Source organism: Somniosus microcephalus, chromosome 31 (assembly GCF_052327205.1).
Source record: "Somniosus microcephalus isolate GS21.2 chromosome 31, FLI_Smic_1.0, whole genome shotgun sequence".
Lineage (NCBI taxonomy): Eukaryota > Metazoa > Chordata > Chondrichthyes > Squaliformes > Somniosidae > Somniosus > Somniosus microcephalus.
The window spans coordinates 9,873,050-9,937,855 of NC_141017.1; the positions used below are offsets into that span (position 1 = coordinate 9,873,050).

The 64,806-nt window shown below is 50.5% G+C and overlaps 2 protein-coding genes across 2 annotated transcripts; both read right to left on the bottom strand.

Moving 5' to 3' along the window:
• Nucleotides 1–3,334: 3,334 nt before the first annotated feature.
• LOC147097568 (uncharacterized) lies at nucleotides 3,335–12,899 on the bottom strand. The gene is made up of 3 exons (XM_085971517.1): nucleotides 12,763–12,899; nucleotides 4,552–4,664; nucleotides 3,335–3,566 (listed from the first exon to the last, which is right to left on the bottom strand). The coding sequence occupies exons 1-3, from the start codon at nucleotides 12,817–12,819 to the stop codon at nucleotides 3,419–3,421; spliced, it is 318 nt and encodes a 105-aa protein (XP_085827643.1). The 5' UTR covers nucleotides 12,820–12,899; the 3' UTR covers nucleotides 3,335–3,418.
• Nucleotides 12,900–16,767: 3,868 nt separating this feature from the next.
• Nucleotides 16,768–52,125, bottom strand: LOC147097569 (uncharacterized). Its single transcript, XM_085971409.1, has 8 exons — nucleotides 52,041–52,125; nucleotides 51,185–51,304; nucleotides 45,057–45,131; nucleotides 44,280–44,351; nucleotides 40,372–40,446; nucleotides 39,596–39,667; nucleotides 18,174–18,248; nucleotides 16,768–16,931 (listed from the first exon to the last, which is right to left on the bottom strand). Exons 1-8 carry the CDS (start codon nucleotides 52,123–52,125, stop codon nucleotides 16,768–16,770), a joined length of 738 nt encoding a protein of 245 aa, XP_085827535.1.
• Nucleotides 52,126–64,806: the final 12,681 nt, after the last annotated feature.

Sequence of the window (64,806 nt, forward strand, 5' to 3'; positions counted from 1 at the left end):
AGTGTGAGGTTATCCACTTTGGCAGAAAAAATCAAAGAGCAAGTTATTATCTAAATGGAGAGAAACTGCAAAGTGCTACAGGACAAAGGGATCTGGGGGTCCTGGTGCATGAAACACAAAAAGTTAGTATGCAGGTGCAGCAGGTGATCAGGAAGGCCAATGGAATCTTGGCTTTTATTGCAAGGGGGATGGAGTATAAAAACAGGGGAGTCTTGCTGCAGTTATACAGGGTATTGGTGAGGCCACACCTGGAATACTGCGTGCAGTTTTGGTTTCCATATTTAAGAAAAGATATACTTGCTCTCGAGGCGGTTCAGAGAAGGTTCACTCGGTTGATTCCAGAGATGAGGGGGTTGACGTATGAGGAAAGGTTGAGTCGGTTGGGACTCTACTCATTGGAGTTCAGAAGAATGAGAGGCGATCTTATCGAAACATATAAGATTGTGAGGGGGCTTGATCGGGTGGATGCGGTGAGGATGTTTCCACTGATGGGTGAGACTAGAACTAGGGGGCATAATCTTAGAATAAGGGGCAGCCATTTCAAAACTGAGATGAGGAGAAACTTCTTCACTCAGAGGGTAGTAAATCTATGGAATTTGCTACCCCAGAGAGCTGTGGAAGCTGCAACATTAAATAAATTTAAAATGGAGATAGACATTTTCCTAGCAGATAAGGGAATTAGGGGTTACGGCGGGAGGGCAGGGAAATGGATGTGAGTCTAGATTCAGATCAGCCATGATCCTATTGAATGGCGGAGCAGGCCCGAGTGGCCGTATGGCCTACTCCTGCTCCTATTTCTTATGTTCTTATGGTCACAATTACGGCATCTCTGAGATCCCCTGGCATGCTCTCCTCCTTCCAGATAAGAGAAATGAGTTCATGAATTCGCGCCAGTAGTGCTTCTCCGCCATGCTTCAGTGCCTCGGCGGGGATTCCATCTGCTCCTGAGGCCTTGATGTTCTTCAGTTGTCGGATGGCCTTTTCAACCTCATGCCGGGCTGGGGTTGTGCCGAGATGGTGGCGGGTAGCATGCTGTGGGATGGAGTTGAGGACACTCGTGTCGAAGACAGAGTTGTGGTTAAGGAGATCTTCAAAGTGCTCCTTCCAGCGGGCACTGACTGCTTCCCTGACCTTGATGAGTACATCTCCGTTCTTGGCTCGCAGTGGGGAAGGGCCTTCGGTACTTGGGCCGTAGATGGTCTTGGCTGCGCTAAAGAATCCTCAAATTCGGCTGCCCTCAAAAGTTTGTCGCTATCCTCCGCCTGCTTCGCAACGACATGCAAGCCGTGATCCTGACCAACGGTTCCACCACAGACCCAATTCACGTACGAAAGGGGTCAAGCAAGGCTGTGTCATCGCACCAACGCTCTTCTCGATCTTCCTTGCTGCAATGCTCCATCTCACCCTCAGTAAGCTCCCCAATGGAGTGGAGCTAATTTACAGAACAAACGGGAAACTGTTCAACCTCCGTCGCCTCCAGTCCCGATCCAAGGTCGTCCCATCCTCTGTTGTCGAATTACAGTATGCAGACGATGCTTGCGTCTGCGCTCACTCGGAGGTCGAACTCCAAACCATCGTAAACACCTTCACTGAAGCATACGAGAGCATGGGCCTTACACTAAACATCCGTAAGACAAAGGTCCTCTACCAACCTGCCCCCGCCACACAGTGCAGCCCCCCGATTATCAAAATACATGACAAGGCCTTGGACAACGTGGACCACTTTCCATACCTCGGGAGCCTACTGTCAACAAGGGCAGACGTCGACGACGAAGTCCAACACCGTCTTCAGTGTGCCAGTGCAGCCTTCGGTCGCCTGAGGAAGAGAATGTTTGAATACCAGGACCTCAAGCCCGGCACTAAGCTCATGGTCTACAGGGCAGCAGTGATACCTGCCCTGCTGTATGCCTCAGAGACATGGACCATGTACAGCAGGCACCTCAAAGCACTGGAGAGGTACCACCAACGCTGCCTCCACAAGATCCTGCAAATCCATTGGAAGGATAGGCACACCAACGTCAGTGTTCTTGCTCAGGCCAACATCCCCAGCATCGAAGCTCTGACCACGCTCAATCAGCTCCGATGGACGGGTCACATTGTCCGCATGCCCAATACGAGACTCCCAAAACAAGCGCTCTACTCGGAGCTCCGGCACGGCAAGAGAGCCCCAGGTGGGCAGAGGAAATGCTTCAAGGACACCCTCAAAGCCTCCTTGAAAAAGTGCAACATCCCCACCGACACCTGGGAATCCCTGGCCCAAGACCGCACAAAGTGGAGGAGAAGCATCTGGGAAGGCGCCGAACACCTCGAGTCTATTCGCCAGGAGCAAGCAGAAGCCAAGCGCAAGCAGCGCAAGGAGCGCATGTCAACCCAAGCACCCCACCCACCCAACCCTTCAACCACTGTCTGCCCCACCTGTGACAGAGACTGTAGGTCCCGCATTGGACTAATCAGCCACCTGCGAGCTCATTTTTAATGTGGAAGCAAGTCATCCTCAGTTCCGAGGGACCGCCTAAGAAGAAGAAGCTGAGGCTGACCAAACTCATTTCACACAGTCAGTGGGGACCTCCATCTCTCGAGAGGTGGGCTTGAACCCAGGCCCCCCACAGAGGTGAAAGGCCCAGAGTCCAACCCACTTCAACACCTCATTCTCCTCAACGCATTCTTCAACAGAAATTACCCTTCGTTCACATTAATCCCGGGAAAGGGAGGGGGTGAGGGGGAGGAGAAGGAGGGGTGAGGAGGAGGGAAGGAGGAGGAGGATGGAATGAGGGGGGAGGGGGAGAGGAGGAGGAGGGGATGGGAGTTGCAGAGGAGGAGTGGGATGAGGATCGGGGATTGTGCGGCTGCACCTCAACAAGTTTTAATCTCTTTTCCCACTCGCCCCTTCGCTCGGGCTGAGGCATCTCCATTGTCAGGAACCCTCTAGTGTCATTCTTCATGTGTTGAGACATTGAGTGTCTTCTGGCTATTCGATTGTGAGGGGCATCGCAGCCGAGCCTGCTCCTGGTTCTGGTCCTTACCCACTTCCCTGGGTTCAGGGGATGGCGATGGATCGCAAGAACGCTGCTCGATTTACCTCCACTCACCAGCCAGAGGTACTGAGGCCAACCGTAGCACCCAGGGCGACAGAGATTCCCGGCACTGACCTCCCTCGCCTTGATACGCTTCCCCCTCCCCCTCCCCACAAACCCCCTCCCCACAAATCCCCACCCCACAAATCCCCACTCCACAAATCCCCACCCAACCCCTCCCCCTCCCCACAAATCGCCCCCTCCCCCTCCCCACAAATCCCCTCCCCACAAATCCCCCCTTCCCCCTCTCCACTCCCCATCTTTCCCACTTTGAGCTTTGTTTGTTACTACCATTTCCTGCAGCGCCTTCAGCAGAGCCAGTGTCGGCACATTGTCACTTCTGGTTAATTCATGAAATATGAAAACGAGGGTCGTTCACAGATCCATTTATAGGTGTTCGCGCATCTGTCATCGTTCCACTGTCCGTTGTTGAATGTGTGAGCGCAGTGTTCGTCTTTATTTTTATTATTGGGCTCCCCGGGTGCCCAGAACCTGCAATGCAGAGAATGGCCGGAGAATCAACCAGAGAGCAAGGAGACGTGGCTCAGCCCAGGTTTGTCGGGCTCGGTAGAATTGACCGAGTATTAACAAATGTTAAACAATCCATTTATACGGGATCTAAGCTTTTGAAAGATGACAGATGTGATTTAATTATGTTCAAGCAGCGTTGCATTGTGCTTTAACCGAAGGAATGTGTCTGACAATTATCTGCCTCTCCATTTTCTGTGAAATAAGGAAAACATTCCCAGATCCTCAGTGGATAAATACTTAAAGGGGGAAAATGTTCAGGGCTGTGGAGAAAGAGCAGGAAGGTGGGACTAATGGAATTGCTCTTTCAAAGAGGAGCAGTCTCGAGGGGCCGAATCCCCTCTTGGTGATCAGTGGCCCCACTCCGGTCTTAGTTCCTTTATTCCCCTCTGACTCTCTCAATGCTTCTCCTGCAGGAACTGACTCATGCCCGGGTACAGTTCCATGGGCACCATTGCCGCCCATTGCCACACTCAAGTGACCATGTGCGAACCTAAACAGCGAGTGTTGGCAGGCTGTACAGCCAAGCCAGGTGTCCACGCGTGCACACACATTCCAGCAGGAATCACCGCTAAGTGATTAGGGGCAGGAATGCGGGCGGGTTTCCTTTGCTCCCGCCTAGCCCAGGGTCACAGTGGTGAATCGTGCCTATACCTCCACCTCGAATAGGAATAGCGAATCTGACTCGGAGCAAGGATTGGTACCTGGGATTTTCCTGGTTCCGTGCCACACCAGCCTTGCAATGGACGGCGTTCGGTCTGCTTTTTTGTAATTCTATCATGGGAAGCGGGCATCGCTGGCAAGGCCAGCATTTATTGCCCATCCCTAATTGCTAATTGTGGTGGTGAGCCGCCTTCTTGAACCGCTGCAGTCCGTGCTTATGTAAAACCCTTCTCTGCTGTGAGTTGGGAGAAAGTGCGACCATATAGCAGCAACGTTTCAAACTTACGTTCCGGTGGTTTTACTCTCAGTCTCATCGACCCAGTGCCATTGCCCTTCCACAGTAAGGTCACTGAGCCCTATCCAGTGGCGCTGATTCTGTATGTTGGTGATCATAAAATTCTACAATTAAAAAAAATCAACACATATTAACGTAAAAAGTGATCACCATCACAATATTTTAAAATGAACTAATTGTGTGGCGTTGCACACAGAAAGTCTTCGGGTGAAGTAGTGCTGGAGGGGTTTTGGACCGCGATTTGGTTCCTATTTTAGAATCTTATATTCTCTCCTTATTGTTATATATTTTCCATTTTAAATTCCTCTGTCCACATTTATAATGGAAAATGGCTATGTCAACTTTTCACGCTGTAATTACACCCTCCTGCCACTGGTCATGCTGCAGCGCCACCACTGCCAGCTGAGTGCAATTACAGCGTGATCTTGTAATTTTGTCTGATTATGCTGCTGCGAGGCATCTTGTGACATTTCACTATGTTAAAGGCGCTATATAAATGGAAGTTGTTGTTCGGCTAGGCAGGAAGAAACAAAATTGACAAGAATTCCTGTTCCCGATCATTAAACAGTGATCTCTGCTGGAATGTGTGCATGTGGACATCTAGCGTGGCGGTGCTGCCGATTAACAATATAAGAAATAGGAGCAGTATTAGGCCATACAGCCCCTTGAGCCTGCTCCGTCATTCAATAAGTTCATGGCTGATCTTCCAGCTCAGCTGTACTTTGCTGCCCTATCCCTTGATTCTCTTAGTATCCAAAAATCAATCTCAGTCTTGAATATACTCAACGTCTGAGCCTCCACAGCCCTCTGGGGCAGAGAATTCCAAAGATTCACTACCCTCTGAGTGAAGATATTTCTCCTCATCTCAGTTCTAAATAGCCGACCCCTTATTCTGAGACTGTGACCCTTAGTTCTATACTCTCAAGCCAGGGACAACATCCAGAATCCTCTAAGGATTTTACACATTTCAGTGAGATCACCTCACATTCTTCTAAACTCCAGAGAGCATCGGCCCATTTTACTCAATCTCTCCTCATAGGACAGCCCTTTCATCCCAGGAATCAGTCTAGTGAACCTTTGCTGCACCGCCTCCAAGGCACGTATATCCTTCCTTAGGTAAGGAAACAAAAACTGTACACATTACCCCAGGTGTGGTCTCACCAAAGCCCTGTATAATTGCAGCAAGACTTCCTTACTCTTATACTCCAACCCCCTTGCAATAAAAGCTAACATATTATTTGCCTTCCTAATTGCTTGCTTTACCTGCATGTTAAATTTCTGTGATTCACGTACAAGGACACCCAGGTCCCTCTGCATACCAACATTTACTAATCGCTCCTCTTTTAGAAAATAGCCTGTTTTTCTACTCTTCCTACCAAAGTGGATAATTTCAAATTCCCGCACATTATACTCCATCTGCCACCATATGCCCACTCACTTAACCTGTCTATATCTCATTGCAGCCTCTTTGCGTCCTCCTCACAACTTACTTTCCCACCTAACTTTGTATCATCAGCAAACTTGCTATTTACATGCATCTTGCCCTTCACAGGCTTGGGGGTATCAGACTGGTTCCATTCCTGTTCTTGGAATGGCAGCAAGCATTCCGTGAGAGGGGCCTAGAAGCTACTTCTGATCAGCCTCTGACGCGCAGCCTGAGAAGAGCCGCTCGCGTAGAAGTTCAGGCCAGCAGGCATCTTCTCAGCCACCGACAGAGATGTCCTGCACCTTATCTGAGGCTGCAGATCTGGCTGAAGCAGCTGGCACAGCTCAGTCACCACCTCCTTTCTAAATCGCAGCCTTCTGACACACTGCTCCTCCGGCATGTTCATGTAGGAAAACTGCTGTCGGAAAACCCTGCCAGCGTAAGGTCTGCTGTGGCGACGTCTGTTGGCCCTCCTCCGTCTGGCCATGCCCGCCCTCCTCTCCCAGCATCTCAGTGCCCTTTCCAGATGATTCAGCAGCAGGACGTTCCCCTCCAATGCAGCACCCATAATAAGTGCCCACAGGAAGGTTCCCCGCTGTCAAGGCTCACCAACAGCAAGGTGATGGTCAGAAGGCTGAAGATCGTCTGTCTGCGCTGGCTCAGTGGTCAAATGGCTCTCAGTGTGCAGCTCAGCAACTCTTTGTAGCTCTCGAGGAAGTTGTGCTCCAAAAATGGCTGCCGCTTTTAAACCACACCAGTCCCCTTTAAATAACGCTCCTCCAGCCCAAGAGTGACTTGGTAAGGTCCAGGTAAGCTGTCACTTTTAGCGCCAGGCGCTACGGAGGGGGGCACCACTGAATTTCCGGTCCGGGGCGCCCAAAAGGCGTTGCACACTCAAATGACGTCATAATCAGCCTGCGCCCATGAGCGGGCGCTAAGATTTAGCGCTGGCACTAAATGCATGCTCAATATAGGGCGAGGTGCTAGGCGCCTTGCGCCCGCCCGGAAATTGGCTAACGCCCCACTTCTCGGCCTCTTTAGGCGTTAATCGGTGGTGCTAACAACTGAATTTCTCCCCCATAGAGTCATATATGGCCTAGAAATTGGTTATAGCCCCACTTGGGGCATTAGAATTGGCGCTGCGCAAAGTTTATAGCCAGACACAACTTATCGCCACCTTGCGCGATATTGGGTTGCAGCGCCCCAAAGGTGATTGAGGCGCGAGTTCAGGCATTACACGGGGCTCCTAAGGCGCTGAACTTCCGGGGCAACCCAATATCGCGGCAGACGGGCGCAGCGCAGGTGCTCTCAATTACCGATGACCACAAGACTTCCAGGCGCCGGCCAGCTCTTAAAGGGGTGGGTCAGTCAGCTTCAGCATCCACACTCTGCGCCTTGCAGGCCTCAGAATCGGCACAGGCCCTTCTCTGGTGCTAAAAATGTGGACCAGATGGAGAAGGAGAGACAGAGAGCAGAGCGCTTCACCAAATGAGGCTCTGGAGCAATTGGTGGCCGCAGTGGAGCGCCGGCGAGATGTTCTCTACCCAGACAATGGCAGGAGGCCGAATCATAAGGACTACCGACGAGCTTGGAGGGATGTATGCCAGAGGGTCAACTCCAGCAGCATGGTAACCAGGAGCCCTGTCCAATGCAGAAAGAAATTCAACGACCTCACTCGGGTCGTGAGGGTGAGTGTTGTTTCTGCAAACTTCTGCATCCCTTCATTTGCACCTGACTTTATGGCTACAGGGTGGGCTGTGTCCCATTGGCCATCTGCCAGCAAGCACCCATGGCCCTTTCTGGGCACACACATGCATATTTGACTCAAGGCATCATGTAAGGGCTCTTCCACCATGGGGGGCATGAGATGATCACTCAGGACATCATGTAACATCACTTCCCCTCCTTTCCCCTGCAGTCCAAGCTGGCGAGGATTCTCAAAGACCAGCTTCGCACCGGTGGAGGTCCTCCTCAAGTGGTCACTCTCACGGATCTCGAGGAGAGAGTCCACCAGATCCTTGGAGGACGTCTGAGTGGTCCTGTAACCACTGCAGCTGCCGACCCCATTGTCGACAGCGATGGTAAGGTCCTCACCTTTTACAGCTGTCTCCTTCCACTTGTTCCCCCCGCCAGCATGCTTTCTCACTGTGTAACCATGTCATAACCTTGCCGCAATCTTGCATCCCTTGCTGCCAAGCTGTCCTTTTGCTAAAGCCACTCTTCCACCTCCCTGCTTTCAGATGCTGCATCACCAGCTCGGGAGCCGGGCCCTCAAGCTGCCAGTGCCAGTGACTCCGGAGGCGATGATCAGGAGGAAGCCGGACCATCCGTTCCAGCCTCAGGGGAGCCTACACATCTGGAGACTGGCACTGTCCGAAGCAATGGAAAGAACTGGCCAGGGCTTCTCCGAAGCAATGGCACCTGCCGCACAGGTCCTCACTGCTGCCACGCAGTCACTTGCGGGCCTCGTCCACACCCAAATTGAGGCAACGCGAACTCTCACTGCTGCCACCCTATCTGCATCAGGCAGGATCACCCCGGGCCCTTCCAGCACCACAGGAGGCCATGAATCTGTGGAGCAGTCGATTGTGGCGGATGATCCGAAGCGGCCCCGTCAGAGAGCCAGTGTGTCGTCCAACGATGCTGCAGGTGTCCTCTCTCGGCATGTGAGCATTGCTCATGCCACCGCTGGAACGTCTGCAGTGCAGCTGCCACCACCTGCAGGGTACACTGCTTCCAGCCATGCCCAGCTGAAGCAGCCAGCTTCCGCGCCCTCCAAGCCCAGAGATCGTCCAGGCCGTCCCTCAGGGGCTTCTGTGCTTCCAGACACTCAGCAGGCGTCCCCCAGCCTTGACGCAGCCACTGGGGTGCAATTACGGAGGAGCTGAAGGGAGGGAAGGGGCCGACCTCAAAAGAGAAGTCGGTCTCCATCAAGGGGTCAACAGTAGAGGGAGGTGCTGAGACATCTCTTTTTTCGAATTCAAGGACCTCCACACCTGCTGTGATTGTTTGTCATGTTTTGGTTAGTCTCGCGGCTTTGCCAGAGAGTTATCTGTTAGTTAGTTAGTTATGGTTTCTGTTGACATGACGTTGTTATGCTGGAAGGAAGCACTTTTTGGAAAATAAAGATTTTTTTTTATTTACAAGGGAGCTCCTGACTCTTTACAATCATGGTGGTCTTCATAGGCTTTGTGCGAACCGAAGGGCGCGGATCCAATGACACCCAGCATTCCGTCAGAGGGGCCTAGAACCGAGTCCATATGAGCCTCTGACGGACGGCCCTTCCAGTTTCAGGAGCCCTCCCATCTTCCTCCTCCTCCTCCTCGTCTGCATGCTCCTCCTCCTCCTCCTCCTCCTCCTCCTCTTCCTCCTCCTCCTCCTCGTCCGCCTGCTCTGCTGGACCTTGAGGGTGGGCTGGGTACGTCGAATGGCCAGGTTGTGGAGCATGCAGCAGACAACGACGATGTGCGCCACTTGCTCCGGCGAGTACTGTAGGGCTCCCCCCGAATGGTCTAGACAACGGAAACGCTGCTTGAGCACACCAATTGTGTGCTCCACAATGTTCCTGGTCACCTGATGGCTGCTGTTGTAATGCTCTTCTGCCAGGGTGCTGGGCAAACGGAGTGGGGTCATGAGCCATGGGCAGAGAGGATAGCCCTTGTTGCCAAGAAGCCAGCCTCGTGGGTGAGCCGGGGCCTCAAAAAGGTCAGCCACTGAGGTCTGCCGCAGGATGAACGCGTCGTGGCTGCTGCCAGGGAATTGTGCATTGGCTGCCATGATCATCTGCCGGTGGTCACAGACCAGTTGGACGTTGAGGGAGTGGAAGCCCTTGCGGTTGCGGAACTCCTCGGGATTCTGTACTGGTGCCCGCAAAGCCACGTGTGTGCAATCAATGGCCCCCTGCACCATGGGGAAGTCCGCAATAGCAGTGAAGCCCTGTGCGCGCTCCCCCTGCTTCTCCAGGGTCACAGGGAAGGTGATTAATTCACGCCTCCTTCTATAGAGGGCAGCTGTCACTTGCCGGATGCAGCAATGCACCGCAAATTGTGATATATTAGCTATGTCCCCAGTGGCTGCCTGAAAGGATCCGCTGGCGAAAAAGTTGAGGGCAACAGTGACTTTGACGGCCACCGACAGAGAGGCCCTGCACCGTATACGTGGCTGCAGATCTTCAGCAAGCAGGTGGCACAGCTCAGTCACAACATCCTTACCGAATCTGAGCCTTCGCAGACACTGCTCCTCCGACATGGTAAGGTATGACACCTGCTGCCTGAAAACCCTCTCAGCGTATCGTCGGATTGGGCGACGTCCATTGCCCCTCCTCCTTCTGGCCAATCCCGGCCCTCTCTCCCGCCATTTCTGTGCCCATGCCAAATGTTCAGCCATGAGGATGTTCCCCTCCAAAGCAGCTCCCATTGTTATGCCAGACGAGCAAGACGCAGTAATCTGTAACATTCCAACTGTTCCGGACAGGGCTGAAGGTCCCAAGTCTCCGAAGGCTCAATGAGAAGATTACTGTCCCACTGAAGGTCAGCAACTCTCTCCAGCAATGATCAGAATGGCCAGGCCAAATGGCTGCAGCTTTTATACTAGTGCTGTCCCCTTTAAATAGCGCCCCCCGAGTGCGAGAAGGACCTGGAAACGTTCCATCCAACTGTCACTAATAGCGCCAGGCGGAAAGTTTGCGGGCGCAACCGAATATCCGGTCCAGGGTGCCAAAAAGGCGTTGCACACTGAAATGACGTCATGATCTGCCTGCACTCGCGGGCGCGCGCTGGCACTAAAAGGCTACTCGATATGGCAGGTGGCGCTAGATTTACTGCGCCCGTCCGGAAATTGGGTAATGCCCCAATTCTCGGGCTCTTTAGGCGCTAATCGCTGGCGCAACCAACCGAATTTCTAGGCCATAGAGTTATACAGCACAGAAAGAGGCCCTTCGGCCCATCGCGTCCGCGCCGGCCATCAAGCCCTATCTAATCTAATCCCATTTTCCAGCATTTGGTCCGTAGCCTTGTATGCTATGGCATTTCAAGTGCTCATCCAAATGCTTCTTGAATGTTGTGAGGGTTCCTGCCTCTACCACCCTTTCAGGCAGTGAGTTCCAGATTCCAACCACCCTCTGGGTGAAAAAGTTTTTCCTCAAATCCCCTCTAAACCTCCTGCCCCTTACCTTGAATCTATGCCCCCTTGTTATTGACCCCTCTACTAAGGGAAAAAGTTCCTTTCTATCCACCCTATCTATGCCCCTCATAATTTTGTACACCTCAATCAGGTCCCCCCTCAGCCTTCTCTGCTCCAAGGAAAACAACCCCAGCCTGTCCAGTCTTTCTTCATAGCTGAAGCGCTCCAGCCCAGGTAACATCCTGGTAAATCTCCTCTGCACCCGCTCCAAAGCAATCACATCCTTCCTATAGTGTGGCGACCAGAACTGCACACAGCACTCCAGCTGTGGCCTTACCAGCGTTTTGTACAGCTCCATCATGACCTCCCTGCTCTTATATTCTATGCCTCGGCTAATGAAGGCAAGTATCCCATATGCCTTTTTAACCACCTTATCCACCTGTTCTGCTGCCTTCAGGGATCTATGTACATGCACACCAAGGTCCCTCTGATCCTCTGTCTTTCCTAGGGTCTTACCATTCATTGTGTATTCCCTTGCCTTGTTAGTCCGTCCAAAATGCATCACCTCACACTTTTCAGGGTTAAATTCCATTTGCCACTGTTCCGCCCATCTGACCAACCCATCTATATCGTCCTGTAGCCTGAGGCTTCCCGCCTCGCTATTTACCACCCCACCAATTTTTGTGTCATCTGCGAACTTACTGATCGTACCTTTTTCATTCACATCCAAATCATTAATGTAGACCACAAACAGCAAGGGACCCAGCACCAATCCCTGCGGTACCCCACTGGACACAGGCTTCCAGTCACAAAAATAACCTTCCACCATCACCCTCTGCCTTCTGCCAGTTTTGGATCCAATGTGCCAAGGCACCCTGGTTCCCATGGGATCTTACCTTCCTGACCAGTCTCCTATGTGGGACTTTATCAAAACCCTTACTGAAATCCATGTAAACCACATCCACTGCACTACCTTCATCCACACACCTAGTCACCCTCTCGAAAAATTCAATCAAATTGGTCAGACATGATCTTCCCTTGACAAAGCCATGCTGGCTATCCCTAATTAATCCCTGCCTCTCCAAGTGGAGACCAATTCTGTCCCTCAGAATTTTTTCCAATAATTTCCCTACCACTGATGTTAGGCTCACTGGCCTGTAATTCCCTGGTTTATCCCTACTACCCTTCTTGAATAATGATACTACGTTAGCTGTTCTCCAGTCCTCTGGCACATCCTCTGTGGCCAGAGAGGTTTTGAAAATTTGTGTCAGAGCCCCTGCAATCTCCTCCTTTGCCTCACATAGTAGCCTGGGATACATGTCCAGGGTGAGAGAGAACAATGGTGCCCTTGTGCCCATTAAAACCAAAGGTGAGGGTGGGATTAGAAATGTGGTGAATGGAGGGGCAATGGCTGGACAGTTGGGAGTTTGATAGTGCCGTTGTAAATGACTTGGGGCAGAGATTTTTCCAGGGGCGGACACAGAAGTAAATGGGGTTGGAAGGGGGAAAGGGGATGTGAGTGGAGAGCGATACAAGGAAGTGATCAGAGATGGCCTCCTACGGGGTGGGTCACTGACGACCAACAGGGTTGGGGGTAGAAGTTAGACGGGGGAAGGCCGTTGGTGGTGCCCCAGCGTGCGACTGCAAATCCTTACCTGCTCCTCTTTAGTGTCAATGACTATGAGGTGGGACCGGGTGGAGAAGCAATGCATGTTAGCTGCATGCCAGTCCCTCACAGATGATGAAAAATAGTAACATTTGCCTCTGAAGTACTTCCAGCTAGTGGCACAAAGTGTACATTGGGAATCTGTAAAACAGTACAAATAGTTACTCTGTGGAACATTATTTCCACGGCTTGTTCATTTCGTTTCCCTTTATTACACGGGAGAAAGCAGTGCGCTGTGCAAGCTCGGTGGTGTAGCTGGTGTCCTAAACTCACTCAGGCTTCTCAATACAAAACTATCCCCTCTAACCAGCCACTGAGGGGGTGAATTGGGTATCGCCCCATTCGGGGCGCTAGCTTATGAAATTTTGAAAATTTAGTGCCAGGCACTAAGGATTCTGAACTTCTACTAGATTGGGTGTTAGCACCCCAGGAAGGAAGTGAGGCGCTAAATCAAGCGCTAATGACCTCAGTGGGGCACGACAGGGGCGCTACCAGCAGAACGCTGCTGAATTTCAGGTGCAATGAATTCAGCAATGATCCTTCACACTGGTTCCTTCCAGCTCTTCAAGGGGAGGTTGCATCACTGTGTAGATGCTTGTTGCTGGCTTCGAGGTGACCTACGAGCGAGTGAATCCATCGATGGATACGGCTGTTCCCACTCCCAGGGAGAAAGCTTGTCGGTTCACAGATGTGGCATTGGAGGCTGGAGTGGAGCGAAGGAGGATGATGCTGTTCCTGGCCACTGGAAGGAGGCCATCGCTTCAGGTGTTCAGGGCAATGTGGAGGGAAGTGGCCCAGGAGGTCTCGGCCAGTAGTGTGGTGGAACGCAGCCTGACAGTGCCACAAGAAATCAACAGCCTCACTCGGGTGGTCAGGGTGAGTACATGCTTCAACAGCTCCTACATACCAGCATCTGAACCTCAGTCTGTGCACACTGCACAAACAACCACACCCCCACCACTCATCCACCAAACATCTTCACCGACTCAAACTCACATCCACATCTCACGCCTTGCCCACAATCACAGCTATTCAATGACAGCAGGCATATCGCCCAAACACATAGCTGGACTCTGACTCAAACACATTTGTTTCTCTTGCAGGCCAAGATGGCCCACAACAGGAGGGAGCAGCAGAGAACAGGCAGGGGTGATGCGCAGCTCCAGCAGCTCTCAGACCTGGAGGAGCGAGTGCTGTGACTCATTGGGCAGCAGGTGGTAGGCGGTGTGGCCGTCGGCGATGTCGATCCTGATGGGACCAAAAACGGTATCTTCAGCCCCTCTCATCTCATCCCATTTCCCCCTCACACCACAAACCTTTCTCACTTTCCACCTCCTGAGAATGTCTGTGTTCCTTGCTCCCTTCCTGCCCCCACTGCCCTCACCTTAACGCAAGTGTTGTGCCTTTATGCTTTCAGTGAATCAGCAACCAGATGATCAGCCTGTCCCTGAGGCCCCACTGAGAGTGAGGAAGGAGAAGAGGAGGAGGAGCAAAGCACCGCGTCACTGCATCTCTCACCCACAGGCACCACCTCAGATCTTTAGAGGCAAGTTTAGTAGAGGGGTCTGCACTGGGTGATGCACCAGGGATGAGTGGGCTGCAGCAAGGCCAGGGGGAAAGGGTAGCTCGGGAGTCAGCTCCCCAGAGGGCGAGTTCGCACACAATTTCTACTGCACAGGACTCAGATGAGGAGCTTGATGGGGAGGCGTTCACAAGAAGGGTGATGGGCATACAGACGGAGATGAGAGGTGCAATGGCAAGGGTGCCCAAGAGCCTCTCAGCAATGGTAAGGAGCGTGGAGGAGTCCACCTCCAACATTGCAGGGCTCTGCGCACACCATGGAGACCATCATTTCCACTGTGCAGAGGATAGTGGACTTCCAGAGAGACCGTGGGGACCCAGACCTCATGCCGCGTGTCATGGGTGATGTGGCAGCTTCCATTGCAGCACAGGCGGAAGCAACGCAACGTCTTAGTGCTGTAATGCAGTCACTGGTTGCTGCCATCGAGTCTCAGACTGCTCTCATACAGTCTCGGCTTGATGCCACGCAAGCTCTGACTGCTGCCATCGTCACTGGGTTCACCACAGTCCACCAGGGATCTCACGGTGTCGCAGCAGGCCAGCAATCTGTGCTCCAGCAGATTGGTAGGGATGCTGTGGTGCTGCCCCGGGGGACTGGAAGTGGGTTAGTAGAGCAGGAACCTATTGTATCTCTCAGGATGACAGCATTCCTGATCCCATCACTGCCACTCCGCCATTGCCCTTGTCGCTGCCTGTTATCCAGCCAGCCCAGACTGCTGCCGCCCAGCCTGAGATGGTGCAGTCTACAGCCAGGCTTTCCAGGCCCAGAGCTGGTTGAGGGCGTCCTGCAAGACCATCTGTAGTCTCTGGCACCGACACTCAGCAGCCTTCAACCAGCCCTGCTGCAACCACTGGGGAGACACAACGTAGGAGGACTAGATTAGGAAAGGGGGCTGTAAAGAGGGGGGGCAAGGGTTTGCACAAGGGTGATTAGTCAATATTGTTGTTGTATATATTTGGGTAATGGTTTTTGATAAATTTATTACTGGAATGTTGCAGATTTGGTGCGGTGTCTCATTTCAGTTCTGGGGTGTGGTACAGAATCACAAAGTGAGGGAATGATGGAGACGTGCTCAGCAACCGGAAAGAGGCCTCGAAGCCACTGGAAACAAAGTCTGATGAGGCGGTCAGGGACCGAGCTTGTAAAATGCTGAATGAGTGGCTGCCTCCTCCGTCGCTGCTGTTCGTCCTCCTCATCCTCCTCCTCCTCCTCCTCCTCATCCTCCTGTTCATCCTCCTGCTCCTCCTCCTGCTCCTGCTCATCCTCCTCCTCCTCCTCCTGCTCATCCTCCTCCTCATCTTCCTCCTCATCCTCCTCCTCCTCCTCCTGCTCATCCTCCTCCTCATTCTCCTGCTCGTCCTCCTGTTCGTCCTCCTTGTCCTGCTCCTCCTCCTGAGGTGGTGGAGCTATGCTTGGTAGCTATGGCTGCGCTCTCATGATGGTCAAGTTGTGCAGCATGCAGCAGACGATGATGAAGTGACAACTGATCAGCCGAGTACTGGAGGGCTCCTCCTGAGTGGTCAAGGCAGCGGAAGCGTTGCTTGAGCTCCAATGTGTCCTGGTCAATATTTATCCCACAACCAACATCACTTAAAAACAGATTATCTGCTCATTATCACATTGCTGTTTGTGGAAGCTTGCTGTGTGCAATTTGTTGCTGCGTTTTCTACATTACAACAGTGGCTACTCTTCAAAAGTACTTCATTGACTGTGAAGCACTTTGGGACATCCTGAAAGGCACTATAGAAATGCGAAGCTTTTTTAATTTCTCTCTCTATGACCTTTAAATTCTTGTAGCAGATCTGGTCAGTCAGTTTCTGAGACCAATCCTGCGAGGTTTTACTGAGCAGTTTAACTGCTGGGCGGGACTCCCGTCTCGCACATTTAAAGCAGTAATGATGTCCGTGGACCCCAATTTTCAGATATGATCACCTGCCCCTGTTTCCGGTGGGTGCCTTCCTCACACATTCCAGTTCAGCGCTATAAATGGTGGTCATCGCGCCCAGAGTGGGAGCGACGCGGTTAGTCGGTTTTCGCGATGTTAACCACTCACTTGCCCGGTTCCCGCTGGGCAGGCAGGGTTAAAATCAGGGCCACTGACTCCAACCAACAGCAGCAAGAGCAGATTAACTTCTCCCTCATTTGTAGTTAGTTGGAGCTTGCTGTGCACAAACCAGCTGCTATGTTCAACCGCGGAACATAATAAGCCCCATTACAAAGTGATTCATTGGCTGAGAGACACTTTGGGATGTCCCGAGTGCCTGATAATGCACTCTAACTCCAGCCTCATTGTTTCATTCTCTTCAAACCCAAACTTGGGGGTCATCACTCGATTGGCCTCGTCTTCTCAGCAGCTCTTGACAAAGGTGATGGTGTTGGGTGCTCAGGGCCTTGGCCCTTCACACAGGTTTCTCAATAATGAAATGGCAGCTTTCCAGCAATGACCCGGATTATTTCATTGATCCGACTCTCTGGAGTCTCACGCTGGCTCTTACCTGATGGGTTCAGGCACAACTTCTTGCGGAGATTGTCACCGTCTTCCTGCAGTAACGACACATTCCTCGATATTTCAGCATCTGATCAAGAGCAATGGGAGTCAATGAGTCATTCTGGTAATGTAGTGACCGAGGGATCAGACGGACACAGTGGGGAATGTGTGGTGGGGGATTTGGGAGGGGTGAGTGGGTCAAGGGAGATCAGAAAAGTATATTAAAAGAATATGGAAACATTTGAATTGTGATAAATCTCAGACTGACCATTTCTCTGGAGGCGAGAGATGTCTTGTTTGAATGTATTCTCAATCGCTGCCAGGTTTGTTGAACACTCAGTGCCTAAAAATAGGAAATGTGATGAATTATACGGACAAGTTAAAGATTCTACAGAATCAGGGCACTGTCTCCATGGGAACAGAATAAATAATAACTCACTGAGTGTACAATGTTGTTATAACTTCTGCTGAAGCCTGAATTGACCTGGTGGCATCGAATTTAGAGCCACGGTCACATTGACAGCCACAGGCAATGCGGTCCTTGCCCTGCTTTGACCCTGCAGTTGTGGCGACAGCAGTTGACCATTTTCAGTTACTATCTCCGTGGTGAAGCAAAGACGACTCATACACGGGTGCTCACTGAAGCTGAGGTAAGAGAATTCTTCCCTGAAGACCCTGGGTGGATATGGCCGCCTGCTGAGAGCCCTGCTCCCCCTCCTCCTCCTCCCTCTTCTAGCAGCTCATCCTGCTCTGTGTAGCCTCTCTTCATTCTCCCTGTCATGTCCTATATCGAGAGGAAGCACGACCAGGCCACCCATGCTTGGAGACAGCTACTTTGTGCAATATATTATAAGAAGCACAGAGAGGACTGCAAGAGTAGCCAGACCACTCCCTGTAGATTAATGAAAGTTTCAACAACTCTAGAAATCTTCCAAAAAGAAGTCAACCAGCAGTCAGAAGAAATAATCCAGCAACTAAACTGTAAGTACTGCATGATCCCTTTAAATAGCGCTGGTGGGGAATTCTTCATGCCATTTAACATCATGCTCAGCTGAGCGAGGTTAAGGGCGTTGGCTGGAGTGTGGAGTTGTAAAACGGCTTCAAAACAGCGTTGCACACTGATTCCTGTCATGGTCTGCCTGCTTTGCATGCTGCCGGAAGTTGTTAGGCGCGTGCAAACCCCTTTACCAAGATGGTGGCCTGTGCACTTCCTATTGGATATGTGTGCACATCTTGGACCACGTTTTGGAAGCTTAGCTGCCCATGCACCACCTAAAAAAAAAGCACAACACAGCCCACTTTAACCTAAATTGCATTTAAAATCACTTACTCGATATCTTCAACTCAGAGAGATTCTTCTGTAACTCGCGGTCCCGTCGTTCCAATTCAGCAACAGCTTCTGAAACTGGAACAGACAGAGATTAGAAACATTGCTGGGGAATGGGGATGGTGATTCGTGCTGGGGAAGGGATGGAGTTAATGATGGGGAATGGGTGGAGTTAGTGATGGGGAAGGGATGGAGTTAGTGATGGGGAAGGGATGGAGTTAGTGATGGGGAAGGGATGGAGTTAGTGATGGGGAATGGATAGAGTTAGTGATGGCGAAGAGATGGAGTTAGTGATGGGGAAGGGATGGAGTTAGTGATGGGGAAGGGATGGAGTTAGTGATGGGGAAGAGATGGAGCTAGTGGTGGGGAAGGGATGGAGTTAGTGATGGGGAAGGGATGGAGTTAGTGATGGGGAAGAGATGGAGCTAGTGGTGGGGAAGGGATGGAGCTAGTGATGGGGAAGGGATGGAGTTAGTGATGGGGAAGAGATGGAGTTAGTGATGGGGAAGGGATGGAGTTAGTGATGGGGAAGGGATGGAGTTAGTGATGGGGAAGAGATGGAGCTAGTGGTGGGGAAGGGATGGAGTTAGTGATGGGGAAGGGATGGAGTTAGTGATGGGGAAGGGATGGAGCTAGTGATGGGGAAGGAATGGAGTTAGTGATGGGGAAGGGATGGAGTTAGTGATGGGGAAGAGATGGAGCTAGTGATGGGGAAGGGATGGAGTTAGTGATGGGGAAGGGATGGAGTTAGTGATGGGGAAGAGATGGAGCTAGTGATGGGGAAGGGATGGAGTTAGTGATGGGGAAGGGATGGAGTTAGTGATGGGGAAGAGATGGAGCTAGTGATGGGGAAGAGATGGAGTTAGTGATGGGGAAGGAATGGTGATTCGTGCTGGGGAAGGGATGGAGTTAGTGATGGGGAAGGGATGGAGTTAGTGATGGGGAAGGGATGGAGTTAGTGATGGGGAATGGATGGAGTTAGTGATGGGGAAGGGATGGAGTTAGTGATGGGAAAGGGATGGAGTTAGTGATGGGGAAGGGATGGAGTTAGTGATGGGGAAGGGATGGAGTTAGTGCTGGGGAAGGGATGGAGTTAGTGATGGGGAAGGGATGGTGATTCGTGCTGGGGAAGGGATGGAGTTAGTGATGGGGAAGGGATGGAGTTAGTGATGGGGAAGGGATGGAGTTAGTGCTGGGGAAGGGATGGAGTTAGTGATGGGGAAGGGATGGAGTTAGTGATGGGGAAGGGATGGAGTTAGTGATGGGGAAGGGATGGAGTTAGTGATGGGGAAGGGATGGAGTTAGTGATGGGGAAGAGATGGAGCTAGTGATGGGGAAGGGATGGAGTTAGTGATGGGGAAGGGATGGAGTTAGTGATGGGGAAGGGATGGAGTTAGTGATGGGGAAGAGATGGAGCTAGTGATGGGGAAGGGATGGATTTAGTGATGGGGAAGGGATGGAGTTAGTGATGGGGAAGGGATGGAGTTCGTGATGGGGAAGGGATGGAGTTAGTGATGGGGAAGTGATAGACTCAGTGTTGGGGAAGGGATGGATTTAGTGATGGGGAAGGAATGGATTTAGTGATGGGGAATGGATGGATTTAGTGATGGGGAATGGGTGGGTTTAGTGATGGGGAATGGATGGAGTTAGTGATGGGGAAGTGATGGAGTTAGAGATGGGGAAGGGATGGAGTTAGTGATGGGGAAGTGATGGAGTTAGAGATGGGGAAGTGATGGAGTGAGTGAGGGGACAGGGATGGAGTTAGTGATAGGGAAGGGATGGAGTTAGTGATGCGGAAGGGATGGAGTTAGTGATGGGGAAGGGATGGAGTTAGTGATGGGGAAGGGATGGAGTTAGTGATGGGGAAGGGATGGAGTTAGTGATGGGGAAGGGATGGAAATAGTGATGGGGAAGGGATGGAGTTAGTGATGGGGAAGGGATGGATTTAGTGATGGGGAAGGGATGGAGTTAGTGATGGGGAAGGGATGGAGTTAGTGATGCGGAAGGGATGGAGTTAGTGATGGGGAAAGGATGGAGATTATTATGGGGAAGGGATGGATTTAGTGATGGGGAAGAGATGGAGTTAGTGATGGGGAAGGGATGGAGTTAGTGATGGAGTTAGTGATGAGGAAGGGATGGAGTTAGTGATGGGGAAGGGATGGAGTTAGTGATGGGGAAGGGATGGAGTTAGTGATGGGGAAGGGATGGAGTTAGTGATCGGGAAGGGATGAGTTAGTGATGGGGAAAGGATGGAGTTCGGGATGGGGAAGGGATGGAGTTAGTGATGGGGAAGGGATGGAGTTCATGATGGAGAAGGGACGGAGTTAGTGATGGGGATGGGAAGGATTTAGTGATGGGGAAGGAATGGAGTTAGTGATGGGGAAGGGATGGAGTTCATGATGGAGAAGGGATGGAGTTAGTGATGGGGAAGGGATGGAGTTCATGATGGAAAAGGGATGGAGTTAGTGATGCGGAAGGGATGGATATAGTGATGGGGAAGGGATGGATTTAGTGATGGGGAAGGGATGGAGTTAGTGATGGGGAAGGGATGGAGTTAGTGATGGGGAAAGGATGGAGTTAGTGATGAGGAAGGGATGGAGTTAGTGATGGGGAAGGGATGGAGTTAGTGATGGGGAAGGGATGGAGTTAGTGATGGGGAAGGGATGGAGTTAGTGATGGGGAAGGGATGAGTTAGTGATGGGGAAAGGATGGAGTTAGGGATGGGGAAGGGATGGAGTTAGTGATGGGGAAGGGATGGAGTTCATGATGGAGAAGGGACGGAGTTAGTGATGGGGATGGGAAGGATTTAGTGATGGGAAAGGAATGGAGTTAGTGATGGGGAAGGGATGGAGTTCATGATGGAGAAGGGATGGAGTTAGTGATGGGGAAGGGATGGAGTTCATGATGGAGAAGGGATGGAGTTAGTGATGCGGAAGGGATGGATATAGTGATGGGGAAGGGATGGAGTTAGTGATGGGGAAGGGATGGATTTAGTGATGGGGAAGGGATGGAGTTAGTGCTGGGGAAGGGATGGAGTTCGTGATGGGGAAGGAATGGTTTTAGTGATGGGGAAGGGATGGTTTTAGTGATGGGGAAGTGATGGAGTTAGTGCTGGGGAAGGGATGGATTTAGTGATGGGGAAGGGATGGAATTAGTGATGGGAAGGAATGGAGTTAGTGATGGGGAAGGAATGGATTTAGTGATGGGATGGTTTGGAGTTAGTGATGGGGAAGGGATGGAGTTAGTGATGGGATGGTTTGGAGTTAGTGATGGGCAAATGATGGAGTTCGTGATGGGGAAGGGATGGAGTTAGTGATGGAGAATGGATGGAGTTAGTGATGGGATGGTTTGGAGATAGTGATGGGGAAGGGATGGAGTTAGTGATGGGATGGTTTGGATTTAGTGATGGGGAAGGGATGGAGTCAGTGATGGGGATGGAATGGATTTAGTGATGAGGAAGGGATGGAGTTACTGATGGGGCAGGAATGGAGTTAGTGATGGGGAAGGGATGGAGTCAGTGATGGGGAAGGGATGGAGTTAGTGATGGGGCAGGAATGGATTTAGTGATGGGGATGGGATGGAGTCAGTGATGGGGAAGGAATGGAGTTAGTGCTCGGGAAGGGATGGATTTAGTGATGGGGAAGGGATGGAGTTAGTGATGGGGAAGGGATGGAGTTACTGATGGAGAAGTGATGGAGATAGTGATGGGGAAGGGATGGAGTTAATGATGGGGAAGGGATGGAGTTAATGATGGGGAAGGGATGGAGTTAGTGATGGGGAAGGGATGGAGTGAGTGATGGGACAGCGATGGAGTATGTGATGGGAAGGGATGGAGTTAGTGATGGGAAAGGGATGGAGTTAGTGATGGGGAAGGGATGGATTTCGTGATGGGGAAGTGAAAGAGTTAGTTATGGGGAAGAGCAGGAGTTAGTGATGGGATGGTTTGGAGTTAGTGATGGGGAAGTGATAGACTCAGTGCTGGGGAAGGGATGGATTTAGTGATGGGGAAGGAATGGATTTAGTGATGGGGAATGGATAGATTTAGTGATGGGGAATGGGTGGGTTTAGTGATGGGGAATGGATGGAGTTAGTGATGGGGAAGTGATGGAGTTAGAGATGGGGAAGGGATGGAGTTAGTGATGGGGAAGTGATGGAGTTAGAGATGGGAAAGGGATGGAGTGAGTGAGGGGACAGGGATGGAGTTAGTGATAGGGAAGGGATGGAGTTAGTGATGGGGAAGGGATGGAGTTAGTGATGGGGAAGGGATGGAGTTAGTGATGGGGAAGGGATGGAGTTAGTGATGGGGAAGGGATGGAGTTAGTGATGGGGAAGGGATGGAGTTAGTGATGGGGAAGGGCTGGAGTTAGTGATGGGGAAGGGATGGAGTTAGTGATGGGGAAGGGGCGGAATTAGTGATGGGGAAGAGACGGAGTTAGTGATGGGGAAGGGATGGAGTTAGTGGTGGGGAAGGGATGGATTTAGTGATGGGGAAGGCATGGATTCAGTCATGGGGAAGGGATGGTGTTGGTGATGGGGATGTGATGGTGTTAATGGTGGGGAAAGGATGGATTTAGTGATGGGGAAGGCATGGAGTCAGTCATGGGGAAGGGATGGTGTTAGTGATGGGCATGTGATGGTGTTAGTGGTGGGGAAGGGATGGGTTTAGTGATGGGACTGGGATGGAGTTCGTGATGGGGAAGAAATGGAGATGGTGATGGGGAAGGGATGGAGGTAGTGGTGGGGAAGGGATGGATCTCATGTTGGAAAAGGGATGATGTTAGTGATGGGGAAGGAATGGATTTGGTAATGGCGAAGGGATGGAGTTGTTGACGGTGAAGCAATGGAGTTAGTGATGGGGCCGGGATGGAGTTAGTGATGAGGAAGAGATGCAGTTAATGATGAGGACGAGATGGAGTTAGTGATGGGGAAGGGATGGAGTTAGTGATGGGGAAGGGATGGATTTAGTGATGGGGATGGGATGGAGTTAGTGATGGGGAAGGGACCGAGTTAGTGATGGGGAAGGGATGGATTTAGTGATGGGGATGGGATGGAGTTACTGATGGGGCAGGAATGGAGTTAGTGATGGGGAAAGGATGGAGTCAGTGATGGGGAAGGGATGGAGTTAGTGATGGGGAAGGGAAGGATTTAGTGATGGGGAAGGGAAGGAGTTACTAATGGGGAAGGGATGGAGTTAGTGATGGGGAAGGGATGGAGATAGTGATGGGGACGGGATGGATTTACTGATGAGGCAGGAATGGAGTTAGTGATGGGGAAAGGATGGAGTAAGTGATGGGGAAGGGATGGAGTTAGTGATGGGGAAGGGAAGGATTTAGTGATGGGGAAGGGAAGTAGTTACTGATGGGGAAGGGATGGAGTTAGTGATGGGGAAGGGATGGAGATAGTGATGGGGACGGGATGGAGTTACTGATGGGGAAGGGAAGGAGTTAGTGATGGGGAACGGATGGAGTTAGTGATGGGGAAGGGATGGAGATAGTGATTGGGAAGGGATGGAGTTAATGATGGGGAATTGATGGATTTAATAATGGGGATGGGATGGTGTTACTAATGGGGACGGGATGGAGTTACTGACGAGGGAAGGATGGAGTTAGTGATGGGGAAGTGATGCAGTTAGTGATGGTAACTTCGATGGAGTTACTGATGTGGTAGGGATGGATTTAGTGATGGGGAAGGGATGGAGTTAGTGATGGGGAAAGGGTCGATTTAGTGATGGGGAAGGGATGGAGTTAGTGATGGGGAAGGGATGGAGTTAGTGATGGGGAAGGGATGCAGTTAGTGATGGGGAAGGGATGGAGTTTGTGATAGGGAAGGGATGGAGCTGGTGTTGCGGAAGGGATGGAGTTCGTGATGGGGCAGGGATGGAATTTGTGATGGGGAATGGATGGAATTAGTGATGGGGAAGAGATGGTGAAGGGATAGAGTTACTGATGGGGAAATGATGGAGATAGTGATGGGGAAAGGATGGAGTTCGTGATGGGCAAACGATGGAGTTCGTGATGGGGAAGGGATGGAGTTAGTGATGGGATTGTTTTGTAGTTAGTGATGGGGAAGGGATGGAGTCAGTGATGGGGGAGGAATGGATTTAGTGATGGGGAAGGGATGGACTTACTGATGGGGCAGGAATGGAGTTAGTGATGGGGAAGGGATGGAGTCAGTGATGGGGAAGGGTTGGAGTTAGTGATGGGGAAGGGATGGAGTTAGTGATGGGGAAGGGATGGAGTTAGTGATGGGGAAGGGATGGAGTTAGTGATGGGGAAGGGCTGGAGTTAGTGATGGGGAAGGGATGGAGTTAGTGATGGGGAAGGGGCGGAATTAGTGATGGGGAAGAGACGGAGTTAGTGATGGGGAAGGGATGGAGTTAGTGGTGGGGAAGGGATGGATTTAGTGATGGGGAAGGCATGGAGTCAGTCATGGGGAAGGGATGGTGTTAGTGATGGGCATGTGATGGTGTTAGTGGTGGGGAAGGGATGGGTTTAGTGATGGGACTGGGATGGAGTTCGTGATGGGGAAGAAATGGAGATGGTGATGGGGAAGGGATGGAGGTAGTGGTGGGGAAGGGATGGATCTCATGTTGGAAAAGGGATGATGTTAGTGATGGGGAAGGAATGGATTTAGTAATGGCGAAGGGATGGAGTTGTTGACGGTGAAGCAATGGAGTTAGTGATGGGGCCGGGATGGAGTTAGTGATGAGGAAGAGATGCAGTTAATGATGAGGACGAGATGGAGTTAGTGATGGGGAAGGGATGGAGTTAGTGATGGGGAAGGGATGGATTTAGTGATGGGGATGGGATGGAGTTAGTGATGGGGAAGGGACCGAGTTAGTGATGGGGAAGGGATGGATTTAGTGATGGGGATGGGATGGAGTTACTGATGGGGCAGGAATGGAGTTAGTGATGGGGAAAGGATGGAGTCAGTGATGGGGAAGGGATGGAGTTAGTGATGGGGAAGGGAAGGATTTAGTGATGGGGAAGGGAAGGAGTTACTAATGGGGAAGGGATGGAGTTAGTGATGGGGAAGGGATGGAGATAGTGATGGGGACGGGATGGATTTACTGATGAGGCAGGAATGGAGTTAGTGATGGGGAAAGGATGGAGTAAGTGATGGGGAAGGGATGGAGTTAGTGATGGGGAAGGGAAGGATTTAGTGATGGGGAAGGGAAGTAGTTACTGATGGGGAAGGGAAGGAGTTAGTGATGGGGAAGGGATGGAGATAGTGATGGGGACGGGATGGAGTTACTGATGGGGAAGGGAAAGAGTTAGTGATGGGGAACGGATGGAGTTAGTGATGGGGAAGGGATGGAGATAGTGATTGGGAAGGGATGGAGTTAATGATGGGGAATTGATGGATTTAATAATGGGGATGGGATGGTGTTACTAATGGGGACGGGATGGAGTTACTGACGAGGGAAGGATGGAGTTAGTGATGGGGAAGTGATGCAGTTAGTGATGGTAACTTCGATGGAGTTACTGATGTGGTAGGGATGGATTTAGTGATGGGGAAGGGATGGAGTTAGTGATGGGGAAAGGGTCGATTTAGTGATGGGGAAGGGATGGAGTTAGTGATGGGGAAGGGATGGAGTTAGTGATGGGGAAGGGATGCAGTTAGTGATGGGGAAGGGATGGAGTTTGTGATGGGGAAGGGATGGAGCTGGTGTTGCGGAAGGGATGGAGTTCGTGATGGGGCAGGGATGGAATTTGTGATGGGGAATGGATGGAATTAGTGATGGGGAAGAGATGGTGAAGGGATAGAGTTACTGATGGGGAAATGATGGAGATAGTGATGGGGAAAGGATGGAGTTCGTGATGGGCAAACGATGGAGTTCGTGATGGGGAAGGGATGGAGTTAGTGATGGGATTGTTTTGTAGTTAGTGATGGGGAAGGGATGGAGTCAGTGATGGGGGAGGAATGGATTTAGTGATGGGGAAGGGATGGACTTACTGATGGGGCAGGAATGGAGTTAGTGATGGGGAAGGGATGGAGTCAGTGATGGGGAAGGGTTGGAGTTAGTGATGGGGCAGGAATGGAGTTAGTGATGGGGACACGATGGAGTCAGTGATGGGGAAGGAATGGATTTAGTGATGGGGAATGGATGGAATCAGTGATGGGGAAGGGATGGAGTAAGTAATGGGGAAGGGATGGAGAGAATGATGGGGAAGGGATCGATTTAGTGCACGGGAAGGGATGGATTTAGTGATGGGGAAGGGATGGAGTTACTGATGGAGAAGTGATGGAGATAGTGATGGGGAAGGGATGGAGTTAATGATGGGGAAGGGATGGAATTATGACCAGGGAAGGATGGAGTTAATGATGGGGAAGTGATGGAGTTAATGATGGGGAAGGGATGGAGTTGGTGATGGGGAAGGGATGGAGTGAGTGATGGGACAGGGATGGAGTACGTGATGGGAAGGGATGGATTTGGTGATGGGAAAGGGATGGAGTTAGTGATGGGAAAGGGATGGAGTTAGTGATGGGGATGGGATGGAGTTAGTGATGGGGAAGCAAAGGAGTTAGTGATGGGGAAGGAATGGAGTTAATGATGGGGAAGGGATGGAGTTAGTGATGGGGAAGTGAAAGAGTTAGTTTTGGGGAAGAGCTGGAGTTAGTGATGGGATGGTTTGGAGTTAGTGATGGTGAAGTGATAGACTCAGTGTTGGGGAAGGGATGGATTTAGTGATGGGGAAGGGATGTGGTCAGTGATGGGGAAGGGATGGAGTTAGAGATGGAGAAGGGATAGAGTGAGTGGGGGGACAGGGATGGAGTTAGTGATGGGGAAGGGATGGAATCAGTGATGGGGAAGGGATGGAGTTAGTGATGGGGAAAGGATGGAGTTAATGATGTGGAAGGGATGGCGTTAATAATGGGGAAGGCATGGAGTTAGTGATGGGGAATGGATGGAGTTAGTGATGTGGAAGGGATGGAGTTAGTGATGGGGAAGGGACGGAGTTAGTGATGCGTAAGGGAAGGAGTTAGTGATGGGGAAGTGATGGTGTTAGTGATGGGGAAGTGTTGGATTTATTGGTGGGGAAGGGATGGAGATAGTGAAGGGGAAGGGATGGAGTTAGTGATCAGGAAGGGATGGAGTTCGTGATGGGGAAGGCATGGAATCAGTCATGGGGAAGGGATGGTGTTGGTGATGGGGATGTGATGGTGTTATTGTTGGGGAAAGGATGGATTTAGTGATGGGGAAGGCATGGAGTCAGTCATGGGGAAGGGATGGTGTTGGTGATGGGGATGTGATGGTGTTAGTGTTGGGGAAGGGATGGGTTTAGTGATGGGACTGGGATGGAGTTAGTGATGGGGAAGAAATGGAGATGGTGATGCGGAAGGGATGGATGTAGTGGTGGGGAAGGGATGGAACTCATGTTGGAAAAGGGATGATGTTAGTGATGGGGAAGGAATGGATTTAGTAATGGCGAAGGGATGGAGTTAGTGATGGGGCAGGGATGGAGTTAGTGATGAGGAAGAGATGGAGTTAATGATGAGGATGAGATGGAGTTAGTGATGGGGAAGGGATGGAGTTAGTGATGGGGAAGGGATGGAGTTAGTGATGGGGAAGGGATGGAGTTAGTGATGGGGAAGGGACCGAGTTAGTGATGGGGAAGGGATGGATTTAGTGATGGGGAAGGAATGGAGTTAGTGATGGGGAAGGGATGGAGTTAGTGATGGGATGGTTTGGAGTTAGTAATGGGGAAGTGATGGAATTAGTGATGGGGATGGGATGGAGTTACTGATGGGGCAGGAATGGAGTTCGTTATGGGGAAAGGATGGAGTCAGTAATGGGGAAGGGATGGAGTTAGTGATGGGGAAGGGAAGGATTTAGTGATGGGGAAGGGAAGGAGTTACTTATGGGGAAGGGATGGAATTAGTGATGGGGAAGGGAAGGAGATAGTGATGGGGACGGGATGGAGTTACTGATGGGGAAGGGAAGGAGTTAGTGATGGGGAAGGGATGGAGTTAGTGATTGGGAAGGGATGGAGATAGTGATTGGGAAGGGATGGAGTTAATAATGGGGAATTGATGGAGTTAATGATGGGGAAGGGATGGTGTTACTGATGGGGAAGGGATGGAGTTACTGACGAGGGAAGGATGGAGTTAGTGATGAGGAAAGGATGGATTTAGTGATGGGGAAGGGATGGAGTGAGTGATGGGACAGGGATGGATTAAGTGATGGGAAGGGATGGAGTTGGTGATGGGTATGGGAAGGGGTTAGTGATGGGGAAGTGATGGAGTTAGTGATGGTAACTTCGATGGAGTTAGTGATGTGGTAGGGATGGATTTAGTGATGGGGAAGGGATGAAGTTATAGATGGGGAAAGGGTGGAGTTAGTGATGGGGAAGGGATGGAGTTAGTGATGGGGAAGGGATGGAGATTGTGATGGGGAAGGGATGCAGTTAGTGATGGGAATGGGATGGAGTTAGTGATGGGGAAGGGATGGAGTTAGTGATGGGGAAGGAATGGAGTTAGTGATGGGAAGAAATGGAGTTTGTGATGGGGAAGGGATGGAGTTAGTGATGGGGAAGGGATGGATTTAGTGATGGGGAAGGGATGGAGTTAGTGATGGGGAAGGGATGAGTTAGTGATGGGGAAGGGATGGAGTTAGTAATGGGGAAGGGATGGAGTTAGTGGTGGGGAAGGGATGGATTTAATGATGGGGAAGGGGTGGAGTTCGTGATGGGGAAGGAATGGAGTTAGTGATGGGAAGAAATGGAGTTTGTGATGGGGAAGGGATGGAGTTAGTGATGGGGAAGTGATGGAGTTAGTGATGGGGAAGGGATGGATTTAGTGATGGGGAAGGGATGGAGTTAGTGATGGGGAAGGGATGAGTTAGTAATGGGGAAGGGATGGAGTTCGTGATGGGGAAGGGATGGATTTAATGATGGGGAAGGAATGGAGTTAGTGATGGGGAAGGGATGGATTTAGTGATGGGATGGTTTGGAGTAAGTAATGGGGAAGTGATGGAATTAGTGATGGGGATGGGATGGAGTTACTGATGGAGCAGGAATGGAGTTAGTGATGGGGAAAGGATGGAGTCAGTGATGGGGAAGGGATGGAGTTAGTGATGGGGAAGGGATGGATTTAGTGATGCGGAAGGGAAGGAGTTACTGATGGGGAAGGGATGGAATTAGTGATGGGGAAGGGATGGAGATAGTGATGGGGACGGGATGGAGTTACTGATGGGGAAGGGAAGGAGTTCGTGATGGGGAAGGGATGGAGTTAGTGATGGGGAAGGGATGGAGATAGTGATTGGGAAGGGATGGAGTTAATAAAGGGGAATTGATGGAGTTAATGATGGGGAAGGGCTGGTGTTACTGATGGGGAAGGGATGGAGTTACTGATGAGGGAAGGAGGGAGTTAGTGATGAGGAAAGGATGGATTTAGTGATGGGAAGGGATGGAGTTGGTGATGGGTATGGGAAGGGGTTAGTGATGGGAAAGTGATGGAGTTAGTGATGGTAACTTCGATGGAGTTAGTGATGTGGTAGGGATGGATTTAGTGATGGGGAAGGGATGGAGTGAAAGATGGGGAAAGGGTGGAGTTAGTGATGGGGAAGGGATGGCTTAGTGATGGGGAAGGGATGGAGATTGTGATGGGGAAGGGATGCAGTTAGTGATGGGAATGGGATGGAGTTAGTGATGGGGAAGGGATGGAGTTAGTGATGGGGAAGGAATGGAGTTAGTGATGGGAAGAAATGGAGTTTGTGATGGGGAAGGGATGGAGTTAGTGATGGGGAAGGGATGGATTTAGTGATGGGGAAGGGATGGAGTTCGTGATGGGGAAGGGATGGAGTTAGTGATGGGGAAGGGATGGAGTGAGTGATGGGGAAGGGATGGACTTAGTGATGGGGAAGGGATGGAGTTAGTGATGGGGAAGGGATGGCGTTAGTGATGGGGAAGGGATGGAGATAGTGATGGGGAAGGGATGGAGTTAGTGATGGGGAAGGGACGGAGTTAGTGATGGGGAAGGGATGGAGTTAGTGATGGGGAAGGGATGGAGTTAGTGATGGGGAAGGGATGGATTTACTGATGGGTAAGGGATGGAGATAGTGATGGGGAAGTGATGGAGTTAGTGATGGGAAGGAATGGCGTTAATGATGGGGAAGGGATGGAGTTAGTGATGGGACATGGATGGACTAAGTGATGGGGAAGGGATGGAGTTAGTGATGGGGAAGTGATGGATTTAGTGATGGGGAAGGGATGGAATTAGTGATTGGTCCGTAATGGAGTTAATGATGGGGAAGTGATGGAGTTAGTGATCGGGAAGTGATGTAGTTAGTGAAGGGGCAGGGATGCAGTCAGTAATGGGGAAGGGATGGAGTTAGTGATGGGGAAGAAATGGAGTCAGTGATGGGGAAGGAATGGAGTCAGTGATGGGGAAGGGATGGAGTTAGTGATGGGGAAGGGATGGAGTTAGTGATGGGGAAGGGATGGAGTTAGTGATGGGGAAGGGATGGAGATTGTGATGGGGAAGGGATGCAGTTAGTGATGGGGAAGGGATGGAGTTAGTGATGGGGAAGGGATGGAGTTAGTGATGGGGAAGGGATGGAGTTAGTGATGGGGAAAGGATGGAGTTAGTGATGGGGAAGGGATGGAGTTAGTGATGGGGAAGGGATGCAGTTAGTGATGGGGATGGGATGGAGTTAGTGATGGGGAAGGGATGGAGTTAGTGATGGGGAAGGAATGGAGTTAGTGATGGGAACAAATGGAGTTTGTGATGGGGAAGGGATGGAGTTAGTGATGGGGAAGGGATGGATTTAGTGATGGGGAAGGGATGGAGTTAGTGATGGGGAAGGGATGGAGTTAGTGATGGGGAAGGGATGGAGTCAGTGTTGGGGAAGGAATGGATTTAGTGATGGGGAAGGGATGGAGTTAGTGATGGGGAAGGGATGGCGTCAGTGATGGGGAAGGGATGGAGATTGTGATGGGGAAGGGATGCAGTTAGCGATGGGGAAGGGATGTAGTTAGTGATGGGGAAGAAATGGAGTTTGTGTTGGGGAAGGGATGGATTTAGTGATGGGGAAGGGATGGAGTTAGTGATGGGAAGAAATGGAGTTTGTGATGGGGAAGGGATGGAGTTAGTGATGGGGAAGGGATGGATTTAGTGATGGGGAAGGGATGGAGTTAGTGATGGGGAAGGGATGGAGTTAGTGATGGGGAAGGAATGGAGTCAGTGATGGGAAGAAATTGAGTTTGTGATGGGGAAGGGATGGAGTTAGTGAAGGGGAAGGGATGGATTTAGTGATGGGGAAGGAATGGAGTTAGTGATGGGGAAGGGATGGAGTTAGTGATGGGGAAGGGATGGATTTAGTGATGGGGAAGGGATGGAGTCAGTGATGGGGAAGGGATGAGTTAGTGATGGGGAAGGGATGGAGTTAGTGATGGGGAAGGGATGGAGTTAGTGATGGGGAAGGGATGGAGTCAGTGATGGGGAAGGGATGAGTTCGTGATGGGGAAGGGATGGAGTTAGTGATCGGGAAGGGATGGATTTAGTGATGGGGAAGGAATGGAGTTCGTGATGGGGAAGGGATGGATTTAGTGATGGGATGGTTTGGAGTAAGTAATGGGGAAGTGATGGAATTAGAGATGGGGATGGGATGGAGTTACTGATGGAGCAGGAATGGAGTTAGTGATGGGGAAAGGATGGAGTCAGTGATGGGGAAGGGATGGAGTTAGTGATGGGGAAGGGAATGATTTAGTGATGCGGAAGGGAAGCAGTTACTGATGGGGAAGGGATGGAATTAGTGATGGGGAAGGGATGGAGATAGTGATGGGGACGGGATGGAGTTACTGATGGGGAAGGGAAGGAGTTCGTGATGGGGAAGGGATGGAGTTAGTGATGGGGAAGGGATGGAGATAGTGATTGGGAAGGGATGGAGTTAATAATGGGGAATTGATGGAGTTAATGATGGGGAAGGGATGGTGTTACTGATGGGGAAGGGATGGAGTTACTGATGAGGGAAGGAGGGAGTTAGTGATGAGCAAAGGATGGATTTAGTGATGGGAAGGGATGGAGTTGGTGATGGGTATGGGAAGGGGTTAGTGATGGGGAAGTGATGGAGTTAGTGATGGTAACTTCGATGGAGTTAGTGATGTGGTAGGGATGGATTTAGTGATGGGGAAGGGATGGAGTGAAAGATGGGGAAAGGGTGGAGTTAGTGATGGGGAAGGGATGGAGTTAGTGATGGGGAAGGGATGGAGATTGTGATGGGGAAGGGATGCAGTTAGTGATGGGAATGGGATGGAGTTAGTGATGGGGAAGGGATGGAGTTAGTGATGGGGAAGGAATGGAGTTAGTGATGGGAAGAAATGGAGTTTGTGATGGGGAAGGGATGGAGTTAGTGATGGGGAAGGGATGGATTTAGTGATGGGGAAGGGATGGAGTTAGTGATGGGGAAGGGATGGAGTTAGTGATGGGGAAGGGATGGAGTGAGTGATGGGGAAGGGATGGACTTAGTGATGGGGAAGGGATGGAGTTAGTGATGGGGAAGGGATGGAGTTAGTGATGGGGAAGGGATGGAGATAGTGATGGGGAAGGGATGGAGTTAGTGATGGGGAAGGGACGGAGTTAGTGATGGGGAAGGGATGGAGTTAGTGATGGGGAAGGGATGGAGTTAGTGATGGGGAAGGGATGGATTTACTGATGGGTAAGGGATGGAGATAGTGATGGGGAAGTGATGGAGTTAGTGATGGGAAGGAATGGCGTTAATGATGGGGAAGGGATGGAGTTAGTGATGGGACATGGATGGACTAAGTGATGGGGAAGGGATGGAGTTAGTGATGGGGAAGTGATGGATTTAGTGATGGGGAAGGGATGGAATTAGTGATTGGACCGTAATGGAGTTAATGATGGGGAAGTGATGGAGTTAGTGATCGGGAAGTGATGTAGTTAGTGAAGGGGCAGGGATGCAGTCAGTAATGGGGAAGGGATGGAGTTAGGGATGGGGAAGAAATGGAGTCAGTGATGGGGAAGGAATGGAGTCAGTGATGGGGAAGGGATGGAGTTAGTGATGGGGAAGGGATGGAGTTAGTGATGGGGAAGAGATGGAGTTAGTGATGGGGAAGGGATGGAGATTGTGATGGGGAAGGGATGCAGTTAGTGATGGGGAAGGGATGGAGTTAGTGATGGGGAAGGGATGGAGTTAGTGATGGGGAAGGGATGGAGTTAGTGATGGGGAAAGGATGGAGTTAGTGATGGGGAAGGGATGGAGTTAGTGATGGGGAAGGGATGCAGTTAGTGATGGGGATGGGATGGAGTTAGTGATGGGGAAGGGATGGAGTTAGTGATGGGGAAGGAATGGAGTTAGTGATGGGAACAAATGGAGTTTGTGATGGGGAAGGGATGGAGTTAGTGATGGGGAAGGGATGGATTTAGTGATGGGGAAGGGATGGAGTTAGTGATGGGGAAGGGATGGAGTTAGTGATGGGGAAGGGATGGAGTCAGTGTTGGGGAAGGGATGGAGTTAGTGATGGGGAAGGAATGGATTTAGTGATGGGGAAGGGATGGAGTTAGTGATGGGGAAGGGATGGCGTCAGTGATGGGGAAGGGATGGAGATTGTGATGGGGAAGGGATGCAGTTAGCGATGGGGAAGGGATGTATTTAGTGATGGGGAAGAAATGGAGTTTGTGATGGGGAAGGGATGGATTTAGTGATGGGGAAGGGATGGAGTTAGTGATGGGAAGAAATGGAGTTTGTGATGGGGAAGGGATGGAGTTAGTGATGGGGAAGGGATGGATTTAGTGATGGGGAAGGGATGGAGTTAGTGATGGGGAAGGGATGGAGTTAGTGATGGGGAAGGAATGGAGTCAGTGATGGGAAGAAATGGAGTTTGTGATGGGGAAGGGATGGAGTTAGTGAAGGGGAAGGGATGGATTTAGTGATGGGGAAGGAATGGAGTTAGTGATGGGGAAGGGATGGAGTTAGTGATGGGGAAGGGATGGATTTAGTGATGGGGAAGGGATGGAGTCAGTGATGGGGAAGGGATGAGTTAGTGATGGGGAAGGGATGGAGTTAGTGATGGGGAAGGGATAGAGTTAGTGATGGGGAAGGGATGGAGTCAGTGATGGGGAAGGGATGAATTCGTGATGGGGAAGGGATGGAGTTAGTGATCGGGAAGGGATGGATTTAGTGATGGGGAAGGAATGGAGTTCGTGATGGGGAAGGGATGGATTTAGTGATGGGATGGTTTGGAGTTAGTAATGGGGAAGTGATGGAATTAGTGATGGGGATGGGATGGAGTTACTGATTGGGCAGGAATGGAGTTAGTGATGGGGAAAGGATGGAGTCAGTGATGGGGAAGGGATGGAGTTAGTGATGGGGAAGGGAATGATTTAGTGATGGGGAAGGGAAGGAGTTACTGATGGGGAAGGGATGGAATTAGTGATGGGGAAGGGATGGAGATAGTGATGGGGACGGGATGGAGTTACTGATGGGGAAGGGAAGGAGTTAGTGATGGGGAAGGGATGGAGTTAGTGATGGGGAAGGGATGGAGATAGTGATTGGGAAGGGATGGAGTTAATAATGGGGAATTGATGGAGTTAATGATGGGGAAGGGATGGTGTTACTGATGGGGAAGGGATGGAGTTACTGATGAGGGAAGGATGGAGTTAGTGATGAGGAAAGGATGGATTTAGTGATGGGAAGGGATGGAGTTGGTGATGGGTATGGGAAGGGGTTAGTGATGGGGAAGTGATGGAGTTAGTGATGGTAACTTCGATGGAGTTAGTGATGTGGTAGGGATGGATTTAGTGATGGGGAAGGGATGGAGTTATACATGGGGAAAGGGTGGAGTTAGTGATGGGGAAGGGATGGAGTTAGTGATGGGGAAGGGATGGAGATTGTGATGGGGAAGGGATGCAGTTAGTGATGGGAATGGGATGGAGTTAGTGATGGGGAAGGGATGGAGTTAGTGATGGGGAAGGAATGGAGTTAGTGATGGGAAGAAATGGAGTTTGTGATGGGGAAGGGATGGAGTTAGTGATGGGGAAGGGATGGATTTAGTGATGGGGAAGGGATGGAGTTAGTGATGGGGAAGGGATGGAGTTAGTGATGGGGAAGGGATGGAGTTAGTAATGGGGAAGGGATGGAGTTAGTGGTGGGGAAGGGATGGAGTTAGTGATGGGGAAGGGATGGAGTTAGTGATGGGGAAGGAATGGAGTTAGTGATGGGAAGAAATGGAGTTTGTGATGGGGAAGGGATGGAGTTGGTGATGGGGAAGGGATGGATTTAGTGATGGGGAAGGGATGGAGATAGTGATGGGGAAGGGATGGAGTTCGTGATGGGGAAGGGATGGAGTGAGTGATGGGGAAGGGATGGACTTAGTGATGGGGAAGGGATGGAGTTAGTGATGGGGAAGGGATGGAGTTAGTGATGGGGAAGGGATGGAAATAGTGATGGGGAAGGGATGGAGTTAGTGATGGGGAAGGGACGGAGTTAGTGATGGGGAAGGGATGGAGTTAGTGATGGGGAAGGGATGGAGTTAGTGATGGGGAAGGGATGGAATTACTAATGGGTAAGGGATGGAGATAGTGATGGGGAAGTGATGGAGTTAGTGATGGGAAGGAATGGTGTTAATGATGGGGAAGGGATGGAGTTAGTGATGGGACATGGATGGACTAAGTGATGGGGAAGGGATGGAGTTAGTGATGGGGAAGTGATGGATTTAGTGATGGGGAAGGGATGGAATTAGTGATTGGACCGTAATGGAGTTAATGATGGGGAAGTGATGGAGTTAGTGATCGGGAAGTGATGTAGTTCGTGAAGGGGCAGGGATGCAGTCAGTAATGGGGGAGGGATGGAGTTAGTGATGGGGAAGAAATGGAGTCAGTGATGGGGAAGGAATGGAGTCAGTGATGGGGAAGGGATGGAGTTAGTGATGGGGAAGGGATGGAGTTAGTGATGGGGAAGGGATGGAGTTAGTGATGGGGAAGGGATGGAGTTAGTGATGGGGAAGGGATGGAGTTAGTGATGGGGAAAGGATGGAGTTAGTGATGGGGAAGGGATGGAGATTGTGATGGGGAAGGGATGCAGTTAGTGATGGGGAAGGGATGGAGTTAGTGATGGGGAAGGGATGGAGTTAGTGATGGGGAAGCGATGGAGTTAGTGATGGGGAAAGGATGGAGTTAGTGATGGGGAAGGGATGGAGTTAGTGACGGGGAAGGGATGCAGTTAGTGATGGGGATGGGATGGAGTTAGTGATGGGGAAGGGATGGATTTAGTGATGGGGAAGGAATGGAGTTAGTGATGGGAAGAAATGGAGTTTGTGATGGGGAAGGGATGGAGTTAGTGATGGGGAAGGGATGGATTTAGTGATGGGGAAGGGATGGAGTTAGTGATGGGGAAGGGATGGAGTTAGTGATGGGGAAGGGATGGAGTCAGTGATGGGGAAGGGATCGAGTTAGTGATGGGGAAGGAATGGATTTAGTGATGGGGAAGGGATGGAGTTAGTGATGGGGAAGGGATGGAGATTGTGATGGGGAAGGGATGCAGTTAGTGATGGGGAAGGGATGGAGTTAGTGATGGGGAAGAAATGGAGTTTGTGATGGGGAAGGGATGGATTTAGTGATGGGGAAGGGATGGAGTTAGTGATGGGAAGAAATGGAGTTTGTGATGGGGAAGGGATGGAGTTAGTGATGGGGAAGGGATGGATTTAGTGATGGGGAAGGGATGGAGTTAGTGATGGGGAAGGGATGGAGTTAGTGATGGGGAAGGAATGGAGTCAGTGATGGGAAGAAATGGAGTTCGTGATGGGGAAGGGATGGAGTTAGTGAAGGGGAAGGGATGGATTTAGTGATGGGGAAGGAATGGAGTTAGTGATGGGGAAGGGATGGAGTTAGTGATGGGGAAGGGATGGATTTAGTGATGGGGAAGGGATGGAGTCAGTGATGGGGAAGGGATGAGTTAGTGATGGGGAAGGGATGGAGTTAGTGATGGGGAAGGGATGGAGTTAGTGATGGGGAAGGGATGGAGTTAGTGATGGGGAAGGGATGGAGCTAGTGATGGGGAAGGGATGGAGTTAGTGATGGGGAAGGGATGGAGTTAGTGATGGGGAAGGGATGGAGTTAGTGATGGGGAAGGGATGGAGTTAGTGATGGGACATGGATGGACTAAGTGATGGGGAAGGGATGGAGTTAGTGATGGGGAAGTGATGGATTTAGTGATGGGGAAGGGATGGAATTAGTGAATGGACCATAATGGAGTTAATGATGGGGAATGATGGAGTTAGTGATCGGGAAGTGATGTAGTTAGTGATGGGGCAGGGATGCAGTCAGTTATGGGGAAGGGATGGAGTTAATGATGGGGAAATGATTGTGTTCGGGATGGGGAAGGGATGGAGTTCGTGATGGGGAAGGGATGGAGTTAGTGATGGAGAATGGATAGAGTAGGTGATGGAGTCGTGATGGATTTAATGATGTGGAAGCAATGGATTTAGTGATGGGGAAGTGATGGAGTTAGTGATACGGAAGGGATGGAGTTAGTGATGGGGAAGGGATGAATTTAGTGATGGGGAAGGGATGGAGTCAGTGATGGGGAAGGGATGGAGTTAGTGATGGGGAAGGAATGGATTTAGTGATGGGGAACGGGTGGAGTTAGTGAAGGGAATGGGATGGTTTTAGAAATGGGGAAGGGATCATGTTAGTAATGGGGAAGTGATGGAGTTAGCGATATGGATCGGATGGAGTTAGTGATGGGGAAGGGAACATCGGAATGGAGGAGGCCTTTTAACCCCTCGAGCCTTTTCCGCCGTTCAATGTGATTGTGGCTGATCTCTGACCTAACTCCATGTACCTGCCTTTACCCCAATCCCTTCATACCTTTGGTTAACAAAAATCTATCAATTTTAGATTTAAAATTAACAGTTGACCCAGCATAAACCGCCATTTGTGGAAGATTGTTCCAAACATCTATTGTTAGTTACTTTTATATCATATTGTTTAGATTTCCTACATAAATCTGTAAAAGTCTTGGGCCTAGAAACTCAGTGGTTAGCGCCAGCCGCTAGCGCCTTAAGAGGCCGAGAAGCGGGGCGCGAGGCGGCTGGCGCCCGGGCGCGGCGCGATCTGCACCTCTCGCGAACTTCAGTCAAGAATTAGCGGCGGTGCAAAACTGTTGTGCCCACTCAGCTGCGCGCGCTGATCCTGACGTCATTTCATGGTGCAACGCCCTTTGTGCGCCCTGAACCGGAACTTCAGTGGCGCCGCCCTTATGTGCGCCTGGCGCCCCCAGCGACTGGTAGAGGGGAACGGTTCGCAGTCGCCGCGGGGGGCGCTATTTAAAGGGGACTCGTCCTGCATTATAAGTGGCAGCCATTTTGTGCCAATCCTTCTGTGTGAGAGACGGATATTTGGAGAGAGACAAAGGCAGAGAGTTTTCTGCTTTGACTCAGCGCTCGCACAGGTACTTCTGGCTTCAGGCCAGAGCTTTGCACTTGGATTTCACTTTCAGTGCCATAGCCTTGAGTCGCCACATATAATGGGGGCTGTAATGGGTGCAAACGTTGGCTTTCTGCATTGCATTCAAAGGGATCAGAGACGCCGTGAGAGAGTGCCAGTCATGGCCAGACGGAGAAGGGCCAACAGGCGTCGGCACAGGAGGCCTTACCCACCCAGGTCAGCTTGCTCATCCATCCTGCAGGCTTTTCCCTCATCCACACAGGGAGCAAGAACCTCATAGTTGTTGGACAACGGCAAAGGCCGAGGCTCCTCCAGCACTGTACCTGGAGTCCCCTTACCTGCCTGAGTTGCAATGACATCCTCCTGTCCCTGACCACCAACCAGACCTGTACCACTATCTAACCTAAGGGTTGTGACTGCCTCTTGGATCAAAGTACCCAGGTAACTCTCCCCATCCCTGATGCCCCGCAATGTCTTTACCTCAGACTCCAGCTCAAAAACTCTGAGCTGAAGTTCCTCAAGATGCAGGCACTTACTGCAAACGTGGTTGTCCGGGATCACAAAGCTCTCCACAAACTCCCACATGCTGCAGTTGCGGCACACCACCTACACTGCCATCCCAATATGACCTTGTTTTATTTAATAAATTTGTATTTAGGTAACTTAGTTTACAGTGTAGTTTCTTGACTACTTACTTGATCTAGATTAAGTTAAGGGTACTGAAATTAAATATCTGTCTGTAACACAAAGCACTACAAGTAGCGTAGGCAAGAAGCAGCAACTCCTTCCCCCTCTTCTCCAAATTTCCGCTCTTTCCAAACTCCCAAATAAAGCACTCTATTCATTCCACTCCGTTTCATCCCACTCTGTGCATCAATATAAATGTCTGTAGTAACCAGAGCCAGTGATCAGTATCTGTGCAGTATTATCAATCCACCTGATCCCAGTGTCACCATTCTGATAGTTTCCAGTCTGAATAATTGGAGATCAAAGGTCTCCCTGATGGTTATTAAACTTACTCTCCTTCAGCTGTGAAATGTCAGTCCTAAGTTCAGCGACTGAGCTTCTTGTCTCCTCAGACGTTCCTGTAACTGAAAGAGGAACAACACTTGAGATCGTGTGGCACTGTTTGTAGAAGAAGATCAATTTTGCTTTCGAACACGAGAGATTTTCACAGGAGAAAACAGACAAAACTGTTTCCACTGGTTGGTGAGTTGGTAACTGGAGGGCATCAACTGAAGATTTGAAGATGATCAGCAACACAATGAAGGGAGAGGTTAGGAATTGTTTTATACAAACGGTTTTTAAGACCTGGAATGGCCGACCAGAAATAGTGGCGGAAAAAAAGAAAGACTTTTATTTATACAGCGCCTTTCATGACCACCGGACGTCTCAAAGTGCTTTACAGCCAATGAAGTACTTTTGAAGTGTAGTCACTGTTGTAATCCCAGAGAGCCAGCACACATGATGGGCTGAATGACCTCCTTCCGTGCTGCAAGATTCTATTGATTTTAATTGTACAGTACATGGACTCTCATTTATTATCTATTTAATTTTCTTCTCTGGGAATTCCCCCAATGTGTTCACAGCATAAAAATCTGTAGTGCTTTTATAATGGGTGATGGGAAGTGTGAACCAATCAAATCCACTTATACTTGATTGGTTCAAAATTTGAACCAAGCAAAACACTCCAGTGTGAAATGCACTGGAGATCAATCCTCGAAGAATGAGCAGACCATCTGAAAAACTAGAGAGCCCTTTGAACTGGAGATCCTGACTGGCATTTAACACTTACTGTTACTCTTTATCTGGGAAAGTTCCATCTTGAAATCGGCCAATGACGCTTTCATTTCACTGAACATCTGTGGAACTGAAATAGAAAGACAGCTTTTGCTCTCAACCCAGAAACACACTGTGGCACAGGTTAGAATAGTTTGTACACAAATGGCAGATAAGAGACTGTTCTGATACCAGATTGGAGTTTAATGATATCGTGAATATACTAATGGTCCTGTCACCATCATTATTCTTGCTTGTTGTTGACTTTGATGTTCCTCACACGAGGTGAGGATGTGTATTCCTTTGAGAGTTCTGAACACACAACACAATTGTAGGGAGGACAAGGAGAAAGCTCAGGTTTTAGGGCTGAAGTAGGTTACAGAGATAGGGAAAGGCTGGGCCATGAATGGATTGGGGGACCTGGAGCCAATATAGTTCAGTAGGGACAGGGGTGACGAGTGAGTGAGACTTGGGATGTGGGACACGATATGGGCAGTAGAGATTTGGATGAGCTGAAGGTTATGGAGAGTGCAACATTGGAGGCCGGGCAGGAGAACAGCCGAGTCTGGAGGGGACAGAGGCATGGATGAGGGTTTCAGCAGCACATGGTGGGTGATGTTACGGAAGTGGAAGTAGGCAGTCTTCGCGATGGAAAGTATATGGGGTTGGAAGCTAAAGTCGGGGTCCAATAGAATGCTGAGGTTTGGAAGATTTTGGATCAGCCTGAGACAATGGCCCCAATAATAACTCCGCGGTGTGTTTGGAGCGGGATGTGCAATGTCGGGTGGGAAATCAGGAAGGAATTTCAGCATCTCTGTCTGTGGCATTTTAATGTAGCTACCTCATTATCATTTGCCTCCAAGTTTGACATCGAATGCGGGGCACCGGGCGTGGTGCGGACCTGCCTGACATAATCTCAACTCCAGTATTTAAAGGTCCATTTCAAAGATGGAATTTGGAGGAGTTGGGAGTTTTTGCCCAGAGACAGCCATTGTACAAATGGACTCAGGACGCTCAAAGGCTGCGTCCCACTTTAATAATGCATCGCTCGATGAACTGCTGAATGCTGTCAGGAGCCAGAGAGAAATCCTCTTCGCCAGCAATGGGAAGAAGAAACCTGCTGCTGGCACAAAGGAGGCCTGGCTGGAGGTGGCCCAGGAAGTGAGCAGCAGGAGCATTGTGCCACGTTCCTGGATTCAGTGCAGGAAACGCTATAATGACCTAACCAGGTCAGGAAGGGTGAGTACAATTCCTCATGGTACATCAATCACAGCAATCAAATGAGACCATGCAGCCCTTGATCACAACGTCTCTGGATACCTTAAATAGGATGACAGATCAATGGATGTGTAATAGGTGATTGGTTGTTTTTGAACTGCTTTGTTTTAGTGGGACTGAGGAGAGGAGCGAGGAGAGTGGCTGTTGGGTGTGATTGCTACATCGGTCCAGTGCTGGCATCTAACTGAACCTTACAGCCATAAGGGATTCCCTGGCACCCGGACAGCAATGTGAGTGGCTGGTGCTGCATTGGGGTTGCCATATTCCTCTTGCTCCTGCTCCTCTTCCTCCTCGGATCCACCTGTAGATTGTGTGCACTCAGCGCCTTGTTCCTCCTGTGGAGCCTATCCTGCGCAATGATGTGCAGAGCGCAGCACACCACGATCATTCTGGACACCCTGGCTGGTGCATAATGAAGGGCGCCTCCAGATGTGTCCAGGCACCTGAAGCGCATCTAGAGCATGCCGATTGCTTGCTAAGTGACACATCTGGTTGTCATATGGCTTTTGTTGTACTGCTCTTGGGCTTCATTGGTGGGTTTTCACGGGTGTCATCGGCCAAGTTTGAAGTGGGTAACCTTTGTCTCCTAGCAGCCATGCCTTAAGTCTGCTTGCAGCTCCAAAGACATCAGAGAGCTTGGACTACCGCAGGATGAAAGCACCGTGGCAGCTCCCCGGGAACCTTGCGGTTGCACAGCAGCTGCACATTGATGGATTGGAAGCCCTTGTGGTTGACGAATACTCCCGGTTGATCTGGGGTGCACGGATTGCAACGTGCGTGCAGTCGATGATGCCCTGCACCTGTGGGAAGCCAGCCAGAGATACAAACCCGAGTGTCCGCTCATTCTGACTAGCCTCACCTCAGGTGATGTTGACACAATTGCCAGCCTTGGCAAACAGGCCATCACTCACCTCTCTTATATATTGTTGGGCTGCCGACTGGGAGATCCTGGATATGTCTCCGGTCGTGTCCTGGAAGGATCCGGAGGCAAAAAGGTTGAGGGTTGTGGTCACTTTTACAGCCACTGGTGGCCAACCAGGTCCAGAAGGGAGCAGGTCTTCTTCTAGGAGGCTGCAGATGTCTGCCACCACCTGACATGACAACCTGAGCCTCCTGAAACACTGCTGTTCGGACATGTCAAGGAAACTCAGCCTCGGCCTGTACGCCCTGTGTCGAGGGTAGCGCCCCCTGTGAGCTGCCCCCTCTCTGTGCAGCACCTCCTCTGCTGCCCCCTCTCTGTGCAGCACCTCCTCTGCTGCCCCCTCTCTGTGCAGCGCCCCCTCTGCTGCCCCCTCTCTGTGCAGCGCCCCCTCTGCTGCCCCCTCTCTGTGCAGCGCCCCCTCTGCTGCCCCCTCTCTGTGCAGCGCCCCCTCTGCTGCCCCCTCTCTGTGCAGCGCCCCCTCTGCTGCCCCCTCTCTGTGCAGCGCCCCCTCTGCTGCCCCCTCTCTGTGCAGCGCCCCCTCTGCTGCCCCCTCTCTGTGCAGCGCCCCCTCCGCTGCCCCCTCTCTCTGCAGCGCCCCCTTTACTGCCCCCTCTCTGTGCAGTGCCCCCTCTCTGTGCAGCGCCCCCTCTGCTGCCCCCTCTCTGTGCAGTACCTCCTTTACTGCCCCCTCTCTGTGCAGCGCCCCCTCTGCTGCCCCTCTCTGTGCAGCGCCCCCTCTGCTGCCCCCTCTCTGTGCAGCGCCCCCTCTACTGCCCCTCTCTGTGCAGCGCCCCCTCTACTGCCCCCTCTCTGTGCAGCGCCCCATCTGCTGCCCCCTCTCTGTGCAGCGTCCCCAGTGCCAGTCATGGCCAGATGGAGAAGGGCCAACAGGCGTCGGTACAGGAGGCCTTACCCACCCAGGTCAGCTTGCTCATCCATCCTACAGGCTTTTCCCTCATCCACACACGGAGCAAGAACCTCATAGTTGTTGGACAACGGCAAAGGCCGAGGCTCCTCCAGCACTGTACCTGGAGTCCCCTTACCTGCCTGAGTTGCAATCACACCCTCCTGTCCCTGACCACTAACCAGACCTGTACCACTATCTAACCTAAGGGGTGTGACTGCCTCTTGGATCAAAGTACCCAGGTAACTCTCCCCATCCCTGATGCCACGCAATGTCTGTACCTCAGACTCCAGCTCAAGAACTCTGAGCTGAAGTTCCTCAAGATGTAGGCACTTACTGCAAGCGTGGTTGTCCGGGATCACAAAGCTCTCCACAAACTCCCACATGCTGCAGTTGCGGCACACCACCTACACTGCCATCCCAATATGACCTTGTTTTATTTAATAAATTTGTATTTAGGTAACTTAGTTTATAGTGTAGTTTCTTGACTACTTACTTGATCTAGATTAAGTTAAGGGTACTGAAATTAAATATCTGCCTGAAACACAAAGCACTACAAGTAGCATAGGCAAGAAGCAGCAACTTCTTCCCCCTCTTCTCCAAATTTCCACTCTTTCCAAACTCCCAAATAAAGCACTCTATTCATTCCATTCCGTTTAATCCCACTCTGTGCATCAATATAAATGTCTGTAGTAACCAGAGCCGGTGATCAGTATCTGTGCAGTATTTACAATCCACCTGATCCCAGTGTCACCATTCTGATAGTTTCCAGTATGAATAATTGGAGATCAAAGGTCCCTCTGATGGTTATTAAACTTACTCTCCTTCAGCTGTGAAATGTCAGTCCTAAGTTCAGCGACTGAGCTTCTTGTCTCCTCAGACGTTCCTGTAACTGAAAGAGGAACAACACTTGAGATCGTGTGGCACTGTTTGTAGAACAAGATCAATTTTGCTTTCGAACACGAGAGATTTTCACAGGAGAAAACAGACAAAACTGCTTCCACTGTTTGGTGGGTTGCTAACTGGAGGGCATCAACTGAAGATTTGAAGATGATCAGCAACACAATGAAGGGAGAGGTTAGGAATTGTTTTATACAAACGGTTTTTAAGACATGGAATGGCCAACCAGAAATAATGTCGGAAAAAAAGAAAGACTTTTATTTATACAGTGCCTTTCACGACCACCGGACGTCTCAAAGTGCTTTACAGCCAATGAAGTACTTTTGAAGTGTAGTCACTGTTGTAATCCCAGAGAGCCAGCACACGTGATGGGCTGAATGACCTCCTTCCGTGCTGGAAGATTCTATTGATTTTAATTGTACAGTACATGGACACTCATTTATTATCTATTTAATTTTCTTCTCTGGGAATTCCCCCAATGTGTTCACAACATAAAAATCTGTAGTGCTTTTATAATGGGCCGATGGGAAATGTGAACCAATCAAATCCACTTATACTTGATTGGTTCAAAATTTGAACCAAGCAAAACACTCCAGTGTGAAATGCACTGGAGATCAATCCTCGAAGAATGAGCAGACCATCTGGAAAACTAGAGAGCCCTTTGAACTGGAGATCCTGACTGGCATTTAACACTTACTGTTACTCTTTATCTGGGAAAGTTCCATCTTGAAATCGGTCAATGACGCTTTCATTTCACTGAACATCTGTGGAACTGAAATGGAAAGACAGCTTTAGCTCTCAACCCAGAAACACACCGTGGCACAGGTTAGAATAGCTTGTACACAAATGGCAGCTAAGAGGCTGTTCTGATACCAGTTTGGAGTTTAATGATACCGTGAATAGACTAATGGTCGCATCACCATCATTATTCTTGCTTGCTGTTGACTTTGATGTTCCTCACACGAGGTGAGGATGTGTATTCCTTTGAGAGTTCTGAACACACAACACAATTGTAGGGAGGACAAGGAGAAAGCTCAGGTTTTAGGGCTGAAGTAGGTTACAGAGATAGGGAAAGGCTGGGCCATGAATGGATTGGGGGACCTGGAGCCAATGTAGTTCAGTAAGGACAGGGGTGATGAGTGAGTGAGACTTGGGATGTGGGACACGATATGGGCAGTAGAGATTTGGATGAGCTGAAGGTTATGGAGAGTGCAACATTGGAGGCCGGGCAGGAGAACAGCCGAGTCTGGAGGGGACAGAGGCATGGATGAGGGTTTCAGCAGCACATGGTGGGTGATGTTACGGAAGTGGAAGTAGGCAGTCTTCGCGATGGAAAGGATATGGGGTTGGAAGCTGTAGTCGGGGTCCAATAGAATGCTGAGGTTTGGAACGTTTTGGATCAGCCTGAGACAATGGCCCCAATAATAACTCCGCGGTGTGTTTGGAGCGGGATGTGCAATGTCGGGTGGGAAATCAGGAAGGAATTTCAGCATCTCTGTCTGTGGAATTTTAACATGGCTACCTCATTATCATTTTACTTCCGGGTTTGACATCGAGTGCGCGGCACCGGGCGTGGTGCGGACCTGCCTGACATAATCTCAACTCGAGTATTTAAAGGTCCATTTCAAAGATGGACTTTGGAGGAGTTGGGAGTTTTCGCCCAGGGACAGCCATTTTACAAATGGACTCAGGACGCTCAAAGGCTGCGTCCAACTTTAATAATGCATCGCTCGATGAACTGCTGAATGCTGTCAGGAGCCAGAGAGAAATCCTCTTCGCCAGCAACGGGAAGAAGAAACCTGCTGCTGGCACAAAGGAGGCCTGGCTGGAGGTGGCCCAGGAAGTGAGCAGCAGGAGCATTGTGCCACGTTCCTGGATTCAGTGCAGGAAACGCTATAATGACCTAACCAGGTCAGGAAGGGTGAGTACAATTCCTCATGGTACATCAATCACAGCAATCAAATGAGACCATGCAGCCCTTGATCACAACGTCTCTGGATACCTTAAATAGGATGACAGATCAATGGATGTGTAATAGGTGATTGGTTGTTTTTGAACTGCTTTGTTTTAGTGGGACTGAGGAGAGGAGCGAGGAGAGTGGCTGTTGGGTGTGATTGCTACATCGGTCCAGTGCTGGCATCTAACTGAACCTTACAGCCATAAGGGAATCCCTGGCACCCGGACAGCAATGTGAGTGGCTGGTGCTGCATTGGGGTTGCCATATTCCTCTTGCTCCTGCTCCTCTTCCTCCTCGGATCCACCTGTAGATGGTGTGCGCTCAGCGCCTTGTTCCTCCTGTGGAGCCTATCCAGGTCTTCTTCTAGGAGGCTGCAGATGTCTGCCACCACCTGACACAACAACCTGAGCCTCCTGAAACACTGCTGTTCAGACATGTCAAGGAAACTCAGCCTCGGCCTGTACGCCCTGTGTCGTGGGTAGTGCCCCCTGTGAGCTGCCCCCTCTCTGTGCAGCGCCCCCTGTGAGCTGCCCTCTCTCTGTGCAGCGCCCCCTCTGCTGCCCCCTCTCTGTGCTGCGCCCCCTCTGCTGCCCCCTCTCTGTGCAGCGCCCCCTGTGCTGCCCCCTCTCTGTGCAGCACCCCCTCTGCTGCCCTCTCTGTGCAGCAACCCCTCTGCTGCCCCCTCTCTGTGCAGCACCCCCTCTGCTGCCCCCTCTCTGTGCAGCGCCCCCTCTGCTGCCCCCTCTCTGTGCAGCGCCCCCTCTGCTGCCCCCTCTCTGTGCAGCGCCGCCTCTGCTGCCCCCTCTCTGTGCAGCGCCCCCTCTGCTGCCCTCTCTCTGTGCAGCGCCCCTCTGCTGCCCCCTTTCTGTGCAGCGCCCCCTCTGCTGCCCCCTATCTGTGCAGCGCCCCCTCTGCTGCCCTCTCTCTGTGCAGCGCCCCCTCTGCTGCCCCCTATGTGTGCAGCGCCCCCTCTGCTGCCCCCTCTCTGTGCAGTGCCCCCTTTGCTGCCCCCTCTCTGTGCAGCGCCCCCTTTACTGCCCCCTCTCTGTGCAGCGCCCCCTCTGCTGCCACCTCTCTGTGCAGCTCCCCCTCTGCTGCCCCCTCTCTGTGCTGCCCCCTCTCTGTGCAGCATCCCCTCTGCTGCCCCCTCTCTGTGCAGCGCCCCCTTTACTGCCCCCTCTCTGTGCAGCGCCCCATCTGCTGCCCCCTCTCTGTGCAGCGCCCCCTCTGCTGCCCCTTCTCTGTGCAGTGCCCCCTCTGCTGCCCCCTCTCTGTGCAGCAGCCCCTTTGCTGCCCCCTCTCTGTGCAGCGCCCCCTCTGCTGCCCCCTCTCTGTGCAGCGCCCCATCTGCTGCCCCCTCTCTGTGCAGCGCCCCCTCTGCTGCCCCCTCTCTGTGCAGCGCCCCCTCTGCTGCCCCCTCTCTGTGCAGCGCCCCCTCTGCTGCCCCCTCTCTGTGCAGCGCCCCCTCTGCTGCCCCCTCTCTGTGCAGCACCCCCTTTGCTGCCCCCTCTCTGTGCAGCACCCCCCTTACTGCCCCCTCTCTGTGCAGCGCCCCATCTGCTGCCCCGTCTCTGTGCAGCGCCCCCTCTGCTGCTCCCTCTCTGTGCAGCGCCCCCTCTGCTGCCCCCTCTCTGTGCAGTGCCCCCTCTGCTGCCCCCTCTCTGTGCAGCGCCCCATCTGCTGCCCCCTCTCTGTGCAGTGCCCCCTCTGCTGCCCCCTCTCTGTGCAGCGCCCCCTCTGCTGCCCCCTCTCTGTGCAGTGCCCCCTCTGCTGCCCCCTCTCTGTGCAGCGCCCCCTCTGCTGCCCCCTCTCTGTGCAGCGCACTCTCTGCTGCCCCCTATCTGTGCAGCGCCCCCTCTGCTGCTCACCCCTTTGCTTCTCCCTCTCTTTTGCTCCCCTCTCTGCTGTCCAGCTGCAGGTCTCTCAAGAGCAGTTTTGATAGATGGTCAGTACATGCAGAGAGGGAATAATTTATGTCAATTAGCATGGCGGCAGGAAGGGAAGTTGGGTGGTCCGCAGTTTGGTGGGAAGGGTTTCAAGAGAGCAGGGGATGGGTCTCATGGACAAGCTGAGATGAGAGAGTGCAGCAGGGGAGATAGGAGAGAAACTAGACAAAGACACAGGATTAGCACTCAGTAAGGGAAGAGCCTGGGGGCAGGTTTGGCCCGGTGTGCTAGGGGAGGTGCGGAAGCAGCAGAGGCAGCTGAACAGATGGTCTCAATCTTAATGACAAAGAAATCCATGAGCTCTTCGTACTGGTTGTTGCATGTGAGGATGGAGCGGGCATGGGAGAGGGGTTTCAGGAGATGGTTGATAGTGGAGAAAAGAAGCCGGGTTGTCTCTGCCATTCAGGGTGATCCTGGATTATTGGGCGGCTTTGGCAGCGGAGAGTGAGGTCCGATAGCACTTGATGCAGGCCCGCCAGATCTGGTGATGGATGGCTAAACTAGTTGTGGGCCAGATATGCTCAATTTGTGTCCCTTGCACTTGAAGGAGCAAAGGTGGTTCCTCTAAAGTTCCCCACTGCCCTAGCCCTGAACTAGTATCTTTTTCCCATTTCTCTCAGACCTCCCCTCTTGACCTCTCCACGTGCATCTTGTCCATGCGACCCACTTGCTGCTTCCCCAACCTTATTCCCACCAAACTGCTGACCACCCAACTTCCTTTATTAGCTCCCATGTTAGCTGATATTGTTAACGGTTCTCTCTCCTCAGGTACTGTCCCCCTCTCCCTCAAATCTGGCGTTATCACCCCTCTCCTCAAAAAAACCTTGACCCCTTTGTCCTTGCAAACTACCGTCCCATCGCCAACCTCCTTTTCCTCTCCAAAGTCCTTGAACCTATTGTCGCCTCCTAAATCCGTGACCATCTTTCCCAGCACTCCACGTTTGAATCCCTCCAATCAGGTTTCCGCCCCTGCCACAGTACCGAAATAGCTCTCATCAAAGTGACAAATGAAATCCTATGACTGTGACAAAGGTAAACTATCCCTCCTCATCCTTCTTGACTTGTCTGCAGCCTTTGACACAGTTGACCACTCCATCCTTCTCCAAAGCCTCTCCACCGTCATCCAGCTGGGTGGGACTGCACTTGCCTGGTTCCATTCTTATCTATCTAATCGTAGCCAGAGAATCACCTGCAATGGCTTCTCTTCCCACTCCCGCATCGTTACCTCTGGAGTCCCCCAAGCATCTATCCTTGCCTCCTCCTATTTCTCATCTACATGCTGCCCCTTAGTGACATCATCTAAAAACACAGCGTCAATTTCCACATGTACGCTGACGACACCCACCTCTACCTCACCACCACTTCTCTCGACCTTTCCAGCTCATCCATGCCTTTGTTACCTCTAGACTTGATTATTCCAATACACTCCTGGCTGGCCTCCCACATTCTACCCTATGTAAACTTGAGGTCATCCAAAACTCGGCTGCCCATGTCCTAACTCGCACCAAGTCCCGTTCACCCATCAGCCCTGCGCTCGCTGACCTACATTGGCTCCCGGTTAAGCAATGCCTTGATTTCAAAATTTTCATCCTGGTTTTCAATCCCTCCAGGGCCTCGCTCCTCGCTATCCCTGTAATCTCCTCGAGCCCCACAACCCCCCGAGATATCTGCGCTCCTCTAACGCCCTCTTGAGCATCCCTGATTATAACCGCTCAACCATCAGTGGCCGTGCCTTCTGTTGCCTGGGCCCTAAGCTCTGAAATTCCCTCTCTAAACCTTTCTGCCTCTCTACCTCTCTTTCCTCCTTTAAGGCGCTCCTTAAAACCTAGCTCTTAGACCAAGCTTTTGGTCACCTGCCCTAATTTCTCCTTATGTGGTTGGTGTCACATTTTTTGTCTTATAATACTTCTGTGAAGCACCTTGGGACATTTTACTACATTAAAGGCACTATATAAATACAAGTTGTGGTTTTTGTTGTTATTAGATCAGTGAGCCTGTATTTTCTATAAGGTGTTATTATGTGTCCTGCCCACGCTGTCTAGTTTTAATAATACTGATCCCCAGTCCCACTACTGAATTAATATTGGGCCAAATCTTGCTGGAGTGGGGCATCTTGCGATGTTAGCCGTTAGTTAGACTTTTTCCTGCCCCCTTCAGCTCAAAGGTTTTTTGCGCTGTAATTTGCTGGACGTTCGAGCTGAGAGCGGTGCGGTGAAGGGCCATCATGGGCCTTAGTGAATGACAGGACCAACAGTCTAACTCCTTAATCAATGAAATGTAGGGACTGAGAAATGAACTAGGAATGACTGAGAAGAGGGTGAATTCAATGCCAACAAAAGATTGAATTAAGAGAGTGAGAAGAAAGAGGCAGGAAGGAAAAGTGGGAAAAAATGTTTTTAAATTTTACATTTTTAAAATCTCCAACAGCAATTCAGTACCTGAAGGAATGAGATTCCACACATTTAATTGTTCACTTTCTGGGCCAGGGAGGTTGACTGGCACTCATTAACAAATATTGCATTGTTTAAAGAGTACCTATGCTGTTAATTACTAGACTTAATTTTCTGAGCAGAGTTTAATGGACAATTAATGTGCAAATGCAGCAACTTCAGGAAACTCACGGGGAGGTTAAGGGCGAGATGCCGTTTTCACGAGGCTAATGGCGGAGCGGCACAAATCGTCCAGCAACTTGTGGTGATTCGCAATTCACAGGGTATCTCTTCCTTGCCACAAGATGTCGGACAATTTGCACGTTAATAATGGCGTGCTTTTTTCACACAGTTATAGTTTCAGCAAGTTCTGGCCCGATACCTACATTATTAATGCATGCTAATTGATGCACAGCTCTGAATTAGCTTTGTTAACTATCATTGCAGAATTCACAACAGTAAATTCCATAGTTTCAAATATCACAAAACTTACACAGTATAACTGCAGTGCCAAGAATCACTACAGACAGCAGGATGGAGAGACCCAGGAGAATGTAGATGACCAGAGGTGACCGTTTTCCTCCGACAGGCTCTGCTGATCGGACACCAGTTTCTGCAAAGTGTAAGAGAAAGTCATCACTGAAAGGATTAGAGGGAACCGTCTTGTGAAAAAGGCTCCAAACCTTTTCTCATTTGGACCTGGAGAGGAGGCAGAGGAGCCGAGTGTTGTTGTCAACACTGGAATGTTTGAAACTTTGCACTATTGGGCCTCTCGAACACACATTTCTTCAATTTAAGAACATTCATCAACAGCAGGTTAGAGATCTAAACTGGGCCGGAAACTGAAGTGATGCAAGTTATGGACAGTTACAAACAACAGGCACAAAATATCATTTACTCAGGTAATCTGCAGGGTACAAGGAATAAATACCATTCGTTCATCTCACCCCTCTGTCCTCACCATTTCTTCAACATTTCACCATCCTTCATCCAGCATCTTTACATCATCACCTTCCTCACAGATTTCAGTGTGAGCCAAGAACACCATCAGTTAAAGGGATGGTCACGGGGGGTTTCTGACCCCACTGCTTTATTTCGCTGTGTGTTAACAACACCATCAGTTAAAGGGATGGTCACGGGGGGTTTCTGGCCCCACTGCTTTATTTCACTGTTCAGATCTAAATCCATCAGTTTTTCTGAAGAAGTGGAATTTCCTAACAACACGCTCCCCAACCAATGAGAAATGACCTTTTCACTGTTGTTAATTGATCTGAAGGTGTTAATGAATTCGAACTAATTAACTCAAACTGAATAAACTCTACAATAATGATCAGATCACTGATGTGTACCTGGCTTCAACTCCTGTTTTCCTCTGCATCCTATTAGTTGATCAGAATAAAAATCACTGAGATTTTGACAATTGTCTAGCTCCATGTCACCAGCTGGATGAACTTCTTGTCTTTGAAGAACGTGTGAGAGGCTGTTAGAGAAATGGGACTTTTTTTCTCACTCAGTTCCTCTTGCTGCGCTTGCAGTGTTTCTCTGATAAACCACAACTATAAATATTTTCTGTACGATAGCAAAATACTGCAGATGTTGGAAATCTGAAATAACAACGGAAAATGCTGGAAAAACTCAGCAGGTCAGGCAACATCCGTGGAGAGAAATTTGAGTTGACGTTTCGGGTTGGACCTGACCTGCTGAGTTTTTCCAGCATTTTCTGTTGTTATTTCAGATTTCCAACATCTGCAGTATTTTGCTATCGTACTAGTGTTTGGTTCACTGCCACACCTCTTCTAGGAATGCCTACCTTGAAGAAGTTCTGCTCTTCTCTTCGACGGGATCTCCGTTTGGCTCTTCAACCTTGTTCATCTTCATTACTTTCTTTTATTCTTTTGTCCGATCGCAGCCCTGCCTTCGATCTAGTTTCTTTTCTTTCCAGTTTTGAAGAAGGGTCCAACCCGAAACGTCAACTCAAATTTCTCTCCACGGATGTTGCCTGACCTGCTGAGTTTTTCCAGCATTTTCTGTTCTTATTTCAGATTTCCAACATCTGCAGTATTTTGCTATCGTACTAGTGTTTGGTTCACTGCCACACCTCTTCTAGGAATGCCTACCTTGAAGAAGTTCTGCTCTTCTCTTCGACGGGATCTCCGTTTGGCTCTTCAACCTTGTTCATTTTCATTACTTTCTTTTATTCTTTTGTCCGATCACAGCCCTGCCTTCGATCTAGTTTCTTTTCTTTCCAGTTTTGAAGAAGGGTCCAACCCGAAACATCAACTCAAATTTCTCTCCACGGATGTTGCCTGACCTGCTGAGTTTTTCCAGCATTTTCTGTTGTTATTTTATAAATATTTTCTGATGGACACACACTTCTGTTTTTAGATGATGGGTTTAAATGGCAATGCCCTGAACTGAGGACCTTGAGGGGTCCATCAGGCATTCCTGCCCTAAACCTGCTCTCAGACTGAGGGCTTTTATACAGATCTCTTTGGGTTTGTAGATATTCACTGTCGTAGGTTCTTTCTTCCACTGCACACTATTCCAGAATATTATGTTGCCTCCCTGGTGCCAGGGTCAAGGATGCCACTGAGCGGCAGCAGGACATTCTGAGGGGGGGAGGGTGAACAGCCAGATGTTGTGGTCCATCTCAGTACCAATGACATACGTAGAAAGAGGGATGAGGTCCTGCAAGCAGATTTTAGGGAGCTAGGAAAGAGATTAATAAGCAGGACCTCAAAGGTAGCAATCTCCGGATTACTCCCGGTGCCATGTGCTAGTGAGTACAGAAATACGAGGATAGAGCAGATGAATGTGTTTGGAGAGATGGTGCAGGAGGGAGGGCTTTAGATTCCAGAGGCATTGGGACCAGTTCTGGGGGACGTGGGCCTTGTAAAAACCAAATGGGTTGCACCTCAACAGGGCCTGGAACAATATCCTCATGGGGTGGTTTGCTAGTGCTGTTGGGGAGGGTTTAAATTAGCTTGGCAGAGGAATGTCAACCTGAGAGTGTTTTCAGAAAGGAGGGAAGCAAAGTTGGAATTTAAGGCAGAAAATTAGAAAGTTAACTTGGAAGGCAGAGGAAAGAAAGGCTAGGAAATAGACAAGAAAAGGGTTTGGCAGTCCTTAATGTTATATACTTCAATGCATGGAGTATAGGGAATAAGGTAGATGAGCTGAGGGCACAGATAGACACTTGGAAGTATGATATCATAGCTATTACTGAGACATGGCTGAAAGAAGGGCAGGAATGGCAGCTCAACATTCCTGGTTACAGGATTTTCAAATGAGATAGAGAGGGGGATAAAAAAAAGGAGGGGTGTCATAATATTGGTTAAAGAAACAATTACAGCTGTGAGGAGGGATGATATGTTAGAAGGATCATCAAATGAGGCTGTATGGGTTGAACTGAAATACAAAAAAGGGCCAATCACACTGCTGGGACTGTACTATAGACCCCAAATAGTCAGAGATAGATAGAAGAGCAAATATGTAGGCATACAGTACGATAGCAAAATACTGCAGATGCTGGAAATCCGAAATAACAACAGAAAATGCTGGAAAACTCAGCAGGTCAGGCAACATCCGTGGAGAGAAATTTGAGTTGACATTTCGGGTCGAACCCTTCTTCAAAACTGGAAAGAAAAGAAACTAGATCGAAGGCAGGGCTGCGATCGGACAAAAGAAGTGAAAGAAACAAAAGAGCTAGACGAGATGGTAATAGGCTGAGATTAGGTGTAAAGTGTACTGGCAGGGCAAGAGATAGCTGCCAGGTGTGAGACAGAAACAAAAGGAAAGGCGGGGGGGGAAAAGGAGTGGAAAAATTACAAGAAAAAATGAAATAGGGGCCGAGGTTATGATCTGAAATTGTTGAACTCGATATTGAGTCCGGAAGGCTGCAGAGTGCCTAATCGGAAGATGAGGTGCTGTTCCTCGAGTTTACATTGAGCTTCCGTGGAACAATACAAGAGGCCAAGGACGGTGAGGTCTGAGTGGGAATGGAGCGGTGAATTAAAATGACAGGCGACCGGAAGCTCGACACTAGTTCGGCCACAGCTAGAATAATGTGTACAGTTCTGGTCACCACATTACAGGAAGGATGTGATTGCACTAGAGAGCATACGGAGGAGATTTACGAGGATGTTGCCGGGACTGGAGAATTTTAGCTATGAGGAAAGATTGGACAGGCTGGAGTTGTTTTCTTTGGGACAGAGGAGGCTGAGGGGAGACGTGACTGAGGTGTATAAAATTATGAGGGGCCCCGATAAAGTGAATAGGAAGGACCTATTTCCCTTAGAAGAGAGGTCAATAACCAGGGGGCATAGATTTAAAGTAATTGGTAGAAGTATTAGAGGGGAGTTGAGAATCTTTTTCACCCAAGAGTGGTGGGGGTCTGGAATGCAATGCCTGAAAAGGTTATAGAGGCAGAAAGCCTCATTACATTAAAAAAGTGCTTGGATATGCAGTTGAAGTGTCGTAACCTACAGGGCTACGGACCAAGAGCTGGAAAGTGGGATTAGGCTCGATAGCTCTATTTCAGCTGGGACAGAAACGATGGGCCGAATGGCTTCCTTCTGTGTCATAAGTTTCTATGATTCTATGAACATGTCATTCCCACTGGATGGTTTTAGAATTCCCAATAAAGCATTGACGGCAGGTGGCAATGGGATGTTATCGGATGAGGAAGAGCTGCGTGTGCTTGGGGTGGAAGGGGCGAAGCAGTGGAACTGGCTGGATGGGTCAAAGAGACTGTGATTTGAGGTAATGGGTGGTATGTGTGAACCGGGGGTGATCGTGCTGTTGAAATGGGTGTGTTAGACATGTCCATTTTGTGATATCACAAAGATCATGATGGCCAAGGTAGGCCATTCAGCCCATCTACCTCTTCCATTGAAATCTACGATCTCTTCTCTAACGCACCATTTAACTGCAGAGTTCCTGCCCAGAGGCCACTATGTTGTTCATTCTGTGTGTGAAGGGCTTTCTGTTGTCAGTCCTGAACCTGCCATTTCCCAGTTTGTACCCGTGTCTCCTTGTCCTGCTCTCATGGGTTAATGTGAAATAATGCTCCAGATTAACCCTTTCTATTCCACGTGGCATCATATACACCTGGTGCCCTCCGCCATTTCCCCCCTAAAGTGTGGGGCCCAGAATTGAACATAGTACTCCAGTTGGGGTCTAACCAGTGATTTATAAAGGTTTACCATAACTTCCTTGCTTTTGTATTCTATGCCTCTATGCTCCCGGGCACACGTCTCCCTGTAAGACAGCATGCTCACTGCCGCAGACTGAAGTCGATGCACAGGAGGCTGTGGAGAAAGTGCACAGAGGTTTCTTTATACAGGGTGATTCAAGGTGCTTTAGAGAATGCACACTGAAAAAATCTCCTTAAAAACTGTATTATGCAAAATATTCTGCTCTGATTTAGATTGCTAAACATGTGAAGAGATTTTAGTTTCTGTTTTACTATTTTGCAATGTTTCAGTAAATCACAGCTCAATCCATCAGTGGGATTACTGTGACAATGATATAGTCTTCGGGACAACCTCCCTGAAACCCCTCCCTTTTAATCCTTCTTTCTTCCCTCCATCTTTAAATGTCTCCTTGTAGGAATTGTCAGATTCCTAATCAAAAGACTGAGATTGAGTCAGTCTGTCAACCAAACGAATTTAATACTGTTTTGCAGAAGTAACAATCAAACGCAGGAGAACTAACAAACAGGTCTATGCTCAATGCTGGCTCCACGAGGACTGAGAGAGAGAGCTCCTCCCTCTGACGTCATGACATCATGACGTTTCCCGCCGTTGGGAACGTCACGTGACCCACGTGGTGACGTCATCGCGTTTGGTCTTAACCCTCTAGGGACCGCGCTATTTACATGTTGTAAAACGAATTCAGGTACAGATTCATTCTGCTACAGATAATTATGTACATTGATGTAAGAGTCCCTTGGTGGCTCTGCCACATGCGCCCCCCCAGAATTATCTTTAACAGTGAAAGTCAATTGAAGAGGAGGTCGGACAAGTCTGTTCGAACGACTCCTATATTCCCGGAGAGGAATTTGTGGAGCGGTAGATGGGCTGACAGGTGGAACGATCCGTTCGGATGTAGTAGCAGAGGGCGGTCGACCACGGTGTGGTGGCTGTGCAGTTTCAACCGGCCGGTTGAGGTCCAGGTGCGCGGGCTTGAGGCGGTCAATCGAAATGTAGTCGGGTTTGCCCCCGATGTTGACCAAAAAACTCTTGTCGCCAGCCTCCCGCACCCGGAAGGGGCCCGTATAAGGAGGCTGGAGTGGACCGCGATGGGCATCATGGCGAACGAAGACAAACTCGGCCTGCCTTAACTCCGTTGGAATATGAGAGGAAGGAAGGCCGTGGTGCGACATCGGAATCGGCTTAAAGGAGTTGGCCGTTTCTCGATGGGTGCTGAGTTGATCAGCCGCGGACCACGGCTTAGTTGGCGATGGCAAGAAATCACCCAGCACCCGGAGTGGCTGGCCGTACACCAGTTCCGCGGAAGATGACTGCAGGTCTTCTTTAGGCGCCGTGCGCAAACCAAGCAGAACCCACGGGAGTCGATCTACCCATGCAGTGCCCTGAAGGGTGGCCCTTAGCGACGCTTTTAGCGACGGATGGAAACGCTCACACAACCCGTTCGCCTGCGGGCGGTAGGCCGTGGTGTGATGGAGCTTGGTGCCCAAACCTGAGGCTACAGCTTTCCAAAGTTCAGACGAAAACTGTGGACCGCGGTCGGACGAAATATCTGATGGGACACCGAAACGGGCGACCCACGAGGAGATAAAAGCCCTGGTGACATCAGCGGAGGTAGTAGACGCCAAAGGAACCGCCTCTGGCCATCTTGTAGTGCGGTCGACCATGGTCAGGAGGTGTGTGAACCCTTGTGACGGCGGAAGCGGCCCAACGAGGTCTACGTGGACATGGTCGAAACGGCGTTCTGGCACTTCGAAAGTGGCCAAGGGGGCTTTTACATGTCGTTGAACCTTAGATTTTTGACACACGACGCAGGTGTTAGCCCAGTCGCAAACATCTTTACGCATCCCTCTCCAGACGAATTTAGATGCCAGTAATCTTTGAGATGCCTTCGCGCCAGGATGCAAAAGTCCGTGTATGGCATTGAAAACTTTGCGACGCCAGGAGGTCGGAACGATCGGGCGGGGATCCCCCAAGGAGATGTCACAGAGCACGGAGGTGCCTGCTGAGTGGAACTGCACATCTGCTGGCTGGAGGCAGGTTGAGTCGGAACGGAACGCCTGTGTTTCCGGATTGGTGGCTTGGTCGGCAGCCAGTTGGGAATAGTCGATCCCCAGCTGAACGGCTTGGACGGTCGCACGCGAAAGACAATCAGCCACCACGTTGTCCTTTCCGGCCACGTGCTGGATGTCGGTAGTAAACTCCGAAATAAAGGTAAGTTGTCGCTGCTGTCGAGCCGACCACGGTTCGGCGGTCTTGGCCATAGCAAACGTCAGTGGCTTGTGATCCACGAACGCGGTGAAGTGACACCCCTCTAATAAAAATGGAAAATGGCGGATAGCCAGAAACAGCGCCAACAACTCCCTGTCAAACGTGCTGTATTTGCGCTCATTACGTCGTAGTTGGCGACTAAAAAACGCCAGTGGCTGCCACGTGCTGCCGACCCACTGTTCTTGCACGGCGCCTATGGCGTAGTCCGAAGCGTCGGTCGTGAGAGCGAAAGTGGCACCCGGCAGTGGGTGTGCCAACATAGTTGCGTTTGCAAGAGCGGTCTTCATGTCGCTGAAGGCGCAGTCCATCTCGGGCGTCCAAACCACGGGCCCTTTACCCGGCTTTCCCCTGAGAGCCTCGTAGAGTGGTTGCATAAGTTGAGCAGCCCTGGGAACGAAACGGTGGTAAAAATTTACCATACCCAGGAACTCCTGGAGGGCCTTGGTGGACTGCGGCCGTGGGAAAACTGTAATCACCTCTACATTCGACTGAAGCGGCATCGCACCCTCCGAAGTGATGCGGTGGCCCGAGAAGTCGATATGTGGTTGGCCGAACTGACATTTGGCTGGGTTGATTATGAAACGATGCTGATGGAGGCGGCGAAAGAGGGTGCACAACTGGCAGATGTGTTCCTCTTTGGTGCAGCTGGCGATCAGAATATCGTCAAGGTAGACGAATAAAAAGGGAAGGTCCCGGAGCACCGAATCCATCAGACGCTGAAACGCCTGCGCCGCATTCTTAAGCCCAAACGGCATCCGGAGGAACTGGAAGAGGCCAAAAGAAGTAATGACCGCCGTCTTTTGGATGTCTTGGGGGTGTACCGGCACTTGATGGTACCCCCGTACGAGGTCGACCTTCGAGAATATTGACTTTCCCGCCAAATGTGCGGAGAAATCCTGTATATGCGGTATTGGGCACCGATTGGGAGTTGTAACGTCATTAAGGCGTCGGTAGTCACCGCATGGCCGCCATCCGCCACCGGGTTTCGGGACGATATGGAGTGGCAAGGACCAGGGACTATTCGACCGGCGAATAATCCCCAACCGCTCCATTGCGGCGGATTCTGCCTTAGCGGCCGCGAGTTTGAGGAGTTCCAGGCGGCGAGCTCATGCGTAAACCGGAAAGCCGGTCGTTGCGATGTGGTGCTCCACGCCGTGTTTGCCGGTGGATGAGGAGAAAGTAGGCTTGGTTAGCTCCGGAAATTCCCCGAGCAGGCGAGTGAATTCATTAGGTGTGGGCGTAGCACAGGAGACTGTGTGCGACACAACTGTGCTGCGGAAACAAGTGATGGAGTTGAAAGTGGCCGCGTCGAATCTGCGCCGAGGATGGTTTGCGAGGTTTTGGCGGTGATGAAGTCCCATTGAAAATGCTGTCCGCCGAAACACACCTTGGCTCGCCGTTTACCGAAAGTACGGATAGCACCGCCGTTGGTGGCCTGGAGGGGAAAACCACGCCTCCCAGTCTGGATGTCGAGGACGGAGGCGGGCATGATGCTACACTGCGCCCCTGTGTCGGATAAAAATCGTCGGCCGGAGATGGAATCAGTAATATAAAGGAGCTTCCCGGAATCGCCGATCGCCATCGCGGCCGTGGGACATCCCTCAGGCTCGGGCTTCCTTTCCCGGACTTGGCGCTGGTGTTTTTTCTTCGGTTGAGGCGTGAAACTGCAGGGAGGCCGGCAGCATCTGGCTCTCGCGCCGAAATGGGCGTGGTAAAAGCACAAGCCGGGCGATGGAGGCGTCGGGGCGGGATCCGCGAGGGGGGGTTGCCTCGTGGCGGCGCAGTGACCGCATAAATGGTGTCTGCCTCAGCGGCAAGTGCGACGCAATCCGTAGCATCCGATCTTGCGAGGGCTGCCTGTACCTGCTCGGGCAATTGGCTCAAAAACAACTCTCGAAAGAGGAAGCATTGCGATTCGGAGTGAAGGAGTGTGAGCATCTGGCACATTAACTCCGATGGCTTGGAGTCGCCTAACCCGGGCAGCGTAAGTAAACGGTGTGCGCGTTCCGCCTTCGTGAGGCCGAAAACCTGAATTAACCGCGCTTTTAGCATTTCGTACTTGCTGTCGACCGGGGGGTTTTCAAGCAGGTTGATGATCCTTGAAGCCGTGGAGCCGTCGAGTGTGGAGACCACGTAGAGGTAACGGGTCTGATCCGCCATGATGTTTCGCAGTTCAAACTGAGCTTCCGCTTGCACGAACCAGGAGGCCGCCTGTTGTTCCCAGAACTGAGGGAGCTTCAAAGCCACCACGTATGCTTCCATCATCTCGTTGCACGTCGCTTCCTCCGCAAAGATCGTTCGCGAAAGCTCGGGTCATCACTGTAGGAATTGTCAGATTCCTAATCAAAAGACTGAGATCGAGTCAGTCTGTTAACCAAACGAAGTTTAATACTGTTTTGCAGAAGTAACAATCAAACGCAGGAGAACTAACAAACAGGTCTATGCTCAATGCTGGCTCCACGAGGACTGAGAGAGGGAGCTCCTCCATCACGTTTCCCGCCGTTGGGAACGTCACGTGACCCACATGGTGACATCATCGTGTTTGGTCTTAACCCTCTAGGGACCGCGCTATTTACATGTAGTAAAACGAATACAGGTACAGATTCATTCTGTTACAGATAATTATGTACATTGATACAAGAGTCCCTTGGTGGCTCTGCCACATCCTCACTATTTCTCGTTTTGCCTGTACATTCAGTCCCCTCCGCTCCCTCTCCTGCCCCTGCTCCGTGTTGCTACTCTCCTTTGTGAAGTGCTTTGCCATGTTTTGTTATGTCAAAACGCTGTATAAATGTCAATGTAAAATCTGTAACCTCGCCCGACTCCGCCCCTGCCTCAGCTCATCCATGCCTTTGTTACCTCTAGACTTGACCACCCAACGCTCTCCTGGCCGGCCTTCCATCTTCCACCCTCCATAAACTTGAACTCATCCGGAGCTCTGCTGCCCGTACCTGAAATCGCAACAAGTCCCGCTCACTCATCACCCCTGTGCTCGCTGACCTACATTGGCGCCCTTGATGGCAACGCCTCCATTTTAAAATTCTCATCCTTGTTTGAAATCCCTCCCTGGCTTCGCCCCTCCTTAACTCTGTAACCTTCTCCAGCCCCACAACCCCCCGAGAACTCTGCTCTCTTCCAATTCTGGCCTCTTGCGCACCCCCGATTTTAATCGCTCCCCCACTGGCGGCCGTGCCTTCAGCTGCCTAGGCCCTAAACTCTGGAATTCCCTCCCTAAACCTCTCCACCTCTCTCTCCTCCTTTAAGACGCTCCTTAATACCTAACATGTGTCCCAATATCTCCTTATGTTTCTCGGTGTCAATTTTGTTTGATAACGCTCCTGTAAAGCGCCTTGGGACATTTTACTACGTTGAACGCGCTATATAAATGCAACTTGTTGTAAATCGTTCCAGTTCGGAATTCTGTCGAAATAAAGAACTTGCATTTATACAGCGCCTTTCACAGCCTCAGGGCATCCCAAAGCACTTTAAAACCAGTGAAGTACTTTTGGAGTGTAGCCACTGGTGTAATGTAGGAGGCGTGAGAGGCAATTTGTGCACAGCAAGCTCCCACAAACAGCAATGTGATAATGACCAGGTAATCTCCTTTTAGTGATCATGGTTGAGGGATAAATATTGGCCAGAACACCGGGGAGAACTCCCCTGCTCTTCTTTGAAATAGTGCAGTGGGATCCTGGGAGAGCAGACGGGGCCTCGGTTTAACGTCCCATCTGAAAGACGGCACCTCGGACAATGCAGCGCTCCCTCAGTACTGCACTGAGAGTCTCAGCCTGGAGTTTGTGCTGGAGTGGAGCTTGAACCCACAACCTTCTGACTCAGAGGTGAGAGCGCTGCCCTCTGAGCCACGGCTGACACTGAAGGAGTTTAAAATTATAAAGGATTCGATAGAGTAGATACAGAGAGACTATTTCCTCTGGTGTCAGAATTCAAAACAAGGAGGCAGAATCTTAAAATTAGAGTCAGGCTATTCAAGAGTGTTGAATCAGGAGGCACTTCTTCCACACAAAGAGTAGTGGAAATCTGGAACTCTCTCTCCCAAAAGGCTGTGGATGCTGGGGAATAATTAAAATTTCCAATACTGAGATTGACAGATTTTTATTAGGTAAGAGTGTCCAGTGATAAGGCAGGTAAATGGAGTTGAGCTACAGATAAGCCATGATCTCAGTACCTGGCAGAACAGGCTCGAGGGGCTGAATGACCTACTCCTGTTCCTATGTTCCTCTCCTTGGCAGCCATGTCTTTGATTGTGGCTCCTGTTCTCCACAGGGAATCGGTCTGTTTTCCACTGTGCAATGCTGGAGCAGACCTTTCCTTCATAGTCAGCCTTGGCTCAGTCGTAGCACTCTCACATCAGAGTCAGAAGGTCGTGGGTTCAAACCCCACTCCAGGACTTATGTCAACCCAGACTAAGGATTCCAGTGTGGTACAGAGGGAGTGCAGCACTGTCAAAGGTGACATCCTTCAGATGTGACGATAAATTGAGGCCCCATCTGCCAGTTCTGCTGGGTCAGGTAGATGTTACGGATCCCATGGCACTAATTGAAGAAGAACAAGTAATTCTCCCACTATACCCAACAATTAACCTTCACCCAACACCACCAAAGACACATTCGTTATTCACCTCATTGCTCAATGTGGGATCTTACAGTGCACAAAATGGCTGCTGCAAAGTTAATCATTGTGTGCAAACTGATTTTAGGCATTGATAAAGCAGGAGGCAAGGAGGAGTTGCAGAGTTCTGTGCCCTGCGAAAGAATGGATTCGAGGCAGAGATGGTTTAGGAGGAGGAGAAACATGGAGGAGAATGCGTTTGTAGATTACATGAGCCACGATGGAAAATTTGGAGGAGAAATGACGACAGTCTTATGGAAGTAGAGATGAGGAAGGTTGTGAAGGGTGAAGTAGAGATGAGGGAGGTTGTGAAGGGTGAAGTAGAGATGAGGGAGGTTGTGAAGGGTGAAGTAGAGATGAGGGAGGTTGTGAAGGGTGAAGTAGAGATGAGGGAGGTTGTGAAGGGTGAAGTAGAGATGAGGGAGGTTGTGAAGGGTGAAGTAGAGATGAGGAAGGTTGTGAAGGGTGAAGTAGAGATGAGGAAGGTTGCGAAGGGTGAAGTAGAGATGAGGAAGGTTGCGAAGGGTGAAGTAGAGATGAGGAAGGTTGTGAAGGGAGAAGTAGAGATGAGGAAGGTTGTGAAGGGTGAAGTAGAGATGAGGAAGGTTGTGAAGGGTGAAGTAGAGATTAGGAAGGTTGTGAAGGGTGAATTAGAGATGAGGAAGTTTGTGAAGGGTGAAGTAGAGATGAGGAAGGTGGTAAAGGGTGAAGTAGAGATGAGGAAGTTTGAGAAGAGTGAAGTAGAGATGAGGAAGGTTGTGAAGAGTGAAGTAGAGATGAGGAAGGTTGTGAAGGGTGAAGTAGAGATGAGGAAGGTTGTGAAGGGCGAAGTAGAGATGAGGAAGGTTGTGAAGGGTGAATTAGAGATGAGGAAGTTTGTGAAGGGTGAAGTAGAGATGAGGAAGGTGGTAAAGGGTGAAGTAGAGATGAGGAAGGTGGTGAAGGGTGAAGTAGAGATGATGAAGGTTGTGAAGAGTGAAGTAGAAATGAGGAAGGTTGTGAAGGGTGAAGTAGAGATGAGGAAGGTGGTGAAGGGTGAAGTAGAGATGAGGAAGGTGGTGAAGGGTGAACTAGAGATGAGGAAGGTTGTGAAGGGTGAAGTAGAGATGAGGAAGGTTGTGAAGGGTGAAGTAGAGATGATGAAGGTTGTGAAGAGTGAAGTAGAAATGAGGAAGGTTGTGCAGGGTGAAGCAGAGATGAGAACGTTTGTGAAGGCTGAAGTAGAAATGAGGAAGGATGTGAAGGGTGAGAGGTTGGAGACCAGAAGTGAGAGTGGGACCAACCTTTTCTTGCATGGTAACCAACAGTGGGACGGAGGCTGGAAAAACTTGTCCAGGTGCTAATTGTGCTGCTCTGTTTCTGTAATGAGTGTATGTCTCTCCCAGGCCACTCTGACCATGCTCCTTGACCATCTAAGCCGGGTGGCCTCACTACAAGAGTCCAACAAGATGACCTGTCAGAACCTTTAAGGGGGGGAACTATCTTTTACAGCTCATGTATACTGCAGTACAAGCAGTGACCACACCTGTATATAGCACTGAGTAGTAATCTGTACAGATCAGTTCCCGTGTGAGCCACGTTGAGTAAACACCTGTTGTACCGTTCTCCTGCAGTCTGTGTCTTATTATACACAGACACAACATTGGCGACAAGGCAAGTTCGAACCTACCTGCAACTCTGCATCACCTCCCGGGGATTCGTTCCTGGAGATCAGTCGATTGGAGGTCAAGGCCAGAGACTCGGGCGTTGACCACGGGCAACCACCCAGTCATCCAGCAGAGACTCGAGAATTGCGGGGGAGGCTGTCGAGAGCCAGGATTGGCTTTCCAGTCGAGGTGGACCAGCGAAGCGGGCTGGCAACAGATAGTACGCAGACCCTTCCCGGACAACGGTGGGCTAGAGCCCGACCGAGCGGCACAGCAAAGGGCCGAGCAGCGTCGACGGGGGAGAGAGAGAGGGGGCAGAGCGCACATGGCGCAGCCGGTGTTCAGGGGCCGAGCAGCGT

What these genes read in the sequence shown, in the direction of transcription:
- LOC147097568 (XM_085971517.1), bottom strand. Translation starts at nt 12,819, where the DNA reads ATGCATTGCTTCTCCACCCGGTCCCACCTCATAGTCATTGACACTAAA. An exon ending in TTGACACTAAAGAGGAGCAG is followed by an intron (nt 4,665 to 12,762) that starts GTAAGGATTTGC and finishes TTTTAATTGTAG; the next exon opens with AATTTTATGATCACCAACAT. An exon ending in GAGAGTAAAACCACCGGAAC is followed by an intron (nt 3,567 to 4,551) that starts GTAAGTTTGAAA and finishes TCTGCATTGCAG; the next exon opens with GTTCTGGGCACCCGGGGAGC.
- LOC147097569 (XM_085971409.1), bottom strand. Translation starts at nt 52,125, where the DNA reads ATGGAGCTAGACAATTGTCAAAATCTCAGTGATTTTTATTCTGATCAA. An exon ending in AAAACAGGAGTTGAAGCCAG is followed by an intron (nt 51,305 to 52,040) that starts GTACACATCAGT and finishes TACACTTTGCAG; the next exon opens with AAACTGGTGTCCGATCAGCA. An exon ending in TTCCCAGATAAAGAGTAACA is followed by an intron (nt 39,668 to 40,371) that starts GTAAGTGTTAAA and finishes TTCCTCTTTCAG; the next exon opens with TTACAGGAACGTCTGAGGAG.